This window comes from Lipotes vexillifer, unplaced genomic scaffold, assembly GCF_000442215.2.
Source record: "Lipotes vexillifer unplaced genomic scaffold, Lipotes_vexillifer_v1.1 scaffold1215, whole genome shotgun sequence".
NCBI lineage: Eukaryota > Metazoa > Chordata > Mammalia > Artiodactyla > Lipotidae > Lipotes > Lipotes vexillifer.
The window spans coordinates 590,353-658,330 of NW_006790710.1; the positions used below are offsets into that span (position 1 = coordinate 590,353).

Genomic DNA, 67,978 nt, shown 5'->3' on the forward strand with positions numbered 1-67,978 from the left:
ACTTCCTTTCAGGAACCTGATGAGCTTCTCTGGAATGCCAGCCTCCGGAAGCTTCTCTGTTCAGTGACTGTTAATCCTCTATTGAGAGCTGATAATGAGGTTTTGCTTTTTTTTTTTTTCCTGTCGATGGGTAACAGGAACATGATTTTCTTTTCTTTCCTTTCTTTTTTTTTTTGGCCTGCAGTGTCTATGCAAGTTATTTCTTGGCCCATTAAAACGTATCACTGCTTAGCACGTTGGTTTACACATTTCACAAGATGATTAACAATTGACTTTTCTTTGTTAAAAAAGGGGAAGCTTCTCCCCTAAGACAATGAGTGTGTTCTGAAGATAAGCCCAACTCAAAGTTCCACACACTTCTTTCTTTTCTCTCACGTGTTTGCTTTTTCAGCTTAAGTTTCCAAAGCAAACTCTGCAGATGCTGCTGAATCGACTGCATGTTACTGTACCAGCTAAAGCAAATAACAATGATTGCTTTTGTTATAATCATGACGGCCTCAGATGGGAGGATGGGCTCAGAATGCTGAACTGACTATTTTTCCTTCCAAAAAATCTTTTTAAAACTCCTTCGAGGCAAGTAGGGGTAGACATTTTCACTCTCAACTCACACAGGAAATAAATGCAGTAAAAGAGAATTAGTGGAGAGGGAGGTGAGGGAGAGAAGCCTCTGGAATCCTTTTTGTGCTTCATCAAAAGGTCACAAAGCCCTCTGTGTTCTTTCCCTCCTGAGGGTCTAAACCTGAATGTCTTTAGATGAGTCATCGCTCTGCCCTGTCCACTCACCGCATGTGGCCACTGTGCACCTGAAATGTGGCTGCTGGGAATGGGGATTGTTCTCTAAATAGGAGGTGGATGCTAGGTTTCAAAGATATAGCACCTAAAAAAGCAATTAAAGTATGTCATTAATAATTATAGTTTTGAATGGGACACCACCTGATGCACTATGTATTTGCCTTTGCTTTTTTTGTGGATTATCTAACTTGCAGACTCCTTGAAAACATATCTCCTCTAATCCAACAAGGAATGCAACTTCTATGAGATTCCTGAAATAAAAGGGGTAGGGGTCAAGCACTTCTGGGAAAAGCTACAGCAGAGTCCACTTGGGAACTTGAAAAGAGGTGAGCAAATAAAAGGCTCCCATGGTCCTGCAATGAAGAAACGCTCCTAATTTTGTCAAGGCATTTCAGAAATGCGTGCCCACGCGACCCCTACCCCATCCTTTTTAAACTTTGGCTTAATACCGATTAATTTGTCGAGTAACCACTCTTCAGCAAACCCAGTTGGGGGTGTGTGTAAGGACTTGAATGGCTGCATTGAGCAGAAGAGCACCCAATGGAAAAATGAGGCAAAGCTTGGGACCCTCAGTCCAAAGACAAGCACCCCATTTAATGGATGGGTTATAATAAGAGCATGTTGGGGCCTTTTCCTCTTGCAAGCATGTGCCTGTATCCAGAGGGCCCAGCAGCAGGGACTGACAGTCCAGTGCTGTCCAATCTTACCTGTGCAGCCCACTAGTAGTTCTGACATCCTGCCTTGAAAGCAACTTAAAATCAATGAACTGGGCACTTTAACAACAAAGAATGAAGAGGAAATTTTGAGTTTTGTGTTAACAAGGTCATTTTGTTGGGTCAATATCTTTCTCAAGAACAACCAGCAGATCGTGTAAGTAGAGATAAACATCTCCATGTCTCGGAATGAGTCTTTAGCCCAAATCTCCCTGGGCTTGAATGACAGTGCTTGAAGAATGGGGCTGTTTCGATCTTAAATGCAGAGGGAGGGAGGGTGGACAAAAAGGCAGCTAAGAAGAATGGGTGGAGATGGATGAGCCCAGTCAAGCCAGGTTAGGATGAAGGATTTATAAGCCATGGGATGGGTGCTCTGCCTCCAGAGACGACCTCATGGCCTGGTTTTCTTCTTTTCAGCTCTGGGCTAAGAAGGAGGTGGGTCTGGGGCAAAAGTAAATGCAGTGTTAGGTGGAGGAATGGAAAAGCATTCCAGAAGTTGAAATTCTTTCTTTATATCCTGATGTTTGCTTGTATTTGGGGAAAAAACCCAAAACAGTAAAAACCCTTAGTTTTGGTTTTATATTTGGTAAGTGTTAAAAATTTCAAACATTTATGTTTGATAATTGTTAAAACAGGAACGACAAAATTTATATTTCAGAGGATTTATATTTTTATATTTCTAATATATACATTTTTTAAAAAAAATTCTCTAGTTGACTTTTTACTTCCCCAAGGTCTGAAGAGAATTGAAAGATAAAAGATCACAGTGCTGTCAGATCATCACCCATACTTCTCACACATGAAGACATTCGAGCTGAATGTTACTTCTTATCTGATTTATTATGCTAATTGGCTCCGGGGCAACATCTCACAAACACTGCGGTATAGAAAGTCGCTGGAGGGATTCTTGGTCTCCTAATTACAAAGACTCTTTCTGGGGTGTGAAGAAAACAGGGAATGCATTTTTCGCCCTCCGAGTTGAACCGCCTCATATGTTTTTCAGCTTTCCCACAATCCTGTGGGCTGGCTCACTTACCTTGGTGGTCTTCTCATCTGCCACCACGTTCACATCATCTAAGACCTGGGTACCATACAGCCTTCCCACTTACAGCCTTCCTTTCCTCAACGAGTCTCCCCAGACGGCAGTCCTGTGGGTGACCCAGCAACACACCGTATCCTGACTCTTCCTTTCTTAGCCTCCATGTCATTTCTGCCACTCGCATTCACGGTCAAAGCAGGGAACTGGTGATGGGCTGAACTGCACTAACTCCAATGCCTTAGCTCACTCCCCATAGATGATACCAACCATGGGGCATGAGGGGTCAATGGTTCTGTCAACAGCGTGATGGCAGAGCCCTGGTTATCCCTGTATTGAGTTAACCTCCTAAGAGTTTTACAGGGAAGATGGGCTGGTAACTTCCTGGAGAGCAGGGTCCCTGTTTTGTGCTGAATTCCCTTGTGCCTAACTGAGCCCCCTGCATGGGTTTGTGTACATCGAGTGTCTAGTTCATTGCTAGGACTAGACCAGGAGCCCAGAAGGACGTCTTTGTCTACTTGCTGGGTTCTGTTTATGTTCCCAGGTAAACAGAGGTGTGGTGCCATTTTCTGCTCTGTTTCTCAGTTGCCTGGGGACAAAAGTGTCTGTTCCAAAGGGACAGATTGGGAAATTTAACTAGAGGCTTTAAAATGAAAACAACAACAACAGAAAACAAGGATGTACACGCCTTAAGAGAACTGGCTCCTCAAATTCATAACAAAATTATTTGAATCAGGATGAGGATGAATTTGTCCGCTGTGGTTGACAGAATTTGCCTGAGAACGGAAGCAGCCCCTCAGCTGGATGTCAAACATTGAATTACAGGTTGAAGCTTGTTGGGTGATTATATATATCAATAGAATCCAGGCATATAGTCCCTAACATTCCTAAGGGGTATTGTAATCGCCTATAATGGATCAATTGCTCTTATTTTCCTAGAGGGATTTTTCTACACTTCCAACCAGGTCTGCTCCATCACCTGGGATCAGAATGTTTTCTCCCTCTTGCAAAGTTGGTTGCAAAGGCTTCCTAGTTTTTTTTCTTTAGAATCAATGTTAACAGTTGCTTATTTCAATTCCTAAGTCAGCAAATACATACGTGTGTGTGTGTGTGTGTGTGTCTGTGTGCATACACAGCTTTATTGATGTATAATTTGCATATCATAAAATAATTGATATTTTACATATACACAAGTATACAATTTAACGATGTTTAGAGAATGTATGGAATTATACAGACATCATCACAACTCAGTTTTAGAACATTTCCATTGCTCAAAAAAGAGAATGGACTTGAGGATATGGGGAGGGGGAAAGGTAAGCTGTGACAAAGCGAGAGAGAGGCATGGACTTATATACACTACCAAACGTAAGGTAGATAAGCTAGTGGGAAGCAGCTGCATGGCACAGGGAGATCAGCTCGGTGCTTTGTGACCACCTAGAGGGGTGGGATAGGGAGGGTGGGAGGGAGGGAGACGCAAGAGGGAAGAGATATGGGAACATATGTATATGTATAACTGATTCACTTTGTTATAAAGCAGAAAATAACACACCATTTTAAAGCAATTACACTCCAATAAAGATGTTAAAAAAAAAAAATTCCTTTTATCCTCTTTCAGTCACTTTCTATTCTTGCCTCCACCCCCGGGCAACCACTAAACTGCTTTCTGTCCTTATAGATTTGTCTTTTCCAGACATTTCATATAAATGGAGTCATACAATCTGTAGTTTTTTGTGTCTTCTTTCACTCAGCATAATGTTTTTGCGGTTCATCCAACTTGTAGCACATATCATTCCTTTTTATTGATGAGTAGTATTCCATTGCATGGATGTACTACATTTCATTTAAAAAACGTATATTTGGGGATTTCTCTGGTGGAGCAGTGGTTAAGAATCCACCTGCCAATTCAGGGGACACAGGTTCAATCCCTGGTCCGGGAAGATCCCACATGCCGCGGAGCAACTAAGCCCCATGCACCACAACTACTGAGCCTGCGCTCTAGAGCCCGGGAGCCACAAGTACTGAAGCCCTTGGGCCTAGAGCCCGTGCTCCACAACAAGAGAAGCCACCGCATTGAGAAGCCCGCGCACCACAACGAAGAGTAGCCCCCGCTCGCTGCAACTAGAGAAAGCCCGGGTGCGGTAACGAAGACCCAACGCAGCCAAAAAAAACTAACTAAATAAATAAATTTTTAAAGTATATTTTGTATAGAAACTGTTTGACGCAGGGATAAATGTGTTAGGAGTCTATTTCAAGATATGGTGCTTACTCTGAAGGTCCTTAAAATTCAATTGGAGAGGCAAAATGAAGACATATGCAACAATAAAAAAAAACTGTAACTATGTGTGGTGATGGATGTTAACTAGGCTTATTGTAGTGATCATGTCACAATATTTACAAACACTAAATCAGTATGTTGTGCACCTGAAACTAATATGCAGTTGAACCACATGGGTTTGAGCTACATGGCTTCACTTACATGCAGATGTTTTTCAATAGTAAATTGAGCTACATGGCTTCACTTCTATGCACATGTTTTTCAATAGTAAATACTACAGACTACATGTTATGAGGTTGGTTGAATCCATAAGTGTGGAACAGTGGAGACAGAGGAACCGTGGATATGGAGGGCCAGCTATAAGTTGTATGCTGATTTTCAACCATGCGGAGGGTCAGTGTTCCTGACCCCGTGTTGTTGGAAGGTCAACTGTAATATATCAATTATAGCTCAAGAAAAAAAAATGCCTTGGAGAAAAAAGTAACATTAATTTTTTCAAAAAGTATAGTTGATTTACAATGTTGTGTTAATTTCTACTGTACAGTAAAGTTATACATATATATACATTCTTTTTCATATTCTTTTCCATTATGGTTTATCCCAGGATATATTAACTATAGATCAACTATACTGAATACAGTTCCCTGTGCTATGCAGTAGGACCTTGTTGTTTATCCATCCTATATGTAATAGTTTGCCTCTCCTAATCCCAAACTCCCAATCCATCCCTCCCCCTTGGAAACCACAAGTCTGTTCTCTATGCCTGTGTGAGTCTGTTTCTGTTTTGTAGATAAGTTCATTTGTGTCGTATTTTAGATTCCACCTATAAGTGATATCATATGGCATTTGTCTTTCTCTTTCTGACTTACTTCACTTAGTATGATAATCGTTAGGTCCATCCATGTTGCTGCAAATGGCCTTATTTAATTCTTTTTTATGGCTGAGTAGTACTCCATTGTATATATATATGTATCACATCTGCTTTATCCACTCATCTGTTGATGGACACTTAGGTTGTTTCCCTGTCTTGGCTATTGTAAATAATGCTGCTATGAACACTGGGGTGCACTACTATTATAAAGTAGTGTTTAAGGAAGATGAACTGGCAAAGCTCTGGAAGATGAATTGCAGTGGAGGAAGCTTGGGGTCAGAGGCATTAGTTGGAAGATTCTAGAATAGATTCTGATAAGGGCCTAAGTAGAGTTGGCTACAGTGGGATGAAGAGGGGTTGTCCGCCATGGACTCCCCTTGGCCACTCTCCCCCAGGCTCCTACCAGCCCTGCCCCCTGGGTGGGGCAGTGGGGAGGCAGGGCTCCCAGGTCTGATGACACACCAGACGGCCCCGCTTCCGGGTCTGTACTTGCTGCTGGAACTCCCTTGCTTCTTAAGACCTCAGCTCTTCCAGAGAGGCCCCCAGAGTAACCTGACCCACATCATCCACGCTGCCATTCGTTACCTCACCTCCCTACTGATTTTCTTCCAGAACGCTTATCACAGAGCATGAGCCATGATTATCCTGTTTACCTTCTTTTCAGCGTCAGGGGTCTGCCTTTACTATTCTTGATTTTACCCCTGTGTCTAATATAGTGTCTACCCTAACTCAAAAACTATTCATTGAATGCATACAACATGCATATGAGACATTTCAAAGAAAAGTGGCTAGGACTTGGAAATGAAGGGCTTGAATCAGTTAAAGTTCTTGCTAAGCATGGTGGTATCCTAGAAGACACAGCAGTAGGGGAGAGAAGGGGTTCCTGTAGGAACATGAAAGACTGTGTACGGGTATGTAGCCTCTCTGCCGATGCAGGGGGGCAGCCACCAGAAACTGCCCGGGAAGGGACAGAGGAAAGAAACAAAGGGAAGGCAGTCAGGATTGAGGGAAAGTGTTGGCTCTAGCCACGAGACCAGATACACTTCACACGGACTAAAAAAACAGGAACAGGGCTTCCCTGGTGGCGCAGTGGTTGAGAGTCCGCCTGCCGATGCAGGAGACATGGGTTCGTGCCCCTGTCCGGGAAGATCCCACATACCGCGGAGCGGCTGGGCCCGTGGGCCATGGCCGCTGAGCCTGCGCGTCCGGAGCCTGTGCTCCGCGACGGGAGAGGCCACAACAGTGAGAGGCCCGCGTACCGCAAAAAAAAAAAAAAAAAAAAAAAAAACAGGAACAACCAAGAGGGTAGATGAACCCCTAAGATGGTCAAAAGGAAAAGGCGAGGAGCAAGGCCTGGGTGAGGCAGTGCATCCCGCAGGCTGTCAGGAACAGGCCTCCTCCTCTGCACTTTCAGCCCATCAGAGCTTCTGCACGGCTTCCAAGCTGCATAGAACTTTGACCCCCTCCCAACTTACTCCCACTGGAAATCTTTACATGACACGTAAGAGCCAGAAGGCGCTTGTAAGGCATTTTGCGAATGTCCTTTGCAGATGAGAAACTTTGAAATAGAATTGGCTACCCAGTTAGTGGCAAGGTGGGTCTAAAATCTGACTGCAGGATAGGAAGAGCTACTGGGTTAGAGGCAGAGGTGGGTTTACAATCTGACTACCTGATAGAAATAGTTACCTGGTTAGAGGTAGAGGTGGGTCACCTAAAATTTGACTCCCTGTTGGAAATAGTTACCTGGTTAGAGGTAAAGATGTGTCTAAAATCTGACTCTGATAGAAATAGTTACCTGGTGAGAGGCAGAGGTGGGTCTGTGTATATTCTGACTCCTGTCTTCTCAGTACAATGTCCTCTCCATGTCCTCATATTTCTTAAACTTTGAATTAAAACCACCATATTCTGAATATGCCAAACATCGGTTTAATGTCTTTAGAATTCATTCCTCCCAGTTTTCCTAACAATCTCTGTGGAGAGAAAATAAATAGTGGAAACCGTATGATACGCAATTATTTCAATATTGGAACCACGTTTTTATGAATCCACTAAGCTAAGGGAAGGACCTAAGCTCATCCAGAGACTATAATTAGACATCACACGTGAAAACCAGGACCTTTTCTGCATGACTGACACTGAATCCTACTTCGAAAGTGGGCTAACGTGCAGGGGAGCTCGTTATCTTGGTTTTAGTAGCCCAGAGATGGGGCTTCTGGAACAGGCCCTTTGGCAGTGTCAGCTAGTGTGAAATGCCCCCAGCTACATATAGCTAAAAATTTTAGATAAAATAAGACAACTTTCATTTAAAATACATAATTAAGTTAACAAGAAAGAGAGACCCTCAGATGCTAGAAACAAAAGAGGACTTTTAGCTGCAGTCACCAGGGATGGGAGTAGGGGGTTATCTGATCCAGAGACTTACCCTACAGCAAGAGACTCTGTCAACACCATATGAAGACAGGAGATGAGGTTTCGGGTAATGAATTAGAACTGAGAACAGTGCATAAAACTGAGATTCCTGAAACTCAGTCCCTGTAATGAAGAGGCCACAAAATAAATAACTCCACCCACCAACATGGCTCTGTCCAAGGTCTCAGAAAGGAAAAAAAGATACATCTGAATTTATATTATTTTTGTGGTACAACAATCCCTAAGTTAATCTTCTAACATATAAATTGGTGCTGCATTGGTAACTTGGTGATTCAAGTCCTTGAGATAACAGAATTATCTGAATAGACAAAAAAATTTAGTACATTCAAAGCTATAAAAAAAAAAGCACTTTTAAAGAAGAAAGAAAAATGTTAGGAAGAATAATGCGTGATGAAAACCGAATAAGCTGATTGATAAAAACAAACAAACAAAAACGAGGGATAGTTTGAGTTAAGGGTAGAATAAAGAATAAATTCGGTTAAGCTCTCTATCCTTAATTTATGGCTACATCTTCCTTTGGTCTTTTAGTTTCATAAAAGCTTTTGTTTAAAAAAATGTTCAAATGTTCAACATTGTACCTGGTTGAATAATGACCCTCAAAATTCATGTTTACCTAGAACCTCAGAATGTGGCCTTATTTGGAAATAGTGTCTTCACAAATTTAATCAGCTAAGGTGGGCTCATATGGATGAGAGTGGACCCTCATCCAATGACTGGTGTCCTCATAAGAAAAACTTGTTAAGCCAGAAAGATATAAAGACAGAGAGATACAGGGAATAAGTCCATGTGATGACAGGGGCAGAGACGGGAATGATGCGGCTGTAAGCCAAGGAATGCCAAAGGATTGCCCACAACCACCAGATGCTAGGAAGATGCCAGGAAAGATTCTTCCCCAGAAAGTTCAGAGGGAACACAACCCTGCTGACATCTTTATTTCAGAGTTCTTGCTTCCAGGACTGCAGGGGAACACATTTCTGTCGTTCTAAGCCACGCAGTTTGTGGGACTTTCTTACGATAGCCCTAGGAAACTAATACAAACATATATTCAATAAGAATTTAAAGGAAGAAATAGAGAGGTTCAAGGGAAGGCGATATTTGCAGAGCTTATGACTAAGAATTTTCCAGTTTAGATGAAAGACAAGAATCCTCAAATTTCACACTGCCAAATTTAGCAAAAATAAAAACCAAAAAACAAAACAACCCCATAAGATTCCTGTTTACATTTGAATTCTAGACGGGGAATAAGTAATTTCTCTTAGTAGAGGTATGTCCCGTGCAATATTGGATTGTACTTACCTAAAATTAAAATTCGACTGGGTTTCCTGTATTTTATCTGGCAACTCTACTCAAATTGGAAATTCACAGAACATCTTGAGCAGGATAAATAAAAATAAATGTATGCCTAAAGGAGTCACAGTGAAACTGCTGAGCACCAATAACAGAGAAAAATGTTAAAAACCGCCGTAAAGTCAGAAAAATAGGATAACAGCAGATTTCTCTGCAGCTAAAACAGAAGCCCCAAGATAATGGAATTAGACATTCAAAGGGCTAAGGAAGAACTCTCAGCTTAAATAAATTTAGTTGAACTATCATTCAAGAGTGAGGACAAAATAAAGATGTTTACGACAAAGGGAGAGTATTTTCCATCCACAGATCTTCATTTGAAGGATTATTCACTGATGCACTGAGAAGCAATGGTGAGGAGAGGAGTTCTGAGCAAGTGGTTGCATTTACGTACTGAGGTGGACACAGCCATCAGGACATTCCACCCCCTTGATCTCAGCTTCTTGCTATTCATGTCCACGTACAATATTCTTCCTCTGAGTATGGGGGATCATTTGTTATGTGGCAATGAATAACTAATGCAAGTATCTTCTGGAAAGAGCAATCGCAATGACTAATTGTGGAGCAACAGAAATAAGATTCCACTAAAAACCTATTTAAGGACTTCCCTGGGGGTCCAGTGATTAGGATCCCGTGCTGCCACTGCAGGGAGCCTGGGTTCGATCCCTGGTGGGGGAACTGAGATTCCACGTGCAGCATGGTGCAGCCAAAGGGAAAAAAAAAAAAAAAAAGCGTAAACCTATTTAACAATAACAAGAGATAGACTGGGAGTTTGGGATTGACACGTACACACTGCTATTTTTAAAATAACATGCCTTTCCATGAGAAAAGACAACAACAACAACAACAAGAAAGAAACTAACAAGTGACTAGAGTTAATGGGTTCTATGGTTCTTGTCTCATTCATGAGGGTCACAATATTGATTTATGTAACAATTTGTTAAGCAAGAACGTTTCTTTAAACTTTAAGCAGAAGCAGTGAAAGAATAAAAATATGAATGCCAAATCAGAGGGGAGAGGGAGAAAGGAAATAAAGAAAGCCATCCTTCCAAGGGAAGGCAAAAAAGAGGGGAAGATAGAATAAAAAAAATTTTTTTTAAAGGCGCGGTAAATCAAAAGTGCAAATAAGATGTTAGAAATTAATACAAATAAATCAGTAGTCACAAGAAATGTGAACAAAGATATCTCAATACTTAAAAACCCTATTAGCTCAGATTTAGAGAAAATAAATTCTAGAGAACATGTTGTTCTGTCCTTCACAGCATACAGAGGAACTTCTAAAATACAAACTGTTTACGAGCTATATCGTATTGAGCACAGAGTACGCTGGCAAACATTGGATCTGACATAATTCAATTTGCTTCAGCCCATTCCAAGCTCGGAAGTTAGTGGAGAATAAATTGTATATAAAACCAAGAACTGGCTCCAGTATTTTCTAGCCTTGTAACCTCGGGCAAGCATCTTCTGTTCTCACTGGTAAAACTGAGGGAAACTCTTATCTGAACCACTCCACTGGATATTTGTGACACAGGTTAGAAAGAACATGGTAAAGTTCTCTACAGAAACCTAAGTTATGCAGAGTCTAGACTACAACCTAGTTGTTCATTGCTAAGGGCAAAAGAGTCCCGGTTTTATCAGCAATTAAAAACCAGCCCGGCCATAACAGGTTACCCTAGAACCAGTTTTAAGTCAAATGCCTCTTTTAACTCTTTGTATCAAAAATCAGCAGAAATTTGCAGTACACGACTCCAGTTTGCTGCTCCTGGGTCGTTCATTTTCTTCACTGACTAACCCATCCACAGGGCATGCTGATCCGCCGGCAGGGACGACAAGGGCCCAATTCATCCCGCACATGGACCACTTCCCCACAGAACGGGTCCTACCACTGAGGGGCCCCGAGGCAGGGGAGGTAAAGGGTCCCCTTCCTCACAAACCCTTGTTCTCCCCCCGCCAAGTCTACCGAGTTTCAGGCTGCGAGAAAAATCCTCAAAGACGCTGAAAACTTGATTATCTGGTTTACCCTCAAGTGTGAGCCCCAGTACATCCTAAATTCTGTTAGACTTTCTTCCTTCCTTTCGTCGGCTAAGTTCCTCTGAGAGTTCATCCAGACGGACCTGTTCGGCAGCTTTCCTCCCACACAGCCTGAAGCAGCCTGCACCTCCACCTCTACACGCAGGTTTTATTACAAATAAATCAAATCTGCCTTCTGAATTGCATCAGTGAGCACATTTCCCACTGCCGGTTCTTGCAGCAGGACCCTTTTTGCAGCTGGGTTGGCCTTTCTCGAAGGAACTGAGCGTGGAAGAATCTCAAAGAGTTCAGATACTGAGTTAGGGTAGGTATCTCAAAATTCAGATCCTATCTCACTCTTATCCAAATCTCTTTCATCTGCAAAATTGGCTAGAACTACCACCAGATACCTTATTTAAGGATTTGATGGTCCAGGAACCCTTTAGTTAAAAAGATGAAAGAAAAAAATACTTAGCTATTTCAACTTCAAAAAAGTTCACTTTTGGAGTTAGGGTTATGTTTCTGCAAAGTTAAAATACATCTTTATAAGCACACAAGTTGCAGCTATAAGTACAGTGAACTAGTCACAAATATTTCCTAGAACCACAGCGTATATAAAACCACACACACACACACACTTTTTCTTTTCTTTGTTTTTCTTTTTCTTTGCTTTTAATCAAATTTGCAACTTGTCTAGAAATCCCAAATTCTTATCAGACTTTTAAGGAAAGTCTACTTTTTAGAAAACTTAAGATTTAAGCTTTCTGTTTCTGTAAAAAGAAACCAATTTTTTTTTTTTTTTTTGCTGTACGCGGGCCTCTCACTGTTGTGGCCTCTCCCGTTGCGGAGCACAGGCTCCGGACGCGCAGGCTCAGCGGCCACGGCTCACAGGCACAGCCGCTCCGCGGCACGTGGGATCTTCCCGAACTGGGGCACGAACCCGTGTCCCCTGCATCGGCGGGCGGACTCTCAACCACTGCGCCACCGGGGAAGCCCAAGAAACCGATTTGAATTGGTTAGTTATGGGACATAATCTTTAATAGTGTTTTAAAATTTATTATAATAGAAATAGCAGAAATGTAACTCCCCCTAACTCATATATGGATTTATACATTAGAGCTAATGGTCACAGGTTGAATTCCCTTACGGGGGCTCCTTTAGAACTTAGAAACCAGATTTTTCTTCTTTAGAGTTTAACTTGAAAATCAATACTGAGGAACCAGAACAGAAACATAGTCACCTTGAGGGACGAGCCAGTAAGAAGTCACTGTATCTTCAAAGAGGGATTAATATATCTGAGGACGTTTCCAGAGAGCACCGTCCTTAGACGGCTTGCTCCTTAAACACAGGAGACATCCACTGGTGAGGCTCACGAGTTACCAATCCACTTGACGGCTGTGACCCTTCCTACAAACTAGTCAGCTGGTATCATGGTTTCGACAGTTCTGGGTCCCTGAAGGGACAGAGTTCCTGATGCTGCAGGGCTGAGGGTCAGACTCTTGAGTCTGGCCCAGCCTTGGTTACCAGCTGGTTTCTCTGGGAGCACGTTGCACAGCCTGGAGCAGGAAGGCTGGTTGCAGACAGTCCCCAAACTTCCTCCAGCGTCTTCGTGTGGAGCCCATGGGCCCACAGACCTGTGATTCTACCTCCTCTTCACAGCTGATGGTTAGAACATCTGTGGCTTCAGTCCTTCACCTTGACCACTTTGCACTGTGCTACGGGACGAATTATGTCCCCCCAAATTCATACGTAGAAGCCCTAGCCCCCAGTGTGATGGTAGCTGAGATGGGGCCCTCAAGAGGTAATTAGTCTAGATGAGGCCACGAGGATGGGATCTCAGGATGGGATTAGTGCCCTTATAAGAAGGGACATCAGAGAGCTTGTGGTCCCTCTCCACCATGTGAGGACACAGGGGGAAGTTGGCAGACTACAAGCTGGGAGGAGGCTCCACCCAGAACCCCACCAGGCCAGTGCCCCGATCTAGGACTTCAGCCTCCAGAACGGTGAGAACTTCTGTTGTTTAAGCCACCCGTTCTTGAGTATTTTGTTATGGCAGTCTAAGCAGACCAGGACAGACCGTGATATCCTTAGGGCCCTAGCAGGCACAGCCAGATGTGTGGTCTCCCAGCAAGACCCTCACCCACGTCCCCACATATGAAAGGTCTCCCGACTGTGCCCTTAACATAGATCATGGAGCATGCTGCTTCTGCCCCGCTCAGCCCCTTCCTCCCGGGAGCCTTCCAGGCGTCACCATTGCTCCCCTCCCTAGTTTACACCTCTGAATACTTAGCCCTCCCAACTGATCCTATCCTCGAGACCACTGCCTGGTTCAGCCTAATCTTCCTACCCGAGAACACTGCAGAGGCATCACCCTGGATGCCCAAGGTGGGGCATGAAGACTTTATGGACAGGTCACCTATAGCCCACTGACCCAGAGAAGATGAAAGGGAGATGTATTGCCCAAGCCTTTAAGAATGGGACAGAGTGAATAATGCCATAGAGAGAAGAGATACATGACAAGGGATAGGGATGCCAGCCAGATACAGCCATGCGTTGGTGGCTCCCTCCGGCCAGAAATTCCAACAGTACCTCCTGCAGAGAGCTTTCCAGGGTACCCAGAGCTAGCAGTGCCGTCCTCTGAGTTCCTTCTCCACCTCTGCCCATTGCCAGAGGCTCTGCTCATATGACATTGTCTTTTTCTATCTGCAGTTTCCTCTAGGATATCAGGGCCCTGGGCCTGTGCCTGGTTCATCCTCCTATCTCAGATACCAAGTGTAATGTCTAGAATACAGTAGTGGGTTATTAAAATTCTATTTAATTGAATGGAATCCATTTCTAAGCATCACATCCCTGTGAGACTCTTCCACTCTCTCCTTTAGACTCTCTCCCCCACCATTCTCCATGTGACACTTGCCTCTAAACATCTCCCACCTGCCCTCCTCCTGGGAGTTGCTCAGAGAGGGAGATTCAATTCATCTTCACTTTCCTCAGCTTCATGAAACTAGTGGCTTAACTATGCCACCCAGGGGGTTCCCTGTAAAGCTACTATTGGGCTCATCTTCTGTGCTCTAATTTTCCTTAAGTTTCGCCGTGTAGGTAAGGTGTTCTCCACTTGGATTGAATTTCTAAAGTTTACGACTCTAAAGCATCACTTTTCCGGTCCCCAAATGATTAGGCTACTGCATGCTCCCATTAGCCACTGTCCTCTAGGAAAGATTCTTCTAAAGCATGATTTAAAATCTGTTCTTTGGTGAGTAGTCACTTGCTTTTTCTTTCCGCTGCTCATAGTTGTTTACTGCACTCTGAATGGCTGCCAAAGGCCCAGGTGGGAGCTGCTCCACAGCACAGGAGGGTTATTAAACATTTACATGCATTTTCACCGTGCGGTCGAGGACCAGGGCTATCAGGGCGGCGACGTCTCCGTGGTTTCTAATACAGTGTACAGAACAGGCGGAGGTGATACACCAAACTCATCCAACCAGATCCAGGCAAATTCAGCCCTCAGGTAACCACACACATCGCTCCTCTGCCAGTGTCTGCAAAACGTTCCAGAGCCTAGCTTGAAAATGCTTAAATGTTCAAGGTGGATGCTTTCAGGACAGAATTCGTCCACTCAGTGCCACAGACATCTTCAAGATCTTCTGTGATGTAATCAATATGTCACAATATGAAAAGAAACCCAAGCCTCATCCATAAAGCACAGGGAGGGATGGGGTCCTAAGTTCTTTAAGCGGTGGTATTAGTTTCCTACTGTTGCTGTAACAAATTACCTCAACTATAGCGGCTTAAAACAACACACATCTATTATAATTCTGTAGGTGAAAAGTCAGCACAGGTCTCACTGGGCCAGATCCCAGCCGATGGCAGGGCTGCATTCCTTTCTGGAGGCTCCAAGGGGGAGAATCTGTTTTCTTGCCTTTTCCAGCTTTTAGACACTGCCCACATTCTTTGGCGCATGGCCCCTTCCTCCACCTTCAAAGCCTGCGGTGCTGCATCACTGTGTCTGTCTTCATCACATCACCCTGACTCTCCTGTCTGGCCTCCTTTTCCACTTAGAAGAACGCTTGTGATTACATTGGGCTACCAGGATAATCTGGGATAATCTCCCCATTTTAAAGTCAGTTGATTAGTAACTTTAAGTCCACCCTTTCCCACGTAATATAACAGAGTTGCAGGCTCTGGGGATTATGGCAGGGACATCTTTGGGGGCCATTATCCTGCTAACCAGTGGTGACCTACTTGTCACAAGGGGGTGATATCATCACTGCCCAACATCGTCGGAGCCAAGTGGCAGGTGCTGTTGTGGCACAATGCGGAAGAAGGTACTGGATCCCGAAATTGCCTTTGCACTTGCTCCTTGTGTGACCTTGGGCAAGCTACTGCTCTTCGCACTCTGTGTTACTTAGGATTCCCAAGGTTGCAGGTGCAAGTAGTTTATTTTGGACGTGATTCCAGGAAGCGCTGTGAAGGCGGGACATTGGTCAGGGAGGAAGGGTCAAAGGGGCAGTGCTGTGAGCAGGCTGCCATGTGGGCTCAGTCTCACCTTGGACCCGGGAAAGGCTGTGTGGGTCATCCCACTGATGTTAAGGAGGCCCTTGATTCCCTGAGCTTCCCCTTGGTGATGGAGTGCCGCTCCCCCTGCACTAAGGTCCAGCCCTCTGTCCTGCCTGCGTGGCCGAGCCTGCTCTCATGGATGGAGGACACCTCTCATGGCCGAGAGAGACACGGGGAGCTGTCCCTGATGGGCAGGTGACTCTGGGTGGGTTGGGGGGGGCCCACTGGTAGCAGCTGTCACATTCTCTGAGCCTCAGTTTCCTCACCTGTAATTGGAGGATGATAACGATCTTACATCCACGTCGTCGGCATGAGGGTTAAATAGGGCAATCCTCCTAAGTTAATTAGCATGTGTCTGGCACCCAAGAACCTAAGTTGTGTTTGTAATTCTACTGACCTCCTGGTTGTGCAGCACGAGACAAAGCACTGCATCCTTCAACACTCGGACTCCATTTCCTCAACTGTGACCTGAGGGAGTTTAGACATTCATGCCATCAAGACCTATTGAGGGTTAGGAGCAGCTGAGAAGCTAAGGGGACAAGGGAGTAAAGCAGACAGCATTCCTGTCCGTGTGGCCCTCCCTAGTCTGCTAGGGAGACGGCAGCCAGATGGTCCCACAAACAACAGGAGATTGCAGCTGTGGTGCGTACTGAGAACGAGGGTACCCAGTGTCATCAGGGTATGTGAGTCTTGATGGTCAGGAGCATCAGGAAGCCTTCTACAGCAGTTCAAGTTTGCCAGAGAGCTGGGCAGAGAGGGGAGTCAATGAGGACACGTGGAGAAGGAAGGAGAGCTCTATGGGCAGTGGCAACAGCGTGTGCAAAGGCCCTGGGGCAGGAGGGAGCCCGGAAGTCAAGACACTGCACCAAGGGAAGGTTGTGTGATGAGCAGAGAGCAAGGAGGGGGCGGGGAGTGAGCAAAGCTGGGCGTCTCCAGGCCGTGAGGGTCAAGTTCAGTCTTTATCCCACGAGAACTGAGAAGTCACCAACACCGTGAAGCTGGACCAGTGTTTTCAAAGGTCCCTTCCAGCTCCAAACTGTAGTGGAGAACACACATCTAAACATGTACCTACCGTGCATGAGAAGGGAGGTGTCTCTGGGTGTGCTTTGCTTCATGTGGTGTTTAACCTGACATCATATCATTTCTTATCTTTTCTGAAGCCCTGGGAACTATCTGCTGTCAATCAATCAATCAACTGTTTAAAAGATACAAGGAAGCAAGAAGCAGAGTCCCCTCATTTCTCACTTTTAGGTCATCATTTGATGGGCAGCAACTCACATGTGGACATTCATAGCATCATCACTGGTTTGGGGAGACCCTGGACCTGGAGGGAGGGCAGTCTCAGGGTCCCTGACTGTCCTCGGACATGTGCTGCCTCACTCCTGACCCAGGGCTATGACCTGGGTGCCACCTGCTGTGTTCTTCAGGCAGGTCCCTTGTCTTTGCCCCGGTTCAATTCAACTCAAGTCCACAGCCTTTTATTGAGTGTCTACTGTTGTAGTGACCCCCAGACCAACCACAAGGACTTAGTAATCTGTGTGTTTAACAAGCATCCAAGGAGAACTTTAGCAGGGAAGTTTTGGAAGCACTGAACTCCACAACCACATTTCCATGTCTGAGCTACATGTCTTTTATAAAAGTCCCCTCATCCCATCTAGAGCATGCTGGAGACCACAGGCCTCAAGCCAGGCCACAGTTTCCCAGCTGTCGCTGGCACAAGCCTGTCGCAGGAGTGAACGGGCCCTGCTCTGGGACCAATGGTGCATCTTGGAACATAGATTCTGCAAGTTGTACTCAAAACAGTTTAGCTTTAGATTCTAGCCATTGCTGGTTGGCTGTAAAAAAGCGATGGAAGAGAATAGTTAAAACAGGTTTGTCAGGCCATAAATATTTTACTTGCTGGGCTCAGCGAGCTGCGGGCAGACACTTGCCCTAATAAGTATTGATTACATTCTGGTCTGAGATCAGGACGCATAATTGATGGCTTAGAGATTGAGGAATCCTGTGCTCCACATGAGACAGAAATGATCCGGGTGCCAGAGGGTATGCTCATTTTATTTTACAACCCATGGGTAAGCAGGGTTGCCACAGAAGTTAGAAGCAAAAGTTCTGTGTTGATCAGTTTGCCCCAAGGTGGAAAGTCTGACATAATGGGTCTCCATGACTGCACAGAGCATGGAATTTTAGAGCCGGAAGATTCCTTGAGCTAACGTAGTCTAGCTTTATCCTAAGACACGCATCATTCTCTGATACCCGACTTATACAATCATCCGTTCGTGAACACTTCCACTCTTTGGGTGTTTATTTCTGTACAGGACAACAGAGCCTCTGAATTCAGATTAGACCTTTCAGTCCAGGGGTCTCTGTGGGTCTCCCTCTCCTTCAGAAACCATCTCACGGAGTCACTGCTGTGCCCACCTTAGTGGCCCAGCCTCTGAAAATCGTCCCATTGGCCCCTCATAGGATATAAACCCAGGAGATTTCGTGACTAGCAATGAAGTCATGGGTCCAGCAGAAAATATTCCATCGTCTAGTTCCCCTTTTGGTTTGGGTTTCACAAGAATACAGTTTTGAGGAAGAAACCCGGTGGGTGCAGCGCCCACAAAGCACCACGATCGTCTGAGCCTCACCGCGCGGCCCAGCTCGGGGCTGGGAGGCGGCTCTCCACGCAGACGCCTTGACAGGCACAGGGGATTAGATGGACCAAACCAAGCCTCCCATGTTGGGCCAGGTGCTACTACCTGTGGCCTCTGAGGTCGTCTGGGGCCTCTCTGAAGGATGGTGCAGCTTCACCTCAGCCTCCACTCGTGACCAAGGCAGGGAGAGATGGAGATGACAAGTCCGTAGTAACGGAGGCCACTGCTCATGGCCTTTTCCTGGACAGAACTCAGGACCAGCTGCCATATTCCGGAACCCAGTTCAAATGAACAGGAGATGAGTCATTTTGAAAACTGGCTCTCACAGAGATTTTCTAGTGCTCTCACAGAAAGAGAATAGATCATTGGCATCTTTTATGTAAAAAATAAAAACAACAACAATAAACACCATTAAAAAAAAACGCTCCTTGGGCTTCTGAGAAGGACCAGCATGTGCCCAGGAGACCCTAGAAGCTTGGCACACAGCCCCGGGCAGGCAGCCTCCCCCCAGCCCTGGGCGATGGGTCTTGAGGGCAGAAACAGGGGCGGTGTTCCCACCGTGGTCTGTGCGTGCATCTAAGCTTGGTGAACCATCAGAAACCAGGAGGGCCATGGTCTGCAGACAAACCCTGCGCAGACATTCAGACGGCTCTGAGGAATGAAAACGTGAATTCTCATCCCGCTTGGAAGAATGTAGAGGGATTTTGCCTTCGTCGACCTGGGGCAGGTTACTGTAGGCCCTCCCCTACCACGGCGTCTGGAGACACTTCCCTGCTGATGAGCAGATTTGGGGGAAGGGTAGTGTTAATAGTTCCCAAGGAAACCTAACCCCAGGGCCAGCTACATAATATGTGGGACCCAGAGCAAAGTGAAAATGTGAGGCTCTGGTTCAAAAGTATTAAGAATTTCGAGGCAGTGACCAAATGGAACATTAAACCAGCATGCGGCCTGTATTAGTTTCATCTGGCTGATGTAACAAATGACCACAAACGAAGTGGCCGAAAACATCAGAAATCGATCCTCTCACAACACTGGAGGCCAGGAGTCCGGAGTCTGAAATCAAAGTGTCAGCAGGATTGGTCTCTTCCCCACACTCTGAGGAAGAGTCTGGTCCATGCTTCTCTCCTGGCTTCTGGTGTTGGCTGGAGGTCCTGGGCTTTCCTTGGCTTGTGGCTGCGTCACTCCAATCTCTACCTCCATCTTCACATGGCCTTGCTTTCTGTGTGTCTCTGCATCTCCAATTCCCCTCCCCTGTGTCTTATAAGGACATCAGTCACTGGATTTCAGGCCCACCTTGAATCAAGGATGGTCTCATCTCATGCTCTTTAACTTAATCACCTCTGCAAAAACTCTGTTTCCATATAAGGTCACATTCTTAGGTCCTGGGGGTTAGGATATGAATCCTTGGGGACACTATTTGATCCACTGTTGGACCCTTCTAAGCACGAGGGCTGTGTGGCTACAGGGGTTATCCGCCCATGAAGCAGGGTCGGCCTCGATCCCTGGACCTAAGAGTGGTGACGGGGGTTAGGGGAGAGGTTTCCAGCCCAAGCCTTCAGTAGAATCAAGTTCCTCCTCACAACCCCAGCCCGAGCCCCTCCTGGCCACTGGGGCCTGGCCGCCCTGGCCATGGCACGTGGTTACCTGGCTCTCAGTGGGTCTGATAAGCCAGGCAGGTGCAGGCTCACACGCCACCAGGGAGAGAGGCTCGCTCTCTTCCAGAGGCTGCTCTTCTCTTAGGACAGAGATCACTTGCTGGTTTGTTTTCTACATGTGGGCCCCTCTGTTATTAAGGAGCTAAGCCCCCCTGGCCCTGAGAGGCCCAGTCTTGAAAGGACCCCAAGTGTCTGCAGGCTGGGCCCCTCTCCCATCCAGACCCCCTTTGCTCCCAGTTCCCTCTGCCTCTCCCCGCCCCGCCCACGCATCTGGCCACCTGGACCTAAGCTGAAACCATGACTGGCCTCGTTTAACCCCTTCATCCCTGAGCCCTGGGGTAGGCCCGACCTGCTCTACCCAGTTCCAAGGGAAGGAGCGTCAAGCTTGCCACAGACTCAGCACCGCCCTCCTTCCAGAAGATTCCGGTGTTTCCCCTGCAGCCCCCCCACCTGCCAGCTGGTGTGTGTGGCTGCATGCCACAGACACCCCTGTAAATTGGCTGTCACCCAGGCTGACCCTCAGCTGGGCTGCTGTGGTCTCAACATGCCACTTGATACTGTTAAAATTCTTCCATGCCAAAAGCCACTGGCCAAAGCCCCCTATTCCCTCTGCTGTTCTGCTGCCCCCAGACCTCCCCGGGATCCAGCAAATGCATGGGTAACATCTGGCACAGCAAGGGCTCCAAAACCGTGCCCCTCGGCACAGACGACTTCTGCTGCGATTGGTCAATGCCTGTGGTGGGTGGAATAATCTTCGTGACCCCAAAGATGGTCACATCCTAATCCCCAGAACCTGTGAATATGTCACCCTCCGTGGCAACATAGTGTCCTGGAGATGAGTCTACACTATCCAGGTGGGCCCAGTTTAGTCATAAACAGGAAGGTCAGAGCTAGAGAAGGAGAGGTGATGACAGAAGCAGAGGGCAGTGATTCGAGGAAGAAGCCACAAGCCGAGGCATGCAGGGGTCCTCTGGAAGCTGGAAAGGGCAGAGCACAGTCGACAGGGAAGTCCACCATAGAAGGCCAACTTCCGGAGCCTCTGGAAGGAATGCGGTCCTGCCGACACCTTGATTTTAGCCCAGCAAGACCGATGTGGGGACAAAGGACCTCCAGAGCCATTAGATAATGAGTGTGTGCTGTTTGAAGCCAATACATCTGTGGTTACAGCAGCACTTGGAAATTAATGTAATGCCCACAACATACCAGCTGTTCAATATGTAAGCACCACCCTGGTGCTCATCCAATTCATTTCCAAACAGGCTTTCCGGTGAGCATGTTGAGCCTGTGCCTGGGAGATGGTGGCCGGCACTGGCCACAGCAGAACTGTGGTGGGTGACAGCCAAGATGTGGAGTCAAATGCACGTGGGCTCAAGTCCCTGGGCAAAGCCACGCGAGCCCTCCAAGCCTTGGTGCCTCTTCTGTCCAGGCGATGGGAACACCTGCCTGTGCCGTGTATTTTTCCAGTACCTCCCCCCCACTTCTTGCACCAGTGGCTCCACTTTCATTGGGTGGACACATGTCCTAGATGGGCCACCCTACTGGCCACAGGGAATGGCCCAGGACTGAGCCCCAAATGCAAGTAGGACAATTAAGAGTCTTTCTCCAGAATTTTCTCTTGGTGGACCGTTGGAGAAACCTCACGATGGAAACCAGAGTTGTTTCGTTGTGGAAACAACTTTCCACTGTGGAAGAGAAGGAAGTGAGTGTGTGTAGAGGGAGCAGAGGTGGGGTGTGTGCCGATGGTGACCCGCTCTTGTTTACTGGTCCCCAGGCCCCTGCAGATGCCCTAGTTTCTGGGGTTCTCGTCCAATGCTCTGAGCAACCCCACATACTTGCTACCATCCCCATTTGAACTTGACCTACTTTGCCTCTTGTAACAGAGAGAACCCTGACTCATATACCACCTCCAGACCTGCTGCCAAGATGAAACCAAATAAAAGTACAAAGTGTTTAGCGAGTTCCTGACATAATAAGGCCTCCATACATGGTGGCTGTTATTACTGCCCCAGATCTCCCTGCACCCTGAGGCAGGCGTGGCGTCGGCAGACTTCAGAGGGTTCTCAGCGTCTGTTTCTCTTCTTTTGCCTCTGTGAGGCCAGGCTCTGGAGCTTTTGCTGGCATCCGCGCTGCCTTTGTGGTCCATCCTGGAGCCAACCCCAAGCCACGGGCAGAAACTTCCTGCTCACGCAACGGTTCTCTCTGCCCTCACCGGCCCCCGTCTTCGTGCGACGTGCACCCTCTGGCTGATCCCAGGCACATGGCCACTGGGATAGCAGCTGATGCTTCCGTGACCAAGCAAGGGGCCCTATACCTCACCTCCAGCAGTTCCCCTCTGCCCTGTACCCACCACTGTGAGGGCTGGATGAGAGAAATCATCACCAGCACAGCAGGAGGCTCAGATGGTCAGAGATCCACAGCTGCACAGGACACAGGTATTTATTGACTAGGAGGGTGAACTGGGAAGGCCCCTGCCCAATATTCAAATATTAGAAAAGCATCAGATTCAGTAGAGAGCACATGGTCTCCCGCTCCACACATGTGCTCCTTCTGTCAGTAAAATCCATCAGACGCCTCAGTGGCGTCTTGTAGCTTTACGTAGAATTCTGTTAGCAGAACTCACAATGATAGCACGAAGTCCATTCCTTTCCAATTTCCATGAGTAACAGAGCCAGCATCCTAAGGCATACGGAGTACGGGTTCCCTTTGCCTCCTGCACTTCGGGGTTTAGTTACTTTGGACAAAAACTTCTTAACAAAAGTCTCATGTGTTTGACAGCCCCAAGGGTCAGGGCAGCCTGCCTTGTTTTCTTCCACTTGGGGAATACATTCTCTGCCTTTCTTTCATCTGTGGATGCTCTGTATTGAGCTCCTGTAAGCACAAACAGACAGACCAAACAAAACTAAGACACAAACAAAAACTAAGAGGAAGTCTGCCACCTCAGCAGTGTACTGGGCAGAGCACACATCAAGACAGGTGATGCCCTGCCAGAGACTCACGGGTGGGCAGCTGCACGGGCCTTACTGAGTCGGTATAACTTGAATGGGAGATACTTTCATAGAACGGGTATGAGCCACCTGAAGTGCCCCCGGCACAGGGAGCTCTGAGGTCAATCAATATTTCAATAATCCCTTTGAGGGTATGCTTCCTCTCACTGCCTTCTATACAGATTGAATGGTGACCCTCTGAAAGATGTGTCCACCCAGAAGCTGTGACTGTGAACTTATTTGGAGCAAGGGTCTTTCAGATGTAATTAAGGATCTTGAGATGAGGTCATCCTGATTAGGGGGGAACCCTGAATGCAACGACAAGTGTCCCGACAAGGGAAGAGAAAGGGAGCAGACACACAGAGGAGAAGCCCAGACGAAGACGGAGGTAGAGATTGCAGTGATGCGCCTACAGGTCCGGGGGCTCCGAGGGTGGCTGGCAGCCTCCAGAAGCTGGAAGAGAGGCATGGAACAGATTCTCCCCAGACCTTCTGGAAGGAACCAACCTTGACAACACCTTGATTTCAGACTTCTGGCCTCCAGAACTGTGGGAGGATAAGTTCCTATTGCTTTAAACCCCCCAGATTGTGGCCCCTGGTTACAGCAGCCCCAGGAGCCTAATACACCTCCCAAGACAGGTGACTGCCTGCTGACTCCCAGCAAGCCCTTTAATCTCAGTCTCATTTTGCAGTGCGGGTATAATTATATACACCTGCCAGGGACACTGAAATTTTAAATAAACTTGATGTTGACCTCGGAGAGGCATTGCCCTTGATGTCAAAAGATTAGGAGGACCTGGGAGGACCTGTGGGCAGATGCACACTGTGATGAAGAGTCAGAAAGACAAGGGGACTGAACAAGACCCCTGAGAGCAAAGTCCTAAAATCCAGAGGGAACTGTGCATGTGCAGGCTCACTGTCACCAACTTTCCAGATAAGCGACTGCTTGTCATGTGGTGTCGGTTCTTGTGGAGGGGAGGGGATGGTGCGTGGCGCTCATAAGAGCCAGCTTCGGTCAGTCAGCATATCAACGCTGAAATCTCAGTGGCCTGACACGACACAGGTTTCCGTCTAGCTCACGTCACGGTCGGTGCCAGCTAAGCAGCACGACTCTCACGGAAGAAGTGACTCTGCTCTCTCTCCGGGCTGTTCCCATCTTTCGCTTCCGTTATCTTGGAATCAGACGGAAGCAACATCACGGAGAAGGGACGGCCCCTCAAAACTGCCCCACTTTTCCTTCAAGTCACACTGGGGAGCACCGGGGCTGGGTCCCCCCTCAATCCAAGCACAGGAGCATACAGGGAGCATGGAGGCTCTGCCCCAGTAGAGATGCCAGGAAGCAGGAGGGGTCATGCAGAAGGGAGCAGGCACGAGCTGCCAGCTGCTCCTGCGACGTTGCGTCACCTGCTGCCATGCAGGTGTCCGTGGGCTGGTCAACTGTCTTAACATTCTGGGAATTATATGGATCCTCTTGGACGCCAGGAAGGTCATGGCTACTGAGGGGCATCCTGGAAATGCAACAGATTGTACTCCAGGCTGCACATAAGTCTCACGAATACCTGGGGCCACACTAGCAACCAGCCAGTATGGCTGTGCCCCTACCCGTACCACGTGTTGGCAGAGCCCAGGCGATATTCACTTCATGGGGCAGATCGGTGCATTTTCTGTGATGTAACAGGCCCCCAGGTAAGTGGTGTGTACGTATATTTGAGAAGCGCTGGTTTGGGGAGCCCTCGTGCTGTCCTTCCGAGCTGCCGTGATGGGGACGCTCCATCAATTAAGAGCTCGTTGATTTCACAGATATTCTGGAACATCTACCATGTGCAGAGCCCCGGCTCCAGGCTCTGCAGGGCTGCCTCGGGGTAGGCACACAGTTTCTGAAGTCAGCCTGCCCAGATTCAAGTCTCATTCTGCTGCGTGGCTGTGACCCTGGCCATACACCCAGCATCTCCAGCCAGTTTCTGCATCTGTGAAACGAGGGTGATGACAGAAATAGTCCCTATCTCATTATGTTTATTGTGAAATGCAAATAAGACATCGGCCCACTGTATTTAGGTCAGGGCTTGGCCCTCTACAAGTGGTCACTAACTGTTACTGTGGTTGTCTATCTATCCACTTGTCTTTCTGTCTACTGAAGGCAGGCAGCAGTGCAGACAGGATGAACAGACTTACCTCATGGTCTTTCAGGGAGGACTAACGGAAATGACTCCATAGAGTGCTTAATTCATCGTCTAGCATAAAACAAACATCCCATGAATAGTAGCAATTAATATTATGCTAATCATTTCTTTTGAATGAATACTGGTAAAGGGCTTAACATTTGATGGTGTTCTCAGCTGCTTACTCTGAATTACATTCAAGGTGTGCTGCACTCTCCTGGCTGGAATGTCCTTGGCTCCATGGTGGTATTTATTAAACCAGGAGCTGAGTGGAGCTGGCCATCCTTCCATTCCCCCAGCCAGGGCCAATCCAGGCAGGTTTCAATCTGCATGTGATCTGTTGGCACAGAGGTGGTGGAGCAGTTTCTGTAACACAGCAGCTCTTGTAGAGTGCCCTAGATATTTTGTACCATCAAGGGCTGGTTATGGTGTCTGATGGATCTTATCAGTTGAGGATTTGTAGCTGCAGGTAGTTGAAATCTCAAGTAACGGGTGATGTGTTTGTTTACATAACCACAAGTCCTGAGGTTGGGCAGTCCCAGGGTTGGTTATTTCAGCAGTTCAATGACATCGTCTAAGACTCAGGTTCCTTGCATATTTCCCTTCTCCCACACATCTTCAGTGTGTGGGCTGGCTCTCCTCATGGTGTCAAGATGGCTGCAGCCACTCCAGGCATCACATCTTTATTCGCTGAAATTCAGAGGAAGCAAAGGAGAGCTACACGGTGCCTGTGTCTAGCTTTAAAACCTAAGGAAAAATTCCTAAAGTCCATCCACTTAATCCTCTCCAAAAAGACTTTTCCTCTAGTCTCCTTGGTCAGAATCATGTCACATGACCCTTCCTAAGCCAGTCACTGGCCAGAAGAATGAATTAAATTCATGGTTCAGACCAATCTCCCCTTAAACTTGGTACAGGGTCACTTTCCCTGAGCACATAGCCATGAGGCAGAGGATGTCTCCCAAGCAAAATTGAGGTCTGCCAGCAAGAGAGAAGACAGAGGCATGGGGACTTCCCTGGTGGCGCAGTGGTTAAGAATCCGCCTGCCGATGCAGGGGACACGGGTTCGATCCCTGGTCCAGGAAGATCCCACATGCCACGGAGCAACTAAGCCCGTGCGCCACAACTATTGAAGCCCACGAGCCTAGAGCCTGTTCTCCACAACAAGAGAAGCCACTGCACTGAGAAGCTGGCGCACCGCAATGAAGAGTAGCCCCCGCTCGCCACAACTAGAAAAAGCCCGCATGCAGCAACAAAGACCCCAAAATAAATTAAAAAAAAAAAAAGGCATGGGTGTGCATGGGTTACCCACAGTGTTGGCTTCAGAAGACTTTACCTTAAAGCAAACTCTTCAACCTCTGATCTCATCATCCCGACTACTCAAACAGATGCCGGAAGAGCAGAATTAAGACTTAGAGTGAGTTTTAGAAAGAGGCGGTCATTATCAATACCTCTGCAGGAAATTCCAATTTTATGGGAGAATCCTGAATCCAAGACAGATCACACATCTGCCTTTAGGGTCCTGGGGGTCCACACTAGGATTCACATTTGTCCCAGGATTTCTAGTCAGTTGAGGTGTCTCCTGGGAAGAGCCCCATGCACAGGACTAGAGGGCTGAGACACCCAAGAGAGGCTCATGGAAACAGTCAGTGTCAGACAAGAAGCAGGATTCTAGGACGGGCCTGGGCCGGCCACTCAGAGAGTCCCCAGGCTCTCAGACATCTGAGTCCCTTACACGTGCGAGTAGACCCTCCCTAAGGAAGCATGCACTGAAATGTCTGTTGGACACTGAGGCTGGGGTGCCACAAGTAGGGTCAGCAGTGCTGCGGGCCAGCGGTTCTGGCTGCCGTGCTGATTCTCACTGCCAGAAGGTCTATGAAACAGACAAGAGGTCGGGGCAGGAAAGAAGGAAATGGAGGAAGCAGCGGTCATGAGCACAGTGACCACCCCCTAGGGAATCTCGGAAAGAGCTGGAGAAGGAGACTGATGGAGAGACGGAGGTCTTCAAATTACGTGAATCAGGACACAGAGTAACAGGCTCTTATTTCTACTTTTACTCCAAGGCTCATGTGGCATGAAAAATGTGACCATGGTTGGAGCAATGACTTTGGTTTCACGTTGGAGTCAAACACCTCACTTGATAGTTTAGCCCTCATGCACCAGCTAGAATATCAGGCTTCTGAGAACAAGAACCATGTTATAAATCTCCCTGAGTGCCCCAGAGTGGAGTGTCCTTAGTACAGTGGAGGTCACAACTGTTGGTGGATCTTGTTTTAACAGCATTTTTTACATGATGAATGTGGCATCCATCACAGTGCCCTTCAAATTATATAGCAACGCAACATTTCATCTATGGATCCACACATATACTTACGAAATAAGCTGTTGCAATTGTCGTTACTTACCATGATGACTTTTCAATTATACATTGAAATTATTTTAGCTTTTATGAGACGTGGGCATTGAAAGTAATTGCAGAGGGAGTTAGCATTTCAGGAAATGAATATAATCAGGAGTATAGCCAGTAGAATGATGAGAATTCTGCCAACAGCAGATGTAAGGAGGCTTATGGTCCCCAACAGTCACTTGATAAAAGCTTACACTAAAGGCTCTATGCCCTGAGTCTCCCAAGGAGAGACGTTTTCCTTCCTGAAGTCTCCTTTGGTTGACTCTGTGAGGTGGAAGTTCTCTTATCAGTGGTAACGAAAAGGGAGTCCGTGATACCGGGCTGGTCCAGAACGGCACGAGCAGAACACCCCTGGGAGCCAGGGCAGCGGCGCAGAGAGAAGGGGGCCCTGGCCAAGCGGAACACACGTTTACAAGTGTCTCAACTCGCCTTGCAGGTTGGACAGTGCTTTCTATTACTTCCTGTTATCTTTAGAATCACCCTGAGGGACGGGCAGGGCAGGCATCCTCAGCCTCACAGGGTAGTGGCGGCAGGGGCGGGGATCTAGGCTGAGAGGTTAGCTGACTCAGATCCCAATGCGGGAACACTGATACCCGCCACCGCCAGGGTCCGTCCCCTGCAGTATATAAATGCCCCTCCCTGCGTAAGGCAAGGAGCCATTGCCCCCAACACAGTTTCTTGAAAGGAATACCAGAAAGAAAATTCTTCAAGAATGGAAACTGGTTTAAGAGGGATAGTGTTTTTCTAGACACTGGGCTGTGTTCTCTAAGAAGGGAAGGCAAGGTGCTGGCACTGGGGCCAGGCCTGTCAGTGTGAGTTCTGGGGAGGAGGTGGGAAGTGGTGGTCCCCCTGTCAGGAGGGTGCAGGCAGGTGATGCTGCGGCCAGTGACACCTGCCTCCATCCTCCTCTCCCGGGTTGCAGAGTCCCAGCTTTCTTCTACTCCATGCGCAGCAGGCTGGGGAGTCTCCGAGGGCTCAGCCTCGGGGTCTCAGGGACCCGTGGGCTTCAATCCGGGCTCCACCCTAAACAGCCAGTGACCTCGGAGGAGGGTGTCTAATCTTCGTTCACCTCCATTTCTTCATCTACAAGTGCAGATACCGTTGACTGATTAATTTATTTGATGCATGAATTGATCTCTTGGGGCTCTTGGGAGGAAAAAAGATCAAGCAGATAAAACACTGAGCATGCGGATGGTGCCCAGCCCACATGAAGTGCTCCATAAAGATTAGCAGTGGCTATTACCATGATTACACATTCTATTAATGGGAATAGAAACAGAGCTGTCCTTAACATTACTATGTGAGAGCAATTTTAATTAATAAATGCAAAAGAGATGCTTGTCTTCTCAAACCCATGCTATAGATGGGTTAAAAAATGACTTGTTTTGGTTATTTCTTTCATGCCGTGCTGTCACACAATGAAAGTACCTCAGCATAGACGTTCAGATCATTCAAAGAAACACCCAAGGCATGTTCTGAAAACTTAGGTGGGGTTAAACCACACAACTCTTTCATTCTCACTTCTAATCTCTGGGAAGAAGCCACATGCCAGTTTCTCAGATACCCTCCGTTTGCAGTTTCCTCTTAGGAACTGAAGTTGCCCCACTCTGAAGTTCAGAAACCATGCAAAACAAACGTATAAAGTGCTCCATTGTCTTGCGCAAATTCAGGTTTTTCAAAAAGGTTTCAGCTGAGCCAGGAGAACCAGAAGAAGGCCGTTTTCCAGATAAGACACAAATTTGAGGAGAGAACAGAAATGCCTTCAGTTTGTCTCCTGGCAAGCCAAGGCCAAATTGTGGGCATCAGATGTGCACATGGCCGCAGAGGAGGAAAGGGGAGAGGTTAGGTGGACAGGCCGAGAGCTGAGAAATCAAAGGGGATCAAATCCTGGGGTGTTCTTACTGTTTTGATCATTTCAGGCCTTTTGTCTTCTGCTTTTTGCACACAATTTGTCCTTCCTTTACTACCATACAAATGTGACATCAAAATAGCCTATGATGTTGGTACAGAATTGTTCCAAGAGCACAGGCCCTGGAGACAAATGTAAAGGCACAGAAACAGTAACTCGAGACACCTATTGTCTATCGCAAACACTTACAAATGAAGAGCCAAAACTTTGGGGCGGAAGTTCAAATTGCGGAAAAGGCAGTTGCTTAGGACTAAAATTAGCCTTGTCAGCTGTTAGGCGTCAGTGCATTTGTACGTACTTTCCTGGAAAATATAAGATGAACAGTATCATCTAAGTACCAAGTATTACCTGTCTCCTCGGGGATTCCTTCCTTAAATTAAGGTTGCACCAAAAAAAAAAAAGAGGGTCCCAATTTTTACTTCTTTTGATTTCTAATATTTCTACTCCTATAAGCAGTTTTTAGGTTTCGGTATTTAGAAATGGCATCTGTGCCCTTTTGATGTAATTTGGCTTCTAAACTTTAGCTTCTGTTGCAAAGTGAACAATAAAGTCAAGCCTTGCTCAGGTGCTTTACGAGCACTTCACATGCACTATTGTGTTTCATCCTCCCAACAACCATTATGAGCCCATTTTACAGATGGGGAAATTGAGGTCCAGGGGCTGAGGAACTTCAGCAAACTCATGGGGCCCTGAGCATGAGTCAGAATTTGAAACTGGCTTTTTGGCTCCAGAGTTAAGACCCAGCCAATCAATGAGTTTTGTTGCTTAATGTCTGCTAAGGGCCTCCATGAGTTACACTTTGAACCAGTCAGAGGGTCTACCGATTCTGGCCCAATCACTTTTTCTTTAGAAAGTGGACCTTTTCCCGCTGGTATGTACAGAGCGGGACGGTCTCACCACACCTACTATTTAAGAGGACTCAGGTCTTGGAGTCTCTCTGATGGGTTCAAGAGTGATGGACTCAGCCCAGATACCAAGAGAGCAGCCAAGATGCTAAGCAGTGTGGTGACTACTCTGCTCTTGCAGTACCACACAGATGTTTCCAATTTTACATAATCAGATCATATATTTGAAGTGATTAACAGTCACGACCTTTTTTAATAACTGAGAGGCTTGGTGCTGGCTGGGCATTAAGGCCATTTTCCTCAAGGATTTGTGAGGACTCCTGACAGGTATCATAAGGGGGACAGGCACCCAGATTCCTGCATCCGAGCCTCTAAATCTTCCATGCAGGGAAGGGCTAGACACTTAAACCAAAAAAGCAGAGATGATTCATCCAGCCCTGGACCCCATTAGACAGCAGAGACCATCTTGCGATCTATCCCTCCACTCAGGCCTAGAAACAAAGAGAGGCAACTTGAAAAAACATCCACAGACAATTTCCCCAAACGTTTGATTGTATAAATAATTTATTTCTGTTCACAGGATCATATATGCATATAAAAGGAAACGGGAACCCAAAGAGGAAAATGATTAGGACAGAGAATTACAGCAGTAGAAATGGAAACAAACCAGGAGACATAGTCCCAACACCATGACAGAGATTTTGTGAAGAGAATCGTTCGGAAACAAAACTGGCCTCCCTGTGTCTATGAGAAAACATTTCAAAAGCTCGTGCAGGGAGGCCAACTTCCTCTATACGTGGAGCCCATTCATTCTCCCAAGAGCAGGAGGCATAATAAATCAGCGGCTGCGTTGGAGGGGACTCTCCGGGTGACCGCTCCAAGGTGATTTAGCCTGTGTTTCCTCCATTTGGTCAGAGATGAAATGGGCTATTATTTGGGCAAACACTACAGAAATCAACTGAGATTCAACTATTGGTTGCTACACCACAGAGCTCTACTGCACAGTTACTAACAGTTGACTGCACCCTTAAGTACCGATAATGCAAAAAACACTCATTTCGCATCACTGGTAAAGCATGAGAGGATATGAACAGTGATCTTGAACCAAAGTATTGTCAGCACGAGAAGGTTACAGTATTTGGCATCTGCAATGTCACAAAATAAATATATTATTCTCTCAATAGTGTGGAACTACCAAAATGTCAAAGTGCTTAAGAAATTGTTGCATGTGAAGAAAATAAAGAAAGATGGATTTTTTTTTTTTTAATAATTCTATACAGAATCTTCAGATGATGGGACCAGCCCATTTAGAAATCAGTGACTATGCTGTCGATATGTAAACTGAAATCTTGCAGGCTTTTCAACACTGCTCAGCTATATTTTCTCTACTGAGTTTCTACAAAAAGACCAGCATTGGAGGGGTACCAAATACACGGACAAAAGAGAAAAGGAAGATGGACTGCTAGGTTTCTTCTTTTAAAATATTTCATAGGAGAATTGGGTTTCAGGCAGGAAGCCGGGACTTCTACCTCTGGTTCTTAAATTAACTTTTTGAGTGCAGTGGAAAATAGGCATGGATTTATAATTTGACTCTCACATGCTCACACACATGATCATACTCAATTTCTAAAGGCCTCCTTTGCAAAGAAATTTATCATAGTGGGGGAAAAAAACATAATTCCACCTGTAAACGCAGATTCAAAGAGGAAATCAAAATCACACAGGAAGCGTTAAGTTTCCTGTTTGATACTGTGTTTCAGGGTAAATGACAGCTTCTGCAAACCAAGACTCAGTCCTGATTATAAAGGATTTTTTAAATTACATTATTAAAAATAGGTATTTCTTCTTCTTTCACTTTATCTGTTTCCAAAGCCTCTTTCAAGTAAACGTGAGGAGCCTGAGGACAGGTGACCATTACGTCACAGGCTTTCCTTTATCTCAAGCACTCACTGTGTCTGCATTTGCTCTGCAACCAGTTTCCACAAGAAGGAATTAGGAAGGACCTCCTTGTGCTTTTCCCTTGCCTTTAAATCCATGCAATGAGGTCGGCTTTTGCAACAAGGTGGGCTTTTATTTGTTGGTGCATGACATCAAATACTCTAGCGAGACATTTGTAATGAAAATACTGAAACCAGATAGGCCACAATGAACCAATTAGAAATCTGAACATGTCACCACTTGCAGTGTAAAGGGATCTAAAAGGGAAAAGCAAAGTCTTTTTTTCCTAAACTGAGTATTTCTAAGGTGAGTATTCATTCGTAGCAGATTAAAAAAAAAAAAAACATGTCTGAAAACCATAACCCATCATCAAGCGGTTAGGATTACAAGAGACATCCCTTGCCAAAACCCGCTTGTCATTCAGCACACATCTGCAGCTGGTGTGCTCACACAAGCCAAACAGTAGGCTAAGAGAATTTAAGATTCCACACATATGGGTCTAGAAATGTGTGCCGATTACACAGTGCAGAGGGAGGTCCCTGCATCTACACACACACACCGCATCCAGCATTGATGTCAAGAGCCTTACCCTTTAAACACCTTTAACTATTCTGCAAACAGAAAATGCATCATTGGCCACCACCTCCAACAGTTTTTTGTTTTTTTCTATTTTTTTTTTTATTGGTCTCTTTGTGTGATAATGACCTACACATGGACAGAGTCCAAACCATCTGGAAGATGTCTGATTCCAGGCTGAAAAGCAGTTCTCAACATAACTGGTCTTCTGAAGCTACCACAAAGCACCAGGAAAGGGGCATTCTTCGCGGGCATTCCCCAGAGGAGGCCAGCGCAGCGCCCCGTGCCTTCCAGCTGCCGTACTGTTCCAGGCAGTCCTCTGATGGCCCAAACCAGCACCTCGTTTGGGCCCAGGGCAGGACAGATGAATTTTCACAGGGGCCTGCCCTGTGACATAAAATTGTCCAGCTTTCACAGCCCAAGGAGAGGCTGTCCCCCCCAGCACCTCCCACTGCCACCATGTCCCCAGACGGGTACTCCCGGGGTTCTGGGAACCGCATACCTCAGGAAATTCACAGGTGCGATCTCCATTGAGGGCAGGGAAGCCTGAACTTCTGGCCCTGCTGCAGTAGGAAGAAATCGCTTTTGTCTCTGACATCTGAGCCTTCCAACCTGGGCCAGGAGGGCATACGGCGGGACCTGCACGTCCACTCCCCAGTGGGGCCCCCAACCCTTTAGCAGCTCTGGCGTTCAGACAAAAGGTCCCCTGAGCTAGGGGTGACGGCAGGTCGAGCTCAGGTTGGCAAGTCTGCCTACATACCCAGGTCGAGTCACTAGTCCTGCATTCCGCTTTAAAAATTCGAAGCGTCGCTTTGGTTCGCTGTCTTTGTTCGCGGGCGCGGGTTCTCGATCGGCCATCCTGCCTTTCATTCATTCATTCCTGACTCGCTCGCTCGCCCCCCACCGGCTCGGAACGCTGCCGCGCGCATTACCGCTTCTTCTTCTGCTTGAGGGACTTCCTGCGTTTCAGGATCATCTCATAGAGCTTGTCCATGCCCTCGGTGAGGCCCTCGCCGATGATGGCGCACGCCGGCTGGACGTGGTAGGTGGTGGCCGGGATGAGCTCGTGCAGCGCCAGCTGCTTCTCGATCTCGGCCACGGGCAGCGACTTGGGCAGGTCCTGCTTGTTGGCGATGACGAGCAGCGGCGTGCCCTGGTTCTCTGCGAACTTGGTCACCTTGTGAAGCTCCGTCTTGGCCTCCTCCAGCCGGTCCACGTCCACCGAGTCCACCACGTAGATGATGCCGTCCGTGCAGCGGCTGTAGGACTTCCACAGCGGCCGCAGCTTCTCCTGGCCGCCCACGTCCCAGAAGTGGCAGCTGATGCCCTTGGCCGTGCCGTTGCTCAGCTTGATCTTCTCCGTGTTGAAGCCGATGGTGGGCACCGTGTTCACGAACTCGTTGAACTTGAGCCGGTAGAGCACCGTGGTCTTGCCGGCCGAGTCCAAACCCAGCATGACGATGTGCAGGGACTGGAAGGCCGAGATGTTGGAAGAGATGTTGCCCATGGCTCCTCGCTGCGGCGCCGGCCACTGCGGCTGCGGCGGGAGGGCGCCGCCCCCCGAGCAGTTACGGGCCCGACGCGGCTGGGCGTACCTGGGCCCCGCGCTCAGACGCCGCTGCCCCCGCGCCCGCGCCGGCCGGGCATCGCGTCTCTCGGCGGGCTTTTGTCTCCCGTGAAGCCGCCTCCGCTGCCGCGGCGCGGGATGCTCGCGCCCGGCGCCCTCCCCCGGCCCCGGCTCGCTCTGCGCCTTCTCGGGCCGCGCCCCCGCACTCCCGCCGCTGCCCGGGCTCTCCGCGGCTGCCGGCTCGGGGCTCCGCGTGCCAGGCCCTCGCCTCTGCCTGGGCGGTGCCGCCGCGGGGCTGCTCCCGCTCCCGGGGTGCGCCTCGGAGGCGCAGGCGGGGCGTGGGCTTCCCCGGCTGTTGCTGCCGGCGCGGCCGCCTCGCTGTCCCCGCCGTCCCCTCGCCGCCGCCGCCGCCGCCGCCGCCGCCGCCGCCGCCGCCGCCGCCGCAGCAGCCAGCCTGCGGCGGCGGGAGGGCGCCCGGCTCCGCCCCTCGCGGGCCCCGCCCCGCCCCAATGGCCCCGCCCCTCCCGCGGCCCTGGGTGGGGCGTGGACCTCCCGTCTCGGCCGGCCGCTTTCGCGCCCTTCGGAGCTTTCGAAATCGCCGCCGGCGTCCCCTCCCGCGCAGCGCCCAGACAATGGGCCCCGGAGCAGGCTCTTCCTCCTCGGCCCACTGACGCATCTTGTAAAAATAGCTCCCGGCTCCCGGAACTCCCCGCCCCCGGATCCCAGGCCAGGGGGCTGCAGCCATGGGTGGTGCAGCCGGCCTCGGGGAGCGGGTCCGGGGGTCTAGGCTCCGTGTGCTTTGGCGCGGCTCGGAGTCCAGGGCAAGGTGGGCCGGGGCAGCTCTGCCCGAGGGGCTGGGGAGCGTCCGGGGCTGGGGTGAGAGTGCCCCGCCGGAGAGAGAGGGCGGTGGGTCAGGTTCCCCGACCCCCAAGAGAGGGGAAAGGAGGGCGCTGTCCGCAGTGAGCCAGCCCGGGCGCGTTTCCACTCTCGCGCCCTGTGCGGTGCCCAGGACCCTGGCCCTTCGCGATGCCCTGGCTCGCTTCCCTGCCAGAGCTCCAAGGGGCGCCACCGGGACACCGCCGCACTTGGGGCGCAGGCCTGGGCCCAGGGTGCCCTGGAGGCCTAGCTTTTCCTGCCTGGCGGCAGCGATGCACACATCCAAACCTCGGCTTAAGGACACCCTGTCTGCCCCAGATAGCTCCGACGACTCACCAGTCCCAGACAGCCCCTTTAGCTGCCTTATTTGTGTTTCCACCGACTCTGCTGACATGCCAGGTCAAGTGTTAGCATCTCGGGAGAGCACCCTCTACCACCCTACTTTGAGACCTGAGAATCACCTGCCCACAGGTAAACCACTCCTCCTGCACTAGGCCCTGTAGACGCACTTGGGCCTGAAACAAAACGTGTCAGGAGCTTGGAGTCGGTGGCACCGTAGGTAACAAACACCAGTGCCCAGTCCCCGGTTTCCATCTGCCCTCACTCCAATTCAGTGGTCTTATTCTGGTTTGTAAGCACACAACCAAGGCTCATCCTCTCCAGGTGCCAAGGAAACTGAGCGTGCATTTCAGATGCACACAGATCTGGGGCAGAGCTGCTCTGGAGGAGTAGCAGCAGAGGCAGAATGGACGGTGGCTTCTTCCCATCTCCAGCTTATGAGGCAGAAAGATGAAAATGGGGTCTAGGGGGCTGGAAATGAAAATGATAACCATTTATGAGTAAAACCCAAAATAGAAATACTTTCCTTTACCACCTTCGTTTCACAAGCTATGATAAAATGGGCAGTTTTGTTGGTATTGAGCCATGTGAAAAGACCACATGTAGATGGCAGGACCAGCCATCCCTCCTTTGGAACCCCCGTGGTGGCAGCAGTTTCCCAGACTGGGTCCAGGGCTGGGAAAGGCCTTGTGGATCATTCTGTCCAACCTGCCAGATGAGGAGACCAAGGCCTGGGCGCTTGACTTTGCCAAGGCGGAACCTACATGCCGACTGCCTTCTCGAAGCCCAGTGCCAAGGGCTGAGGGTCTGCGTGGTCTCTCTCACTCCACACCCCACCCACACACTGTTTTAATTTAATGGGGGATGAAGTTGTAAGCAACCTGAATTCAGCTGTGAAAGAAATTCAACTCAAACTGAGTTGGACAAAAATGGAAATATATTCACTGACGTAATGGAAAAGTTCATGATTACGATTCTGTTCAGGCATGGCTAGAAGCCATGGAGCTCAAAAGAAGTCTTTAGACCAGGTCTCTCTCCATCTCTCTTCTGTTTTCCTACTGGCAGCCCTGGGCTCACATCCTTGGTGTAGATCCTAGAAAGAAAAAGGTGCATCTCTTTCCCAATAACTGGGACAAAAGCCTGAAGGACACATCTCTCTGGCCCGTCCGGCCATCAAGTACTACTGTCCAGAGGGATGGAACACACTGATGGATGGGGCCCAGGGGCTAAACCTGGGGAGGGGTGGTTCCCAAAGAAGAATCAGGCATCTCTTCCCTAAAGGGCTAATGGGGGTGAGTAAGCAAAAATAACAGATGTCGGTGTAATTTAGAATGATTTCATTTCAGTTATTGGGAACCCTGGGAAGACAGGATTTTGTGTTTTTGGAGTGATTTTTCTGGCTCTCTTCAAGGCCTGTCCCATAGATGGCCACCTGCTCGCAAGACTTTCTTCTCTCCTTCCTCTGTGCTAGACGGGACCTAGGCTGGGTGCCAGCCCGAGATGGGCCTTAGATTAGTAACCTGGGACCTGGGCATCTGGAAAAAGACCAGACTGGAACCCTCTTGATCTGGCTCCCCCAGACGATCTTGCTGTAGGATGCCTTTCTCTTATTTGCATCTATCCCCTGTCAGGTCTTGCTTTTATTTTAAGGATGGTAGGAGGGCAATATTTTAGTAAAACCTGTGATGTGTTGCCCTGGTGCTGAACTAATTCCTGCCGGCTGGGGTTTTGACTGCAGCACCACACTTTGCAGCCCCTGTGATGGGGTTTAGTAATAAAGGGCTGTCTGTTGTCCAGTAGCAAAAGCAGATTAATAGACATTAATGGAGCCTCCGAGAACAGGGCCATTAAACAGCAACTCACCAAAATCGAATAGCAACCGTGCTACAGTCTAATTTCACTCACCAGGTGACAAGTTGAATTTACAGTGGATAATTTAACTTCTAACTCGTAAAAATGTCATTTAGCTGAGTCACCTTTCCTTCCGATATGAATTTCGATTGAGAACCCCCGGAACGATGAAAAGGAAAGTAATGTTTACCAAGACGTCAGAAATGCAAGGCCCACTTCGAGCCATGAACAGAAGTGTCACCGCTAACGGTCTGGGCTGTGTGGACAGACTGGATGGGGGCTATACATTTCCCACCACATTCTAGCCACGTGGCAATATCTAGGTTACCATTTCGCGAGCTCCCCATCTCTAAAATGTATCTAACACGGGTGGAGGTTGTGAAGATGAAATGAAATAATACACGTCAAGTGTTTGGCGCGGTGCCTGGCACACAGTAAGTGTCCTATAAAGGTTACCTGTGATACCTGCAAAACAACAACAACAACAACAACAACAACAAAACAGTTTTATAATGGACACAGTCGTTTGAGTCTCAACCGTCGACCAGTCGGCAAGTATTCCATGGAGTGGAAAATACTGGCTGCAGTGTGCTACTTTCTTCATTTTAATTAATCGGAATAAGACATTTCTCAAAGAATAACATGTACCTGTGTCTTGCCTGAGATGAATTTCACGTGCAGCAACAGCGTTATTTCCTTTCCCTTTTCTTCTGCATCGAGATGACTCTACACTCAGAAAAGAACTCAGTTCAAGTAAACAGAATGCGGTCACTTGGCAGTGATTTTGAAATTGTAGCCTAAAATATTCTCTTTGTTTTTTCCTTGAAGGGCTTAGAAATCAAGTGTGCCACCAATCAAAATAACTTTTGAGTGGATCCAGCAAAGAGAGCAATATATTCCATCGTTACTGTCTTTGCTTTAGGAAGGTTGATGACATAAGATGCAAAGTTGAGTGTGGATAGGGATAAATCTCAGAACATGGGTGTGTGTGTGTCCACAGGCACGGAGTGTGTGTGATTATTTGCCTTTTCTGATGGGATCCTTGGGTTCAGGTCCACTGTCCTCTGTGCTTAGCTATTATAATACAGGAGTGCCCTCTACTGAGCTTCTTGTATACGAGACGAAAGCCTCCACAGAGGCAAATTTGCCTAGTGCCTAGTAAAAAGTTCCATCCATATGTATTGAATGAATGAATGGATAAGAGACTCCCTAACCTGATTCTCTATCTGGAGCTATGGGACTAGATCTTTTAGAGCACCGCTTGTTAAATTGAGAAAGTGCTTCTCTTTGGGGGTCAGAGCCTGGGGGGCGTCGATGTTCAGATGCAGTCTTGGTTCTTGTTTCCAGTGCAGACTAGGAGGGGTTATTTGCCCGGAGAGGGGACCAGGAGCCTGGCAGAGAATGCAGGGATGTTACCAGGAAAGCTGTTCAAAGAATCACAAATTAATGGAAGAGAGAGGAAATCAGCATGCGGGAAACCCAGCTGAGATAAGAGATTGCAAGAAATCAATGTTTGCATCTAATTCAGAGGGCAGGCAGCCATAATGGGAGAGGGGACTAGAAGTTGAGAATAAAAGAGGTCAATTAGGCACAGAGAGAAAGGCTTGAAACTGTGGAAGCCAGGTGGTCCGGGATGGAAGTTCTCTGGTAAGAGTGTTTCCTTAACGAAACTCCCCACCCACACTCCCAGAGTCCTAGGGAGGGCCGGACACAGAAAGTGTCATCACTGGAGGAGTGCCCACCTCAGGGGACACAGGGAAGGGACGAAAAGACACTGCTTCCCAGGGGAGTTTTGTGGGCAGGGCAGTAGATTTTGGTGGAGATATGTATGAATCTGTGATGCTTGCAGCCTTTTGCTTCATTCAAGGGGCCCGAAGCCTGGAAATAAAAAGCATCCACTCTTAATTTATCCCTCCCCGCCTTTCCCCTTTGGTAACCGTAAGTTTGTTTTCCGTGTCTGTGAGTCTGTTTCTGTTTTGTAAATAAATCCGTTGTATTAGTTTTTAGATTCCACATGTAAGTGATATCATATAATATTTGCCTTTTTCTGACTCCCCTCAGTACGATAAATGCAAAAGAATCTGAAGAAATATACATGCATAACTGAGTCACTTTGCTGAATACCTGAAGCTAACACAATATTGTACATTAACTATATACTTCAGCTTTAAAGAATCTATTACTATATTGTCCATTCAAGTTCGTGGTTTTCATGAAAAACCAACAAAAAAATCGCAGTTCGGATTGCCCTGTTTGTGATTTTTGTGAAGCAGCAAGCCTGAAACAACTCAGGCTCTCATTTTCCCGACAACCGCTACTAAGAGAATTTAGTGGTTGTTGATGTTTTTTTCCCCATTCCAGCCTTCATTATTAATGGTCGATCTCTATGATATGCCTGGGACAGGTATGAAAATTTAGAAGTTATTATCTTTCCTGTCAATGTTATTTTCAGATAAGATTCTTATATAAGATCGTTTTAAATCGCTCCTTAAAACTTAAATTTCATCTCTTAAGTGAACTTTTATCAAGGACATTAAGACCTGACACGGAACTCAGGGCTGTCAAAATGACAGAAAATCCTCACTTTAGTGCCAGTCCTTTCAGCTGAAGGGGAAGAAAAAGCTTGGTATGCAAAAGTTATTTCTGATTCCTTTAATAATTCAATCACCGTAATTAAATTTCGACTCTAATAGCTACAGTGAAGGAAAAAAAAGTGTGTGGGGGGGTGTAACAATAACTCCCGGTGATTGGTGTTCTGCACCATGAACCAAAAAGTATTTGATGGAAACTTGGATTCCTTTGCTTTCCCTTCCCCCTCCTCCCCAGGTGAACTGAGATGCCTATTATTTTCATTTAATTAAAACCTAGTCGGCTGGACCCGAGGGAGATGGAAACAATTGTGCTTCTGTGCCTCTATCAAGCCCTGTCGGCTCTCTTAACCGTGGTGGAGAAGGGCCAGGTGTGACGCCAACTCTCCCATTGTCTGCTGTGTGGTCACTCAGGATGACTTCTCTTCGAATACAAGGCTCCTTGTGGAACTGTCCTCTGTGAATATGGCACAAACATCGGGATAGAGTTCTTTGGTTCCTTGCTGCTTCTGTTAGAGACATAGCCACTCAAGGTGATTCTTTCCTCCTTCTGAGTTACACTGTGCTTATGTAATCTAATCCTTTGCTTCACCAATCATAGAAAATCCCTTTTACTTTCTTGCCCTCTGCAATCTCCTAAATCCTCCTTCCTAAGGTCCTTGGTGACCAAAGGAAAAATGCAAGACCTTCGGGTTCCTCGCTTACCTGGCCTTTCAGGGGATTCTGCTGATTGCCCCACATCCTTCTTAACATTTTTCTCTAAGAAAACCAGCTGGCCTGGCTAACTGGCAGTATTTCCCGCCCCACTCGCTGCTCCAAAGACGCAGGACTGATTTGTGCAGATAAGCGTCTGGAATGGAGGTACATCATCCATCAGGACCTCCAAACAGGAGGCTACGGAGCCATGTTTCCCTCCCGGTTCTGATCATGGCCTAGACTTGTCCGCATCAGTCATCAGTCTACAGAAGGCTAGTGGCCCCCCGTGGTTGGTTTTGGACCTTCTCATCCTCTTGTCTCTGGGTAGTTAATCGCATCTACCTCTCATGATTTCTCAGTCTCCATCACTGCCAAAAGCCAGAAGCTCCCAACATAGAGTATTAAACTCCGAGCTCTGTCTATAAAGGTCTCCACCAGGCTTATTGCACAAGTACATCCAACTAGCAGTAGATCATAGACAAACTCATCTTTCCCTTCTGTTTGCTCACTCCCTACATCGAGTCAACCAGAATCCAGATAATCCTATTCTGAAATAGCTCTTGGAATTAAAACTATGAGCCCTTTTAAATCACATTTATTCTTTTTTTCTTCCATTCAAGACAAGTGCCTTTATTCATGTCTTTGATTAATGTGGTACTTACTTCTATTTTTGCACGTGGAAAGGAGCAAACTTCATCCAGTCACGTGCTCTGTCTACTCTGCTTGCATCCCTGGGGAAGAGGGTAGCTAATCTGATTGGCCAGAGCCTAATCCTTCATTGGGTTACATCTCACTACCCATCAGTAAAGGGAAGTGCCTTCAGGAGTTGATGCATTGTCTGTCTCCACCAGTCACAGGGTAGGTAAGCTCTGTGGGAATGGCCTTCTTATATTCAGAGGTAGAGAAGGCAAGCCTCACTTGCATCCTTGGCCTAAGCCGCTTTCTCCAATCTAGCTTTTACCACAGAGTTAGCAAAAGATGAGAGATTGGTCACCAATGTTTTCCCAGCTTAATAACGCAACGCTACCTGGTCCATACAGGGAGGTGATAAGCAAAGGGATTTAGGCCTCAAAACTCAATTCTCAACCCCTAGCATGACCAAGGAGGACGTTCCAGGAAACTCTGGCATCCAAGAGAATATGAGGAGACATGACCTCCACACAACATAGAGAAAACTCCAAAGAGAGAAGAGACCCAGATAAAAAGTCTCCAAGATGAGATGAAAGGTCTACTGGAGCAAAAAAATTAAAGCACAGGGAAGTGAGGTTAGTCCCTCCTTTTTCTAGTTTTTGATATTTTCATCCTAGTCAAAGACATCCCGGTATTTATGGGGAGGTCCAACCCTTTATTTGTTCAAAGAAGAGCCAGCCTCTCTCTCTTGAGAAACTCATGTTCAAGAGCACAAAGACGGAAATGACTAAATGGTCATGTTTTAGTTTTAGGTAAAAGCACACAATTTAACGTTCGGAAGCTACAAAGGTGTATCAGCAAAGAAGTCCCTTTCCCGCCCTCCCTCACCCCCCACCCCTGCCAACTGCAGCTTCTCTCCCTAGAGGTGACAGCAGTTATCAATGGCTTGAATCTCCTTCCAGATATCGAATTATCCTTTTTCAGAACTACACCTTAGAGAAAATGTATTTATGCTTCTCAAAGTTCCTAAGCAAAGGAGGCAAAAGAGAGAGCAGTGTCATAAATTGTTCTGATAACAGGTAGCTCAGAAGACCTAAAATATGGCCATGGAATATCAGGGTAAAATTCTCCAGAGAGATACTACAAGCTTCTTGGAGAAAGGAATAAGCTCTCAGATCTTTCCTACAGCCCTGCGCAGACCAGGAGCTCAGGGGAGCTTTTGATCCCAAGAGCAGCTGGGTGCTGGGATCACTTGGTGCCCCTTCTAGGACACCCACGCCTTGGACCTCAGCCTTTTCACGGTGCTGCTGGACACCTGCCGTCCAGGAGACTGGGCTTCACTCCATCCACCGTGGCTGCTGTCCTGAGAACTGGCCAGCCACTCGGAAGCCCCTCTCCCTGTCCCCTGCACCTGGACCTACAGCTGCTGGTCACATCTCGTTAGACCCGGATGCGGCCTTGGTTTGCCTGATTTATGATGGACTAGTGCAGACATGAGGAGTGAGGCTCACTGGAAACGGTAGTGAGAAAAGTCCAGAAAACAAGTCAGCAGTTTTCCAGTCTGTTATGGCTTAGGATGAAAAGATAAAACAAAACAAAAACAAAGAAATGAGAATAAATTTAATTTCTGTGATTGAAGTTTACTCTTACTGAATTCTAGCTTATTTATCTACATTTCTTAACTTGATTTTCAGCCTTCTGCTCATGGACCATGTCTTTGTTATGATTTTGTCTAGTGCTAAGTGGAGAAAAGAACTGAATCAAAGCAACCCTGGTTTTTCCTTGCCAAAGAAGTCATAAATTCAGATGTGAAAATTGGACTTCAGGGCAGAGTGATGATTCAAGAAACCAAGATTAATATTACATGTAGCCACAGAGACAGGGAGTTGGTTGTAGACAGAAGCCTTCCCCGAAGAATTGTTGATACTAGTCAGAAACTGGAATGCCCATCCGCAGCAAAATTATTAAATAATCTAAGCCATGTGATCAAAAACTTCAGAGCTCTAAAAGGAGTGAGATGAATCTGTGTGTGTTAATATGATTAAGATCACCCAGATATTGATAACTAAAAGAAACATAGTATACAAATGCCCCCAGCTCCATGAAAAATTGTGTTTGTGTATATATATATATATATATATGCATACACATATGTATATGTGTGCGGGGCGTTTTCCAAAAATATGCACAAGAACACAAGAAACTATTGATATTGCTTATCTCTGGACCATGGAACAGAGTATGTGGGATGGAAAAGAGACTCATGTTTCGTTGTATATCTTCTGTACTGTTTGAATTTGCTTTCCACGTGCATGAAAATATTATTTTTGTCATAACAAAGTCCAAAAAACCCACTTAGCTAATGAATGCATGCACAAAAAAGAAAAAATGCCTGCATAACTATGCAGATTTAAAAAGCTCTAAATTCTCTACTGCATTCTAGAAAGAATGAAAATAAGTATAACAAAAGCCCAGAAAGTGAATTACACCAGCAAATATCAACTATCCATAAATAAGTGATTCATGTTCAGCTGCGTGAGATCCATAAAAGTCGCCTTCAAGCATGACTGAGATGTGGGGCTTAGGAAGCATTTCCAGGGGCAAATTTATGGAAAGCATCATTTTCGTCTAGAGCTGCTATTCTGCTACCTCAAGGTCAGGCTGACAAGGTTAAACGTAACATTAACAGTTAGAAGTGCTCTCCCTCGGAGGTGGAGGTACAGCTCTTCTGAAACCTTTAAAACCTTTTGGGAAGGGGTCACTACCAACATCCCAAGTTCTTTGCAGGTTTTTAAATGATTCTGTCCAGGGCTGACTCTGAATATGAAACAGTGGACAGAAACATGCCCAAGATACTAGAGACATTTTTTGCTATTACTTGAAAATTAAGAATCTTCCCTTCTGCTGTGTGTGCAGGCAAATTATCTCTTATAATGACATTTCATCTACATATCATTAACACTTTATCACACGAAAGCCGCAGAGAAGCTTCCCAGCAGAGTCTCCGCTGCAAGTGGAGGACTGATGTTCCACAAGGTTTTTCCAGGCTTTCTGGAATTGTCTGGGCCAAATGAAACACAGCAAGGAGGCAAAGTTGGATCTTACGGTTTGCACGAGGCTCAATATGGAGGCTTATATGTACACTACCAAATGTAAAATAGACAGCTAGTGGGAAGCAGCCGCATAGCACTGGGAGATCAGCTCGGTGCTTTGTGTCCACCTGGAGGGGTGGGAGAGGGAGGGTGGGAGGGAGACGCAAGAGGGAAGAGATATGGGGACATATGCATATGTATGGCTGATTCACTTTGATATAAAGCAGAAACTAACACACCATTGTAAAGCAATTATACTCCAATAAAGATGTTAGAAAACTATATATCCCCTAAAAAAAAAAATATGGAGGCAGATCTTCTGTGTGGAAAGGGCACCCTCATTTGTAAAGGGTGCGTGTTATTTATGTCCTGATCGCCTAAGACACCGGTGCTAAGTTGCTAAACATGTACAATAGCAACAGACACTCAGTGCTCCTTATGGAAGTAACATTTTCCTGAAGAACTCGTCCTTCAGGCCATTTTAAATTTAACTTCTTAACAAAACGGTATGAGGAACTAAAGTGTGTGGGGTAACACGCTGTCCTTTGGGGAGCACTTGAGTCTGGCCAGAGTCATCAACCACGTCATTATGACTGGTATTGATCACACTACTCATGCCAAACTGACCTTTGCCCTCTCCACAATCATTTCAGTAAACTCATTACTTTTTATTTCTTTTTAGGCTGGTAACCTAGCAGGGGCCTATGGGGCCTTCCTGGGACAGACCCCTCCCCCATGTCCTCTGCTGTGGCTCCTCTCTGAAGTACCCAGATAACAGTATCTGATGCACATTTCCTGAGTCGTTCTACAGATGCTAAAACTCCCACCAGATGGAAGAAATTAACTACTTGATGACCATTGAGCATGTAGCTCCCAGACCTACTGGAGCCTGAGGATTGATAATGTTAACCTTTGTGACACCACCCTGTTACCTCACCATCAACCAATCAGAGAACTGCGCATGAACTGATCGCAAACCCTGGGATGCCTCTCCCTCACCTGGTCTTTAAAAGTGCTTTGCTGAAACCCACTGGGGAGTTCAGGTGTTTTGAGCACTAGTTGCCTGGACTCCGTGCTTGGTGCCCTGCAATAAATGCTGCCCTTTCCTTCACCACAACCCAGAGTCAGTAGATTGGATTTACTGTGCACGGGCAAGAGGACCCAAGTTTGGTTTGGTAACAGGGGCACTGTAAAGAAATTAATCAGCAATTTGACTTACCCAAGGTTTGAATACAGAATTATTTGCCTAATTTTCTTATTTTAGAAACTTCTGTCATTGTCACCAATACATAGAGTTGGTAATGATCTAACAAAGTCAGGCAATTCTCCAAGTCACCTGTGTCTCGTGTGATCTTATCATTAAATTGGTGACATCATCATTTCTTCTGAGTTTTAGAGTTTTATTTATTTATTTATTTATGGTGAAGCCATTCTCCTAATAAACACCCTCTGCAACGGAGAATTAATTTTTTTCATCCTGTGTTTAGACTGCTTGAAATGGAATGGGGTTCTCTGTATAATCTCTGAGAAGTAAGCATAATCTCCTAAAGTAAGCAACAATCAGGAGTAATAGTATATAAGGAGCCAAAGAATATTATTTCCACAGTTAATCTCATTTCTTTAAATTCCCTGGACCTTTATTTTTCCACTCAAGTTACTTTTAGTGAAGAAAGCTCCCTCACTTGTTACATGGATTACTGAGCATAAAATATTTTCTTTGTGTTGGATATGCATGAACGTCGCTGCACAAGTTCATCTGTAGCAGATGACTGTCCTTCATTTATTCACAAACATCTGTGAAGGTTTGAGTGTGCCCCAACCATTTGAGCATTTGAAAATGGGTGATAATGTTACCCAGTCCAATCTCATGCTGCTCACCCCAAGACAGGCCAATAGCTAGAGAGGAAAGTTGTTGGGACAAGGAATAGCAACTTTATTTGAAAATCCAGCAGACTAAGAAGATGGTGGACTAATGTCCCCAAAAAACATCTTACCAGAGTTAGAATTCAGGCTTCTTTTATACCATAAGGGGAGGGGTGTGGTTGGTTGCTGCAGACTTCTTGGTGTCAGAATCCTTTGTTCTTACAGCTGTCCACGTAGGTCAGGTCATGATGCTCCTGTAAACCTCCAACAGGACAAATGTTATTCTCTGTTCTGCAACTTTTTATCTCTCTATGAATGGAAAAGTGGTATACCTTTAAAGGTCAGAGCCCTGAGAATGGCCTATCCTGTATATTTCTGGCTATAGGCAACATTCTCAACTTGTAGCAAAAGCAATAGAAGTAAAAGAAACAGATCCAACATTGAGTCAGATTTGCTCTTCCCTATTACACTCGTGGAAAAAGAGAGCCTTACAGTATGTCCAAGACATGATCCTTCTACTCAGGAAATTTACTATCTGGTCAGGGAGTTAAATAATTCCATGTTTTTAGAAAATGCAACCCTTTCATTTCTTCTCTTGCTGTTTTCCTTTGTTCCCACTTACCTCTCCCACCTCACTCTTCCCTTTTTTCACATTTCCCATTCCTTTTCGTCTTCCTCCCCTGTCTTCTTCTTTTCTGCTAAAATCATACAATACAATAACCAAAGGAATTAACCCGGTGCCGCTGCGGGTATTTAGGGCCGAAGAATGGTCCCCTGCTCTTTGGGGTTAGGCAGCCCCATTGACTCCTGAATCCCTGACCTCCACCCACGTTGTCCGTAAATGCTCCCTCTCTCATGTATCCCATAAGGCCTGCAATGGTCCCAGCCTTACAAGCCCTTCTGCCCAGCCCTCTCGTCCAGCCAAGGCCCATGTTGCCAGCCTGGGCCGTGGGACAAGGCTAAACCAGTCTTCCCATCTCCAGGTCCAACTCAACAAGGAATGGGAGGACTTTCAGACACTTAAACTGCAAAACTTCCTGGTCACCAGCCCAGGGTTGTATGCCTGCATTGCACATCCCTGCTGCTGTGTGATGCTGTACGCTCATCAGTGCACATTCACTAGACAGGTGTGCACCAGAGTCACGATGTAACAGTCCACACTGGCAAAAACAGAGGAAAGAGTTCAGGTGAAATACCGGAAATGAACAAACCTCCATTTCACATAGGAATACATACTTTAGGGAAATAATTCCATCCAACATCCAACATTAGCTCTAGACTAGTGGATCACAAGAGGGGCTGTGGGGAAGGCTGTGGGTTCCTCCGAGCACCACAGGTGCCGCCAGGCAGATGCCTGGGGGGAGCGTCCCAGCTCATCCCCTCCACACCATCATCAAAATACACGTTTTCTTTATCGTCTGTTCATCAGGTATTGAGTTGCCACTGTGTGTAGGGGACTCTCTTGGCCAGATTTACAAATCCTCTCAAAATACAGCCCCTGTTTAAGTCTCACCTGCCTCAAAACAACTCTCTCCCCCTCTTCCTCTCTGTTTTTCTCCCTGCTTCTTTGTCTCTGTTTCTGTCTTTCTGTTTCTCTCTCTGTCTCCATCTCTCTCTCCATCTCCCTACACCCAGACTCTTTCCCTCTCTCTCTGTCTCTCTTCCTCACCCCCTCCCATATGCTCTCTGTCTCTCTGCATCTCCATCTCTGTGTCTCTCTGTATCTCCCTCTGTCTCTGTCTCTCTCTGTGTCTCTGTCTCTCTGCATAGCCCTCTAGCTCTAGCTCTCGCCCTGCAGTTTTACTCCTTCGCCTCCCAGAAGAGTCTCTGCTTCTCCCCACCAGCCAACCCTCAGTTGGCCAGAATCTGCCCTTCCCTCGGAAGGTGCCCTTCCTCCCACCTCTGACCCTGCCCTGAGAAAGGGCACCTCCTAATTGCCGCACAAACTGGATCTCTTTCAATCCTTATCTTTCTTGTCCCTGTGGCATCTGGTTCTCTTGAGCACATTCTTTTCCCCCCAAACTCTCTGCCTTGGTTTTGATCGTGCTTCCCGATACCCCTGGCTCCCAGCTCCTTGGTGCCCCGCGAGGCTCCCTCACAGCGTCCTTTTTTTCCATCTGCTCCTGGATGGTGAGTGTTTTCTGGGCCCTCTGTTTGGCCCTCTTTCCAGACCACACCAGCTTCAACGGGCGGTCTCACTGCTCCAGAGAATTCTCCCTTCCCCTCATACTGAGGACTCAGGTCTCATCACAGCCCAGATGTCTGCCTCTGCTGTGCTCTGCCCCATGCTCAAACACTGCTAGTTGTTGCCACTGGGACGCCCCTTGGACAAACCCAGAAGGTCCCAACAGACCTCAGCATCACCCCTTCCTGTGTTTCTCTTCATACCTTTTTCACTACCATTGGGTCGTCTTACAGCCAGAACCCAGCATGCTGGACGCTGGCAAAGCTATCACACATCTTTGGATGAACCATCTCAGGACAGGCCCTACTGCATCTAGAGGGAGTAAGCCCGTGTCTTTGCATTTTGCTTGCCTCTTGGGCCGAGGAGACCACCAAGTCACTGCCATTGCCCTCTCCCTGTGGCATCCTTGAGGGTGACAGGCTGAGGTGAAGGTGGGGATCCAGGTGTCACTGGTCACCATCAGCCCTTGGACTTGAAGCTGGGTGTTGGGGGGGGATGGGTTTGGAGACAATGTTCACCCAGCAGAGGCCCCTCTTTCAATCAGCTTTTAACCCATACAACCCTGTAAAGACATTTCCAATTCCGGAGTGCTGCAGAATGGCAATGTGGAATATCATTTGTTGGGTGTGAAAATTACAAAATTGGAAATTATTTGTTAACTAGAACATTACAGTTCATGATAACACACAAGAGCATTTCTAAGTTGCCTGACATGATGGCAGAGAAGAACGTTGCCAAGATATACAGCCCGGGTTGGGGAACGAAGGTTATAACCCACAGAAAATGACTAAAAATGCTCAGTAAGACTAGTGAGGTGCTGATGTGGAGGAGGCGGGCGGGGCAGCCCCTTGAGTCAAAGGGAGGGCACGACCCCCAGCCTGGCCAGACGGTCTGACAGCAGGGAATGTCAGACCAGCCTCGGTTCCACCAACATCATTTATAAAACTGCAGACAGCTCAGGGGATGAACATGGGGCATGTCCCGTCCTATGAAGAGTGACTTCCTGGCCCCCTTCCTTGGGGATCCTGCTGGCACACTTCTCACCTGCCCAGGAATTACTAGGGATGCTCAGGGTGGTGGGGTCACAGGCAGGGCCATCCTCTGGTGTCTCTTGGAGCACGTGGGGGAGCCAGGGAAGAGGCTGTACTGTGTCCTCATCCACCCTCTGCTTCTCACACTCCCCAGGAAGCGGGGCGGAGGCTGGATGACGAAGGACAGCAAACTGCTTTCCAAGAGATCGTTCAAAGAGATCAGCAGCCTTCCCTTTGCTGTTGGACTGTCTACGAATTGCACTGGGACAAAACTGTCTAATACAATCAAGTAAATCTTAATGAGGATGTTTAGATCACAGAAAAGCCCCACTGGGAGCCTGAAGCCATGAGGGAGGGATTGCCAGGTGATTACCAGGGTTCACTCCCCAGGCCTGACAGGTTTTCCAGAAGCCCCCCTCATTGAGCGTGTCCAGGTAGAACCATGGGCTGCACTCAGTGGGCAGATGGGCTTCTTAGACCACTGCACAGCTGGGAAGTTCCAGACGGTCCAGGGTCGCGATGCCTTGAGCGTGTGGGTAACTACGTCATGGTGATGGGGGAGCAGCACAAACCAGCGGGGGGGTGGGGTCTTGGACTGGGGTGACCTGTGATTACGGCCATGAGTCATATAGGAAACCCTCCTGAAAGCTTTTCCTGCCCCAAAATAGCTCCAGGCCATGTGCAAGTAGAGACCTTCAAGTGGACAATATGTGTGATGTTTTTGAGTGACACTTCATCAAAAAAAACAAAAAAAAAACCCCTGTTGCTGAAAAATCCAAATATCAATATTAGCTGCAACTGTCTTCTATTCATTTACTGGGAAAACACAGAAGTAAGGCATACTTGATTGTGACTCGTGCTTTTCTGGAAGGGGTGCTTGATTTAGTTTTTAATAGCACGGCTTAGGAGTCGGTGAGATGTGGGCTCCAGTTCTGTGGGGAGAAGATGCTGCCACTGAGAGCCAAGCTCTCTAGCTGTTCTTTCCTCATCTGTGAAGTGGAGAGAGTTAGAAGGCCTGTCTCAGAGGCCACAGGCCGGTTAGATGAGCCTCTGGGCAGTAAAGGACCCAGAGCTCGGAGAATAGATATGAAGATGATTAAATGACTGTAAAATGATTGTTTTATGACAGCAGTTACCTTGCTTAACCATTTAAATTCAGTACTTTACAGTGTTAAAATAATGGGGTTTTTTGCTTTTAATTTGTATGCCAATGTGTGAAGTGGGGTGTGTGTGCGGTGTGTGTATGTGTGCTGTGTGTTTGTGATGTACGTGGTTTGTGTGTGATGGCTGGTATGTGTGTGTAGCATGCGTGGGGTGTGTGTGGTAGGTATAGCATATGTTGTTGAATGAAACATGGCCCTTGGCTACGTCCCCAGATCAGGGCATGCTTCTTTAAGGCCCTTATTGGAGGGAGTAGGGAGCTGTTTCATCTCCCCCAGAGAGTACCCTGCCTCATGGGAGGGTCAGGTGTGGGCTTCCCAGACCTTCCCTGGGGTTCTCACGGGCCCAAACTCTTGAGAAGGGGCCAAGTGAGCCGTGACCATCGGGCACACAAAAGTTCCCATGCAGGCCTGGCTCATGTGCTTGGAAAGCCTGCTTTTGAGGTGGCCTTTGGTTGGTCTGGGAACTTGGATTTCGGGGGGAGGGTTCCCGCATTACCTGGACTGATTAGAGCAGCTCTGTGCACCTGCACTCTTTGTGCAACCAGGATGGTTTGTGCCGAGCACCTGCTCTCTCCAGGGAGTCCGGAATTTGGGTCTGTGCCAGGCAGAGGGTGCCTTTGGGACCAGCCCCCAGTAAAATCCCTGGAGCTAAGTTCTGGGAGTCCTAGTGAATCATTGACCTGGGGGTGGTCTTGGAGACCTCCAACACAACCTTATTCCTTGGGGATATGTAGGGATGAAGTGAAGGCCTTGGCAGTTTTGAGGGGCTCAAGGGCCCTTGAACACCCCCACCCAATTAAAAGATCTCTTCATGCAAAGAACTCTGAGTTAGAGCATCTCAGGTTCTGAGCAGAAAAGTGGGCATGAAAAGATTCCCCCCCATCCTAATTTATCCTAATGACTAGCTTCAGTCACAGCTCTCCTAGGAACATTTGGTTGCTTTGTACATGGAAAGCTTTGTTCTCTATGCAGGAGCGTGGAGGAGGCAGAGAGAGGTTCTGGATGATGACAGATGAGCTGCCCAGGGCCATTAAAGCCCCAGGGAGTTCATCTTTCCAACATTTTAATATATAACAATGTTTTATCTTTTTTCTTTTAATTTTCAAAAAACTAAACATTCTTGTAATGATAACTTATTTCAATTATAATTAAAGCACAGAAATGTGAAAAGTTTAAGCATTCATTTTCACAGGGAAAAAAAAATTCGGCCTTAATGTCAGAACTCGTACTATTTTGAAATGGTACAAAACCTCCACCTGCTCCTCAGGAACTACAGTCCTGCCGCAAAACCAACCTGAACATGTGAGAAGAGACATGGGCTGGCTTTTTTATTTTATTTTTTAAATGGATGAAACCTTTGCAGGTCAGCAATCCAGATCTATGACTGAAACCCAGGGAGCATGAATGCTGTGATCAGCAAGCAGGGGTAAAGCATGCCTGATGTGTCCCGAGGTACATGCCGTGCAGGTCACAGGTTATTGATGGCTGGAAATTGCACGAGGTTGTAGCATGGGTCTATAATTATAAATTATATAATTTATGCACACACGCACACACATGCATGTCAACCCTGGGGCCGAGCAGTCAGGAACACGGGCTCTGGAGACAGATACACTGGGGCTGGAACCCTGGATTCTCCTTCTACCTTCTGGCTCTGTGACTATGGAGAACTTTTCTAACCACCCTCAACCTCATTTTTCTCATCTGTAAAAAGTACACTGTTATTCCTACACCCTTTAGGTACTGTGAAGATTCGATGAAGAAAGTATCCAGGAGGCGCTGTAGCTGCAGGAGGGGGGCAGGCCGCCGAGTGGCTTTTGTGGGGGGGGGCCAGTGAGAGCTTCCCAGGTAGACTCTGCTTCACATCTGTAGTGAGGGTGCTCGCTCTGCCCTGGGTGATACTGACTTCGCTTTTCTCTGCCTCGGTTTCCTCCTCTGTAACCTTAATGTCTACCCCATGTGGCCCCTTTGTGAATCACAGGAATTATTCCCCAAACAGAGTTTAGAAGAGGGCGTGGCCCAGGCCCCGGACTCAATCGGGGTTCCTACTACCATTACTCTTATCCCAAAATATCCCTGAGCAGCGCTTTTCTAACATCTTGCTTTACACAGTTCCTTGCATCCAATCTGTTTCCTTTATACCCAACAGATTGCAAATTAAAAAAAAAAATTAAAAATAAATTAAGAGAATGTAATACTCTAGAGAAGAAGGGAGAATTCCGACTGGCACGCAGAAGGGAAGGGATGCTCTGGAGAGGCGAGGGGATGCAGGTGGGCGGGGAGAGTGCAGAAACCGGAAGTCAGGAAAAGCAAAAGGCCAGGAGAGGATATGTCTGCACAGTGGTGAGACGTGCCATTTTGAAAAGTCTGAAGAATCTTTTTTTTTAGATTCCACATAGAAGCGATATCATATGATATTTGTCTTTCTCTGTCTGGCTTACTTAAGTAAAAAAAAAAGATACAAATGAACTTGTTTACAAAACAGAAATCGACCCGCAATCATAGAAAACAAATTTATGGGGAAAGGGTGGGGGAGGGATAAATTAGGAGTCTGGGATTAACATTTAAAATAGATAAACAAGGATCTACTGAATAACACAGGGAACTATATTCAATATTTTGCAATAACTTATAAGGGAAAAGAATCTGAAAAAGAATGTCTATACACACACACACACACACACACACACACACACACACACACACATATATATATATATATATATATATATAGAGAGAGAGAGAGAGAGAGAGAGAGAGAGAGAGAGCTGAATCTCTGTGCCGTACACCTGAAACTAACACAACATTGTAAGTCAACTACACTTCAATAAAAAAATAAATTAAAAAATAAAATAAAAAATGAAAAGACTGAAGGAGAGAACATTCTTCTGTTATAAATACACAGCTGATGCTCTTAAAGCCTTTCATGTTTATTGTTAGACTGGGCTCACCTGCTAGGCTGTAAATGCCTGGAAGGTAAAGACCGTACACCATCTTCATCTAGAACTCATTGCCCAGGTATTTCACAAAAGAATTATATTGAATGATCGACTGAAAACTGTTTACCCAGTATCCAAAGGACTCACAGGTGAATGATATCAGCTGTTTTCCTTCATATTAACAAGCAGTGTCCAAGGCAGAAGGACTCCCATGAATCCACCAAGCAATTTCCATTATCACTAGAAACATCGCTAAGCAAGGGCTCAGCAGCAGCCATCCTGCACTTAGCATCTGCAGCACCCTGGTGGAGAAAAGAGGTCAACCTTTGCAGAAATTCATCACATAAATGAAGAATGTAGCTTTGCAGTGACAGAAATGTTAACTGGTTTCACAACTGAGTTGCTTGAGCAGTTATAACGTGAGAGAACAGACGGTGATGACTGTCCGTGCTATGAACAGAATAAACTGGATTCTGAGACAGGAAGAACCAAAGCTTCGTTGAGCAATGCCATTGTCAACGTTTCCTGCTAGATCCTCTTTAAACAAATCACGTGGAGTTGGAGGGTGAATGGAGGTCGGCAACCAATGATTCAACCAATGATTGAAAAGTGAATTCAACTAAAGGGTGACTCATGCATTCGTGTTGTTATCCATTCACTGAGCGTTAACTACCTGTCTGGCTCGATTCTCAGGAGAGAGCAAAGGAGCAGAGTCCTGCCTACCTGCATAGGGCTTCATCCAGTAAGAACATGGTGCATGGGGGCTATTAATACTGGGTTATCGTTCAGACCAGAATTTGGCTGGAAACAAATATGGTGGTAAATTGGTAAGTAGTGTATTTAAAAATTTATTCTAATAAGGAATAAAGGTGAATAAAATCTGTTTAACCAGTAAGAAAAAAAGGTAATTGTCTACTTTTTCATTGCTAATATGTAGAAACGCAGTTGGTTTTGTATATTGCCTTTGTATCTTGTAGCATTTCTAAATTCACTTATTACTTCTGATAGTCTTTAGGTCAGTTTTTTAGGATTTTCTACATATACAATCATTGAATAAAGACAATTTTACCAATTAAAAAATATGCAGAAATATAAAGGATATAAGGTCAGATTTCTAAAATGGCACATGAAAAGTGTGCCTAGGAGTATGCAAAGTCCGAGTAAATGTGAAACACCTTCATGACACATTGATTTTACTTGAAAATTTGAGGGGAAACACATGACTTTTTAATATAAATAAGTTATATTGGGAATTGCAAAAATTTCAACAATTTTTATGGTCAAACACAGTACTTGAAAGAAATTCCCCACTTGTAGCAGCACCTTCAGATCCCAGACCCCTGGGGTGTATGTTGATTCTCCTAGCTACTAGGGTAGTTCACTGGAAAAAATCTGAAGGGTCCTATTTCAGTGGGTTTTCTCTATGCCTAAATATTTTGTTTAAAATTTTCACTTAGAGTAAGCTGTAAATACTACTGTTTGCAATAGAATGAGTGTGGTTTAGAAGGTGATAATATTCCATGTTAACCAAAATAAGACTGGTAGCTGAGGTCTTGGTAGCTCTGCACTCTTAATGGGAACTTATTTGTCATTTTTTACTGTTGTATCTTGAATATAAAAGCTGCTCCAAGGAAAGCTGTCCAAATGACATGTTACCTTTCAAGAGCAAAAACCTCATACTTAAGAGCTGACATTAAAATACACTAAAGTCATTGATTTGGAGAATAATGAAGATAAGATTTTGTTTTGTTTTTTGTTTGTTTGTTTGTTTGTTTTGTGGTACACGGGCCTCTCACTGTTGTGGCCTCTCCCGTTGCGGAGCACAGGCTCCGGACGTGCAGGCTCAGCGGCCATGGCTCACAGGCCCAGCCGCTCCATGGCAAGTGGGGTCTTCCCAGACCGGGGCGTGAACCCATGTCCCCTTCATCGGCAGGTGGACTCTCAACCACTGTGCCACCAGGGAAGCCCTGAAGATAAGATTTTGGATAATCCAAATTCTCCATCTATAGCTATGGTCAAGCTAAGAATGTATTGACTGGTAAAACATGGTGTGGGCCTGGATGGATCAGTTCAGTGTAAAGTAATTTGAATAGTTTGGGAAAGAATCAGATTAGCTCAGGGATTTGGGGGTAGATGGGACCCTAGCAATGTCTCTCAAAGTTCATTGTAACTAGAGACCACCCGAGATGCTTATTAAACATCCAGATTCCTGGCATCTATCCCAAAGATTCTCATACAGGTTTGGGAACAGGCATGTTTTCACTAGCACCTCAGGGGATTCTGATCCAGCTCATTATCTGACAATGTTGAGAGAATCAGACTCTCGCTGGCCCAGGGCCAGATTTCATCACAGTTCCATGAACCCCTGGGATGGAATGGAAATTCAGTTTTGTGTGTTCATATTCCAGGAGAGAGGACCTATCACTCTCCTTGGATTCTCAAAGGGGTCCTGACTCAGTAGTGTTTCTGCGATGTAGGAAGGAGACCCTGGAGGTGGACTCTGAAATTGGCAAGATCAGGAAAGGCGGAAGGAAAGAAGGGCTATATATATTGACCTGGCCATCTTAGCTCATGGATATAAAGAAATAAGTTTGGACCTTAAAATAAATGAAAATAGTAGATAAAAAAGGGAAAGAAGAGGCTATGTTATAGATGTCTCCGGGCACGAGCAATTTACGTCTTCAGGACCTTCGATCTATCTCCATGTCAACAGATGCACCCCTGTTAGGACAGCAGGGGAGGAAGTGTGAGGCGGCTGCTGGAATGGTTACAGGCAAGTCAAATGTGTTCTTAGACTTACAGATTATTTTTAACCTCCCTGGAATTCTGAACCAAGAGGTCCAGAGCGCTGGAGTGATTATAATTAGGAGAAAAGAGATCCGTGTTTCTGTCTTTCAGGTGTTTCTTCCCCCCATCGTTGCTCTCAAGTGCTATACAAGTAGGTGTCAAAGAAAGGTTAAAGGATTGAAGATGACAACATTTAATCAGAAAAAAGAAAAGCATCAAGAAATAAAAAGAGGCGGAAGGGGAGGGCCTAGCGCTTACATTCCTGAAAAATGGATTTCTTGAACAAAGAAAGTGTTTTATCTACGTGGTCAGACCCTGTGAGTAGAGCTTTCCAGCGGGGTTGCTATGAGGCTGCTCTGCTCAGTGAAGAACCAACCGTGGACTACAGAGGAGAATCACTGACTGAGGAGTAAAGAGATGTGCTCCCACCCCTGCAAGTGAGAGAGGGGCAGCCCAGGCTCCCGGGTCTCACCCTCCACACCCAAGCCCCTTGTCCTAAGCCCTTCATCCAGGACTCTGCATTTGCTCTGTGCTCTCCCTGGGGGCTTGACGTTCTAGAGCAAGGTTGCCGGCTTGAGGGGTGCATTTCTGTTTTCCTGGTTCTTCACCCACAGAGAGGGACCCTTGTTCACTCCCACCCCCACCCCCAGTTCCTGAATGAGCCCGGGATCCTCACTGACTTGTGATGTTGGTCTGACAAGAGGGCTTTAATTTCCCCTCTAGCGGGGGGCTCTACTCGGGCTTGGCAGAGAGGGTGTGTGTGGGTTCCAGGGGGGGAGACGAGAAGCTGGACTGTAGGTTTCTCACCCTCTCCTTCTCTAGGGCCAGGCTTGCAAAGGCTGACCTGCTGCTGTTGTGAGCGTAGCAGGAGCCTCAAGACAAAAGTGAAGCTAGCAGATGAGCCTCCAGAGATCCAGCGGCTGAAAAAATGGCCTCAACCAGATGGAGGGAGGTGGGTGAACGGATTATTTACAGAAGCGTGAGCAGGCTCAAGGGAGCCAGGAGCGCGGGGAACCCAGTATGACGTGGAGCTATGGAAGGGATTTGGTCAGAGCTGCAGCCATGGAGGCACCCAGCTCCCACGACGCCACAGCCAGGTGGGGAGGGCGAGGGGTATAAATACTCCAACCCGTCTTCTGCCCTCTGAGGACCTCAGGCAGTGCTTCCCACTGGTTGCATCCAATCAGAAGCCAGAGAGCTGGGGAGTCCCAGGGAAGCAGAGAAAGGTGAAGAAGAAATGTGTATGTGAGAGGTGGTGGGTGTAAGAAGATGGACAAGACCAGTACGGATACATAAAAGAGAAGTGGATGGGAAGCTGAGACCTGGCTGTGGCCATAGAACTTGATCCTGAATAAACCTCTTTCTGTCTGAAGATCCTAATACAAGGGTTGTGGGAGGGAAGCTCCCCACTCCTGTTTAATTTTATGAAACAAGTCAAAGGATGGTGTTATGGAATGAATTGTGTCCCCCGCTCCCCAGTTCATATGTTGAATCACTAAACTCCAATGTAACTGTATTTGGAGGAAAGGGCCTTTAGAGAAGTAATTAAGGTTAAATGAGGTCATAAAGATGGGGCCCTAATCTGGTGTCCTTAGAAGAAGAGGAAGAGACACAGAGATATCTCCCTCTCTGTCTCTGTCTCTCTCTCTCCACGTGTGCACAGAAGAAAGGCCACGTGAAGGTACAGTGAGATGGCGGCCGTCTGCAAACCAGGAAGGGAGGACTTGCCATACACCAACCCTGCTGACACTTGATCTTGGATTTTCAGAGACTTCCACAACTGTGAGAAAACATATGCTGTTTAAGACCCCCAGTCTGTGCTGTTTTGTTGTGACAGCCTGAGCTGAGCAATACAGATAGAAACTCCCCAGTAGAGGACTCAGAAATCCACGTGGGACATAGCTGCTAGCTGTCTAGTAGAAAACTGAGTAGAAAATGAAGAGCCTTTGTCGACAAACCCTCTGTCTAAATCTCTTGGAGATCCAAACCTTTCTTTCACTCTTTGAAAGGGGACCTAATAATGACCTGGGCCTTGCCGAAGAAAAGGAAGGATCTTCTTTGATTTCCTATGAGGGTTTCCCGAAAATAGGGAGGAGTTAGCAAAGAAGGCCTGTGGGAGCAGGACGGGTCCGGATACCCTGTGATGGGCCCCGAGCAGTACGGTGCACCCAGACGGGGACCGTGGACAGGCGAGGGGGTACAGCTTCTTTGAGATAGAAGACCTCTGTACCAGCCTCAGCCTGGCAGCCTAAAGCCTCATTGTGACCCCACAGGAGAGTGACCACCAGGGGGCAGCAGAGGCAGCCCTCCCCAGGACATCAGAGGGTCTGACAAGGACATGGGTCTCAGACCCCGCTGCCTTCTCTGGGATGATCTGGCAGAGACAGGAGGGGCATTTGGGCATCAGCAGCATCTGTGTAAGATCTCGTGCCATCCAGAGGCGGCTGTCACAGTGTCCTTGATGGATGACAGCCCTCTGGTGCCCAGGGAGAGCAGCTTGGTACCCGGAAATCGGAGCCTCCTCTCTTGGGCCTGCTGATTTGGGGGTCCTATTTGGGTTTTTGTTGTTGTTGTTTGTTTTTGGCCATGCCACGCGGGATATGGGATCTTAGTTCCCCGACCAGGGATCGAACCCATGCCCCCTGCATTGGAAGCACAGAGTCTTAACCACTGGACCATTCCTGGTGTCTTGATAACATGGCAGATCTCTTCTGACCCACAGTCACTTGGATGTCTTATTTTTATCTCGGTTTCAGCTACTCTGGAGAGAATAACTGCCTATTTCCTTGAAGTGCCCCAGGTAACTTAGGGTAAGCCCTGCGTAGGCCCCGTGACCAAATATTCCAATACATCTTCCAAATTTAGTGAAGAAAATGACAACTGTTTTCATAAGATGCAATGACAAAAGGAAACTATTAACTTTACTCATATAAATTCCCTATGATAAAATTCCCATGATATATTCTTGTATTGACCTACATGAAGAAAACGATAAAAATTTACTGAGAGATATGAGAGAAAATTGAAAAAAATAGACGGAGATAGCCTATACTGGATGGGAAGAGAACATTTTTTAAATGTGAATTCTTTCCAAATTAATGTTTAGGTTTAATGCCGTTTTCATCATCCCATTGGAATTATCCTTTAGAATTTGATAAAATGACTGTAAAGCCCATTGGGAAGGAAAAAAAAAGAAAGAAAAGGGTCTTTTTGCTATTAGAGTTCTCAGTGTATTTTCTACATATGCAGTATATGGATTTAATATTTTTAGTGGATGATCTTTTTTGTTTAACCATTGTTACTGATATCAACTCGTACGAGGTAATTGCTACTGTGGTCAGGGGATGGGACCTATGAGATTTCTGCTTCTGGGAATTTTAATGATACTCTCTTTGTAGCTAGCAAGTAGCCATCTAAATTTTTTTTTAAATTTTATTGGAGTATAGTTGATTTACAATGTTGTGTTAGCTTCAGGTGTACAGTAATGTGATCCAATTATACATATACATATATTCATTCTTTTTCAGATTCTTTTCTCATATAGGTTATCACAGAATACTGAGTAGAGTTCCCTGTGCCGTACAGGTCCTTGCTGGTTATCTACCTGACATACAGTACAGTGTGTATGTTAATCACAAGTTCCTGATTTATCCTTCCCCCCAAGTAGCCACTTTTTATATGGGCTTCTTTGTATATTCTTGGTAGGTAAAGAGTTTGAAATGTAGTTACACAATAGTTTATTATTTAAATTTAAAAAATCTACCATATTCTAATTGTTCAATATGCTCTTTCTTCTTGCTCTGCCAGAAGGTGACAGCTGGGCATGAAAAGTTTCCCCTAGAACCTGGCTTCCATGAAATTTACCTTGTGTTTTTAAACTCTTGGCTTTATGAATTATGATTTATTTAGATGTAAAGAGCCATGAACAACTAACACAACAGAGATTCTGGAAGTACAGCAAGATTCACGTAGGAATTTAGAGTGTGAGAAAAGTGGCCTCGCAAACCAACAAAGGAAAGATAGGGTCAGTTGCCTATCTGTGTTGGAGGAAACAGACATGCCTTTACCTAACTTTTTATACCAAAATACATTCCAGATGCATCAAAGATCTAAGTGTAAAACACTAAACCTTAGAATTGTTAAAGGAAAAAAGGTTTCTACCTTTGCAATTTTGGTGCAAAGAAGGCCTTTTGGAGAGTGATACAAACCCAATAGACATAATGAAATATATTAATATGCTTGGCTTTATTTTTTTTAATCTGGCAAAATATTTCAAAGTCAAAAAAATCTGAGAAGAGTCAAAAGACAAACTGAGGGGAGAATTGCAACATATTTATGAAAGACAAATAATAAATTGTCTGCAAGAAGACAAGAGGGCACTAAAAACCAAAGGAAGAAAGGTTCAGGACCATAAGCCCAATTTATGCTGAATCTTTTACAAATATAAAATTATATCTTTGACTATTTAATACTTTTTCCCTGAATCCTCTTTTGCCTCCTTTTGAACATTTCTATTCCTGCTTCTACTTTATTCACGTTTGCCAAGTATATCTTTGTCTTAGTTTTATTTTTAACGTTTCTGTGTCTATTTTTAGGTGTTTCATAAGCAAATATCTTCAGATTTAAAAAAATCAATCTGAGTTTGCCATTTTGAGGGAAATTTGATCCATGTGCACTTCCTGTAATATGGAATAAATCTGATTTATGTCCTGTTTATTTTGTTGCCCTTTTTAAGAAATTGTGTTTAGTGTTAGTTTTTGTTTTCTTTTGCAATATAAGTGATGTTTTGCCTACTTTAATATTCTACGGTAGTATAAAGGTTGGCGGCCTCTCTTTAATTCTACCAGTCATAAGTTTAACAACTTACCAAAATAGTTTTAAACACTAACTAAAAGAATTACTAATGTCAGGACATCACTTTTCTTTTGGTCTTTCCTGTTTCCTACTTCTTTTTCTTTTTTTCTCCTTCCCATTGTAATGTCTCCTTCTTGAGCCTGGGGTGGGTGAATCCTTGAGTCAGGCTCCAACCGTCGGAGGATTGAGGTAAATTCTGATGACAAGAGGGGTAGCCATCGTGTTTCAAGAGCTGCAGGAAAACCACACTTTTGCTTTCTCCCAGTTGGGGAGAAAGTGGAGCAAACTTCTGCCTTCTCACCCCTTGCCCAAAAGACCCCCCTCGGGAAAATACCAGCCTGACCCTGGCCACAAAGTACCCATCCAAGTTCACTTGTCACTCAAGTGGTGAAAACTCCCCTGTAATGTGAAACTCAAAGTAAGTTAGGAACGTCTTTGGGCAAATCTGCAAGAGAACCTGCTGGAGACGGATGTGATCCAGGTTTTTCCTGCAACAGGGCACCGATGTTTGCCACCTGTAGGGAATGTGCTGGGCCCCAAAGCCCCGAGAGAGTGAAAATGGACAACCCTGCCTCGGGAGCTCAGGGTCTCAAGCACAGCTTAGGCCGGTGCCCAGACAATTACCCTGGAGTTTGGCATATTGCTGGGCCGGGGGACACCTGGGAGATGTGGGGTCAGTGAAGTGAGGCTGAGGGTGAGGAGGTGAGAACCAGGCTCGGGGGCAAGAGGAACAGTGTTGCTGGTAGAGGGAACAGCAAGTGCAAAGGCCTCGGGCAAAAGATAAGCAGGAGTTTGGTGCTCTGAGTGGTGGGATGCAGCCAGGGTTCTTGGATACAAACCACAGAAACTGACTCTGTTGCTGTAGGCAGAAAAGGAGCTTCCTGGAAAGTTACTGTGTGGTCTCAGAGAATCAAAGACACCCAGGCTGGGTGAAGTTCAGGGGCCTGGAGGCTCAGACCATGACCAAATCCTCACCGTAGGAATAGCCAGGGGAGGGGCGTGCTGTCATGGATAGATGATTGATGCTCCCGCAGGGAACACCATCACTCGACCCTGGGGGCCACGCACTGGACCGGATCCTAATGCTGATTCCTGGGGGTAGGTCACCTGCTCCACAGTCGAATTCTGGTGCCTGTGCTCCCTTGGCCAAGCCTGGCTCCCTGGCCTGGGTCCGCCTGTCTAGAGGAAGGGCACCTTTGCCAAGTTGCTCCCTGCGTGGAGGGAAGCCTGGGCTGGGACATGGAGTTGACCAAGCCCCCATCTCGGGCCCGAGCCCACCTACCAGGGAGGGCAGGGAGAAAGCGTCCAGACTTGGGGGGTCTTGCTGTGAGAGGTGGGCACCAGCTCCTACCCATCCTCACGCTGTGGCCTTTCTCAAACAAAGGGAGAGAGCTCAGCAGTGGGGAGACCAAAAACTGACAAAGGTCCCCTGCATGGAGAGGACAGAGTGCAGAGGGCGGGGCTGCGGCTGGAGAGGGGGCTGGGTCACAAAGCACATTGTCCTCTCCGCTTCACGAGCTGAGCCGCCGGCGCTGGAATCACTACATGGGGCAGTGATGTTCTGGATGCAGAGACTGTCTCACTAGCCCTTCTTTGCTCTCCTCAAGTGGCGGGAGTGACAAATGGTGCCCGGGCATCGCCTGTGAACCGTTAGGGCCCCTTCCAGCAGACGCGTGGCGGTGCTTTCCTCGGGGGCTATTTTGAGAGCTGACCCCGTGTGGCCTCTGCTCGTCCTGGAAGGGAGCCCGGGACCAGAGCTGACAGCTACGGCGCCGCCTGAGGGCTGTATGTCTGTAGAGGGAGCGGGGTTTGTGCGGAAGTGCTGTCACTGCCATGACTCACAGCGCATTGAACTTGAATTTGTGAAATCTGTTCCTTTCGTGGGTTTCTACACAGAGAGAAGGCATAAAGGCAGGTCTCAGAGATTAAGCCAAGCACAGCCAGGATGCAACAGTACAAGGGGCATCCCTGAAGGGCAGCTCCCCGGGGCCGACCTGGAGCCTTACACGCAGGCGCTGGCTGTGAGCAGGGACCACACGGGGATGCAGGCAGATAGTAGGGCCCCCGCCCCTCCCCGCCCCACGGGCACAGAGGGCCTCACCTTAGGACTCCCTTCCTGCCAGAGGTCACATGCCCACCTGGCTGTGGACGCCTGCAGAGCCAGAGAGAGAGGAGGACACTGTGCCCGTGTAGTCACTTGGTCACACTGCCCATAGAGCTGTGTGTTTCAAATTTTAAAATAAATTCTTTATTTACTAGGTGAATAATGTAATTGCATTTTTGTGTTAAACTCATTAATTTGCTCAATGTAAACCTTAAAAATAAAACACAAGTGTGGTAGCCCTCTTTAGCGTTTGTCATCATTCTTCAATATTTTGGGGGCTCACACCCTGCCCGTCTGGACTTTGTGGGGGAGACTTCCCCACAGCTGGCAGGTCACTGTGTCCCTGACACTCGGGGACACGGGCCTTCAGAGCTTCCCGGGAATTCTGGCATGAGGTTGGCGGGATTCAGGGGTCGGCTGCTACCCCAGGAGGGAAACCTCTTTAGGCTTTGAATATACTTGAAGGGGTCCTTGAAGAGAGGTGAAAAGGGCATTTCATCAATTGACTGGAATTTTCCAGAATTCCTCCCCCAGGAGTTTGCTGACTGGGAGAGCTGGGAAGAGGGAAGGAAAGACATTTTGAAAACTGTAGCCTCCTTGGGAGTGGACCTGGTGTCCCCTCGCTTAGAATACGGGCCCCCCACCTCCCAGTGCACCCATTACTCCCTTTCCCTGGGGGCTCCCGTGTTGTTCCAGAGGAATAGGCTGGGCAGGACCCTTACCTCTCCCAGCTGGGCACCTGGCCAACAGGACATGTTTCCAGCCCCACTAGTCTTGCTTAGCCTTTTTGTTTGTTTGTTTTCTGGCTGTGCCTCGAGGCTTGTGGGATTTTAGTTCCCTCACCAGGGACTGAGCCCTATCGGGGCCCTGGGCAGTGAAAGTGCAGAGTTCTAACCACTGGACTGCCAGGGAATATTCCCCTCCAGCCCCTCTAGACTTGACTCAAGCTCCTAAGGCTGCCATGGGGGCCAACTTATTATTTTGGGTCTGAGACGCACAGAGGGTGAAGAGTCTGCTGAAAAGTGAAGAGCCCACAATCCATGTCCCACTACCAGCTCTAATGTGTTAGTGCCTGTGGTTTCAGGGCTATTAAAGAAAATAAAGACACCTGTGTTATCATGGAAACTAAATCTGCAGACATGGAGATGAATGTTAAAACACTGATGCTGTTGTCTTCTGGAGGGCTGGGGGGACGGTGAGCCAGTCTTTTTCTGAGGAAAGAAAGAAAGAAGAGAAAGAGACATACAGGAGAGAGAGACAGACACACAGAGACAGAGAGAGAGAGAAAAGGAGGGAGGCAGAGAGGGAGGGAGGAAGGAAGGGAGGAAAAAAGAAGAAAACGGCTAAAGACAGAAGACAAAGGCAGGTGCAAAATCAATCCACAGCCGCAGAGACACATCGATAAAGCAGTAAAGCACAACCTACCAGATTTGAATCCACCCCCGGGGGCCATATGTGTCTGGGCTTTTAAGAAAGGAGGTGTGAGCATCTCCATGGCCGTCTACCTAACCTCCGGACTGTTTTCATGGAGACCACTCACCCTGATTCCCAGCCTGGGCGTTGCCATGGCAACCAAGCTGGCACTTTGGAGGGTGAGGAAGATGGCCACTGATTCCAGGGATGCTCCAATGAGATTTACAGCAGGGCCAGGAACCAGCTTGCAGGGGCAGGAGGGAGTGGGCTGAGCATGTCAGCGGCACAGGCCACTTCCCTGAGCGGAGCAAGGCTAGCGGACAGCACCCCTGTGAGTGCGTGCTCTCAGGGTGGTTTTTCAAAGGAACTTTCCAGGAGGGAAAAATTCTCACCGAACCCATTGTCTAAGGAGACCTATATCCTGTGTATCTGCTCTCTCGGCATGTCAGGATGTCATGTTTTTCTTTCATATGCAGCGAGGTAAGAAAGGTTTTTGAAAGGAAATTTTTGTAAATACAAAGTGATGTCCTAATGTATGCTAGTTGTGGAAGAGAATTAAAACATGATAAATACATGGAGTATAAACATAAAGCTTCCTTTGCTGCCTTGTGCACCCACCCCTGCGCACCTGACCTGACAGCTGTCTGGTCCCTGTCCAGTGCTCCCGCGGGACTACAAATTGCAGGTGGGCTGGTGGTGGAGCGATTGTCTCTCCTCTCCACATCCCTTCTGTACCCTGCTCTGCGGTTGGAGCTCTGCAAACCCCGTTTCTGCTTTGCCAGCTGCTCCCTGGGAGACTCTGTCCATGGGGTGCTAGAGGGAGACTGGAAAACAGGCAGAGGGAAGAGAGCTTGCATCACCCTACCCACCTTCTGAGGCCGACAGCCTCGCCTCCAACTGAGACCACCCCTCTACCTGGCAGCAGCTGTTGGTTTCAGTTTTTGGCCTCCTCTGGCACAACCAGATCCCGAGATGTCAGCACCAGCCAGGCAGAGCTCCTCCGTCCCCCCCAGGGAACTGTGTCACAGTCCAGGATGCCCCCCGTGAGCACCTGAGGTGTAACCGCAGCCTGCAGAGCCCCAGGTCCCATTGTCCAGTGGGGGCTGTTCCTCCCCAAGCTTCTGGATTCTGATCACCCCACTTTCTTCCCTTTGCTTCTCCAGCCTGAGGGTTGGTGGCTGCCTTCTTCATGAAGGGGAGGAAGAAAAGAATTAAATTGACATGAGACAGATTAAGAAGAGAAAAGCTAATTCACTTCGTACGTGCAGGAATCCCACATACGTGAGAGGGCCAGAGATCCCACATAAATGAGAGGTTGAGACAGAAAGATGAAGTGCGGGCTGTGTGCTCTCTTAGGAATGGGATGAGCACTGGGATGTCTGCCCTGCTGTAAAGATGGAGCCACTTAGATAAAATTTATCTCTGGTAATAGCTCTTTTTCTGGGAAAAAATCCCCAATTTAAATTCTTCTAGGTAGTTAAGGGATGGAAAGTAGTTTCTCTTGAACCCAGAGGGTCTCACTTGCCTTTAGCTCAAAATAATCCTCATGCAAAAGTGGTATATTTGGGGGAAGTTCATTTTGAACCCCTGCATCTGTTACCTCAGTTTCCCCTTTTGCCTTCTTAGTCTTCTAATACCTTGTTCACTAATTCCCTATATTCAATTCTCTCTGTTCAATGATTAATGCAGCTCCTATTTTCCTAATGATATTCTAGCTCCCTGACCATAAAAAGGACAGTGCTCCATATTAATACTCTTCATTATTCATTTTCCTATGATAAGGAAGTGTAACCCTCCTCCACTGAGGGACATTTGGGATGCCTCGGGTTTTTACCACTACAAACAATATTGCTATAAGCAGCCTTGAACAAGATCATTATTTCCATGTACAAGAATTTCTGCAGGAGGGATTTCTAGAAATTCCTTCTCTTTTCTTTTTATTTTTTTAAACATTTAAAAAAATTTTATTATTTATTTATTTTTGGCTGCATTGGGTCTTCATTGCTATGCACGGGCTTTCTCTGGTTGCGGCGAGCGGGGGCTACTACTCTTTGTTGCGGTGTGCAGGCTTCTCATTGTGGTGGCTTCTCTTGTTGCGGAGCACGGGCTCTAGGTGCACGGGCTTCAGTAGTTGTGGCACACAGGCTCAGTAGTTGTGGCTCGCGGGCTCTAGAGCGCAGGCTCAGTAGTTGTGGCACGTGAGCTCTAGAGTGCAGGCTCAGTAGTTGTTGGTGCACGGGCTTAGTTGCTCCGCGGCATGTGGGATCTTCCCGGACCAGGGCTCGAACCCGTGTCCGCTGCATTGGCAGGCGGATTCTTAACCACTGTGCCACCAGGGAAGCCTCCTTCTCTTTTCTGATTCTCTTCCCATGACTCAGCATAGTCCATTACCCACCTGCTTTGTCAGCATATAATCTCAGAATCATTAGTCATTTTTTACTTTCTTCATCTTCTAGCTGCTTTGAATGCTCTATAACCTATTCGTCTTTAAAAATATTGTCCTGTATACAGAATCTTTACTATCAACAAGGGATAATAAACTTGATTCCCTACAACCTTTTGCTATGTTAACATGTTCTTGTCTCTATTTACTCTTACATAATATGAAAGTTAAAAATTTTATCAAACCCAAGCAAATTCATGATATTAAGTATGAATGGCACACCAGACTGAAATTATTAAATATTCGGGTAGTTTTCTGCTTAAGAATAAACTCACATTTTAAATTCCTTAGTCAATGTAGTTGAAATGTACCTCAGGGAAAGAAGTGCTGTGACATTTTTCTTAACCCAAGGAAAAGATTCTGTTGAACTTCTATTGTTTCTATAAATTAAATATACACAAGCAAATCTGTTATTATCTTTCCC

The 67,978-nt window shown here is 47.0% G+C and overlaps 1 protein-coding gene across 3 annotated transcripts; it reads right to left on the reverse strand.

The window, feature by feature from the left end:
* Positions 1-31,165: 31,165 nt before the first annotated feature.
* ARL4C (ARF like GTPase 4C) lies at positions 31,166-39,397 on the reverse strand. Of its 3 annotated transcripts, none has more exons than XM_007463910.1 (2): positions 34,066-34,730; positions 31,166-33,912 (listed from the first exon to the last, which is right to left on the reverse strand). In XM_007463910.1, exons 1-2 carry the CDS (start codon positions 34,638-34,640, stop codon positions 33,348-33,350), a joined length of 1,140 nt encoding a protein of 379 aa, XP_007463972.1. In that variant the 5' UTR covers positions 34,641-34,730; the 3' UTR covers positions 31,166-33,347. The 3 variants fall into 3 exon arrangements, with proteins under 3 accessions (XP_007463972.1, XP_007463973.1, XP_007463974.1); XM_007463912.1 differs by adding an exon at positions 39,371-39,397 and having other exon boundaries at positions 33,239-34,604; XM_007463911.1 differs by having other exon boundaries at positions 33,229-34,730.
* Between the last annotated feature and the right edge of the window lie 28,581 nt (positions 39,398-67,978).

Excerpts from the sequence above, each read along its gene's own strand:
- ARL4C (XM_007463910.1), bottom strand. The coding sequence starts at position 34,640 with ATGGGCAACATCTCTTCCAACATCTCGGCCTTCCAGTCCCTGCACATC. Across the intron at positions 33,913-34,065 it reads CTCAAGCAGAAGAAGAAGCG|GACTAGTGACTCGACCTGGG; the intron begins GTAATGCGCGCG and ends AGCGGAATGCAG.